We start from the raw sequence: 72,089 nt of genomic DNA on the forward strand, positions 1-72,089 counted from the left end.
AGAAAACCTTGCAGTGATCAAACACCACCAAAAGAAAGCTCTATTTGTGGGGGGAAAATGACATAAATTTGGTTTAGGTACAGTGTTGCATGACCGCGCAATTGTCATTCAAAATACAACAGCGCTAAAAGCTATAAATTGGCCTGGGCGGGAAGGGGGAAAAGTGCCTGGTATTGAAGTGGTTAAACAATCGTTTTTACAGGAGCAGTGATTTTAAAAATGCTTAAAGTGAAACAATAAAATGAAAAATTCCTTCAAATATCGTGCCTGGGGGGTCCCCTTAATTTGCCTGTAAAGTGGCGCATTTGTGTGATGTATGTACCCTGCTGCAGCAATACTGACATTTCTAAAGGAGAAAAAGTAATTTAAACTTGCTCGCGGCTGTAATGTATTGTCAGCTCCCGGCAATACAGTAAAAAAAAAAATGAAAAAAAAAAATGGCGTAGGGTCTGCCCCCCAGTTCATACCACACCAACATTTAAAAAAAAAAAACGGTGTGGGGTCCCCCCCAAAATCCATAACAGACCCTTATCCAAGCATGCGGAGACGTCTTTGAATTTTTTTCGGGTATGGCAGGCGTCGTGATTGATGATGGATTTACATGGGGGGGGGGGGGACACTTTTGTTTTATTTTTGAATAAAGGACTTGTCAAAAACTGCGTTTTGTGTTTATTTTTTTTGTACACTTTTTTGGTGAATGGGTAGGGGTTATTAAAGGGGGCTTCCAGATTCCGATAAGCCCCCCACAACCACAGCCCAGGGTTGTCGGGAAGAGGCTCTTGTCCCCATCAACATGGGGTCAAGGTGCTTTGGGGGGACACCCCAAAGCACCCTGCCCATGTTGAGGGCAAGTGGCCTAGTATGGTTCAGGAGGGGGGGGCGCTCACTCCTCCTCCTCTATCCTGGCCTGCCAGGTTGCATGCTTGGATAAGGGTCCAGTATGGATTTCGGGAGGTAACCCCACACTGTTTTTTTTTTTTAATTTTGACGTGGAGTTCCCCTAAAATCTGTACCAGACACAAAGGGCCTGGTATGGATTTTGGGGGTTGGGAGGGGGGGGACTCCACACCATTTTTGTTTAATTTTGGCGTGGAGTTCACCTTAAAATCTTTACCAGACCCAAAAGGCCTGGTATAGATTTGGGGGGGACCTCATGCTGTTATTTTTTTTAATTCTGTCATAGGGTTCCCCTAACCACCTAAATACAGGGCACTTTCACCCCCTTCCTGCCTAGACCAATTTTCAGCTTTCAGCACTCATTGGCATCTATGGGAAATATTGGTCACTTTGGCATGGCACTGCTCCCGGTCTTTAACCACTTGCCGACTGCTCACTGTGCTGCTACTGCAGCACAGTGGCTCCCCTGGGTCCAGCGACGTAGACCTACGTCGCTGGACTCCTAGCTGTTTAGACACAGCCGGAGTCGGGCCGGAGGAGGAGAGGCGGCGATTGCCGTCTCTCTTCCCCGATTGTTGGGGAAAGTGTGAGAAGATCCGCCCGCTTGTGTAAACAAAGCAGGCGGATCTTCTCTGTGACAGACAGGGAGAGATCACAGGATTCAGCATAGCTGAACCTGCGATCTCTGTGTCACAGAACCCCCCCCCCACACACACATCAGTAAGCATGAGGCATACATTTAACCCCTTGAACACCAACAGTGTTAACCCCTTCCCTGCCAGTGTGATTATTACAGTAACAGTGCATTTTTTTTAGCACTGATTACTGTAGTAATGTCACTGGTCCCCCCAAAAGTGTCAGTTAGGGGTCCAATCTGTCCGCCGCAATGTCACAGTCCCGAAAAAAATCGCAGCTCGCCGCCATTACTAGTAAAAAAATAAATAAAAATGACATAAATCTTTCCCCTAGTTAGTAAACACGATAACTTTTGCGCAAATCAATCAAAATAGGCTTATTGCTATTTTTTTACCACAAATATGTAGCAGAAAACAAATTGGCCTAAAATGTTAAAACATTTTGATTTTTAAATTTTTTTGAGGAATGTTATATATCAAAATGTGAAAAATACTGTTTTTTCAAAAATTTTAAATCGCACAGGTGATCAAATACCACCAAAAGAAAGTTCTATTTGTGTGTGGGGGGGGGGGGACGTAAATTTTGTTTGGGTACAACGTTGCACTACTGCGCAATTGTCCATTAAAATAATGCAGTGCCGAATCGCAAAATATGGCCTGGTCAGGAAGGGGGTAAAATCTTTCCGGTCTTAAAGTCGCAAAAAATAAAAAGCGCAGAGGTTATCAAATACCACCAGAAGAAAGCTCTGTTTGTTGGAAGAAAGGACGTAAATTTAGTTTGGTTACAGCATTGCATGACCGCGCAATTGTCAGTTAAAGTCGTGCAGTGCCAAATTGAAAAAAGTGGCCTGGTTATTGAGCAGCAAAATCTTCTGGGGCTAAAGTGGTTAACATTGGCGTCTATGGGAAATCTTGGTCAGCTTGGCATAGCACTGCTCCCTGTCTTTAACATTGGCATCTATGGGCAATCTTGGTCAGCTTGGCATGGCTCTGCTCCCTGTCTTTAACATCAGCGTCTAAGGGAGGGGTCGTCAAACTATGGCCCGCGGGCCGCATCTGGCCCGCCAGGGTCCTGAACCCGGCCCGTCGGCCAGGATGGATCATTCATGTTGTTTGCCGGGCACGGCAACGGCCGCGGCTATTGCGGCACCGCAATCCTCTAGGACTCCATTGGCATAGGGCTGACTGCCTGTCACTCACTGTGCAAGTGTGCAGGCCTCACACAGGACAGGTGCTTCCAGCCAATGAAGTGCTGAGTGCCTCAACGTGACGTCATTCATCCCCACCTACAAGAGAACAAAGGCGCCCACAGTCCCTGGCTGTCCCACATGGTGTGGTTTTGGAGAAGAGAAGGTAAGACAAGAGAAGAGATGGGGACGGGCGGACCAGTGTATGATTAGGAATTTAGGATATAATTTATATCAGCAGTAAATATATAAGCAGCAGTATTAGAGTATTATATATTATAATTATTATTATTATTATATGACAATATTATATGTCAGCAGGAAAATAAAATACATACTAAAGCAGCATTCTTGTGTGATTCCCAATATTATATATCAGTAAAGTGATATATAATATACTGTCAAGTTTATATATACTGCACTATATAAATTTTGTATCTATTATATTTACTGCTGTATATAATAATGGGGATCACACAAGACTGCTGCTTTTGTTTATACAAATAAAATATGTGCATTGGAATTCGTTTATATTTTTTTTCAAATTATAGTCCGGCCCCCAACAGAGTCTGAGGGACCGTAAACTGGCCCCCTGTTTAAAAAGTTTGAGGACCCCTGGTCTAAGGGAAATCTTGGTCAGCTTGGCATGGCACTGCTCACGAACTATAAGTGACAGGGACTCAAAACTTGGGGAGCACTGAGAGGGGGCCCAGGACTACAGCATATCTATACATTTTAAAAGTGGGGTATAACCTGTACACTACACTGACTGCACTAAACTAACTCAACACACTATCCACTAACTACCTGTCTAACCTCTTTTATCACACACTATACACGGCTGCCATGCCAGCAGCAGTCTTATATAGTGTGGGGCATGGACTAAGCCCCTGAACCATGATTGGCTAAAGGCACCCTGCCTTTGGCCAATTATGGCTCTGACAGGACATTGTGCTGTGATTGGCCAAAGCATACGTGCATGCTTTGGCCAATAATAAGCACTTAATGCTTTGCAATCGTTCCATGCATTATGGGGTGCTCATCGGCAGGCGAACTTGCCACCGAGCACCCCAGGTGTTCATGTGTTCGGAGAACACACGACACGAACAAACGATGTTCGAGTCGCCAGCCCATCCCTAGTAGCAGTAGTTGGTCACATGGACTTGTTCTGTAATGTTGAAGACATTTCATAACTTATCTAAGCAACTTCTTTAGTTATATTGAGTGTCAGGAAAATACCTCAACATTTATAACTCCACAGGAAGCACCAACAACTTGTCCAATTTTCTTGGAAAGCATATTGTCCAAGAACAGGATGGGAGGTGTAAAAATTGTGGAACGGCCGTGTTCTAATGACATGATTCTATCCTTGGTATCAGGAAGACTTCACACCTTCATCCAAGTACATCAGAGGATTTATTATGGAGCCTTCTTGACACCAATGATGGGGTTATATAACTAGAACATAACGGTTCCACAATTCTTACTCCTCCCACCCTTTTCCTGTACAACATTATACTTTCCATGTTGATTGCCTTAGAACCCTGGTGCCTTCGACAGACTGCAAGGTGCAACAATCCTCCTTCCATGCACTCACAGCATGACTGAGAGCAGGCCAAGCTCTCAGGACTTCAGCCTTTCCCCTTTTTATATCAAAGTTGAGCAAGCTGGATACAAAAAGCCCATTGAAAACACACCCATTTAACTCTTTCCTCCCCTCAGCCCAGCCAGCCACCATATAACACACCTGTAGGCAACCTGCCTACATGTTGCCATCAAACAAGGTAAAATGGAGAGTTTCCAGTTCTGGCTTCACTGGGGTGAATTATATTCTCTTCTTCCTCAACATGACATACAGGATTTTGCATCCACGATTTCATTTTCTGAAGTTCTGCCTGTGCATAATGTTCAGAATGATAGGCAGAGGCGCATAAAGGAGTTCAACATATGGCTTAGTAAATGGTGTCAAGAGCAAGGATTTGGTTTTGTTTCTCATGATAGCTCTACTTGGAATAGAAAGGAACTGTACAAAAAAGATGGTTTGCATCTTTCTCTCAAAGGAACAAATGTACTTAATGAACAACTCCAAGAATTTGCGAAAGAGTATTTAAACTAGGAAGGGGGGGCAAAAGAGTGGAAATACAAGAGTCCAATTGCCCCCCGAAACAATGCCAGAACAGGTCAGAAGCACAGAGGTTAAGAAATGATAAGCTCAGAGTCCTGTCCACAAATGCTCGCAGTTTAGGTAAAAAAATCAATGAACTTGGGTCAATAATGGCATCTGAGAATGTAGATTTAGTGGCTGTTACGGAGACATGGTTTAATGAAAGAAATGACTGGGACATAACCATACCAGGGTACTCTTTATACAGAAGAGACAGAGAAGGCAAGAAAGGAGGAGGAGTGGCCCTGTATGTGAAAGATAGCATTAAATCTAACCTAATACAAGTTGGTGAGGCCAACATAGAGTCAGTTTGGGTTACGTTGCAGTTTGCTAATCATGCAGTAACTCGTGTAGGTGTGATATATAGACCACCTGGTCAAGTCAAAGAACTAGATGATCTACTAGTTGAAGAAATAGCTAAAATGACAATGAAAGGAGAAGTTATCATTATGGGAGATTTCAATCTTCCAGATATAAACTGGAAAACCAAAATAGCAAGTTCTACCAGGAGTACAGATATTCTAAATTCCCTACTGGGGTTGTCTCTGCAACAAGTGGTTGAGGAGCCAACCCGGAGGGAGGCCATTTTGGATTTGGTATTCACAAATGGGGATTCGGTATATGATGTCATTGTAGGCGAAACCTTGGGATCTAGTGATCACCAGTCAGTGTGGTTTAATATAAGAACTGTGAAAGAGTCACACCACACAAAAACAAAAGTCTTAGATTTTAGAAAAACAGACTTTTCAAAAATGAAATTAGTCATAAATGAGTCCTTATCAGACTGGAACGGATTACATGGAGTCCATGAGAAATGGGACTACTTAAAAGGTGCATTATTGAAGGCAACAGAAAATTGCATTAGACTTGTCAGTAAAAGCAAAAAAAGGAATCATTAAAAATAAAAAGCTAGCATTTTGTAATTATAAAAAAACCCAGAGCAATGAAGATAAGGAAATCTACAAGATTAGGCAGAAAGAGGCCAAGCAAGTTATAAGAACTTCTAAAGCGCAGGCAGAAGAAAAACTAGCTCAGTCTATGAAAAAGGGGGATAAGACATTCTTCAGATATATAAATGAAAAAAGGAAATTAAAACAAGGAATAACTAAATTAAAAACAAAGGACGGAAGGTATGTAGAAGAGAATAAAGGGCTAGCTGACTGCCTTAATGAATACTTCTGTTCAGTTTTTACAGAAGAAAAAGAAGGAGAAGGACCTCCACCTCCACTCGAAAGGATGACTAATGAATCATTTGATGCATGTGTCTTTACAGAGCAAGAGGTTCTAAGATTGCTGTCTAAAGTGAAGACAAATAAGTCACAGGGTCCTGATGAGATACACCCAAAATTATTAAAAGAGCTTAGTGGTGAGCTGGCAAAACCATTAACAGATTTATTTAACCAATCATTAGTAACAGGAGTCGTCCCGGAAGATTGGAAATTGGCAAATGTCGTGCCCATTCACAAGAAAGGTAGTAGGGAGGAATCGAGCAACTATAGACCAGTGAGTCTGACATCAATAGTAGGCAAATTAATGGAAACCCTATTAAAGGATAGGATTGTGGAACATCTTAAATCCCATGGATTGCAAGATGAAAAACAACATGGGTTTACTTCAGGGAGATCATGTCAAACAAATCTTATAGATTTTTTTGACTGGGTGACTAAAATAATAGACGGTGGAGGTGCAGTAGACATTGCATATCTAGATTTTAGTAAGGCTTTTGACACTGTCCCACATAGAAGACTTATCAATAAACTGCAGTCATTGAGCATGGACTCCCATATTGTTGAGTGGATTAGGCAGTGGCTGAGTGACAGACAACAGAGGGTTGTAGTCAATGGAGAACATTCAGAACAAGGTCATGTTACCAGTGGGGTACCTCAGGGATCTGTACTGGGACCAATTTTGTTTAATATCTTCATAAGTGATATTGCAAAAGGCCTCGATAGTAAGGTTTATCTTTTTGCTGATGACACAAAGATATGTAACAGGGTTGATGTTCCTGGAGGGAAACGCCAAATGGAAAAGGATTTAGGAAAACTAGAAGAATGGTCAGAACTCTGGCAACTGAAATTTAATGTGGATAAGTGCAAGATAATGCACCTGGGGCGTAAAAACCCAAGAATATAGAATATTTGACACAGTCCTGACCTCAGTATCTGAGGAAAGGGATTTAGGAGTAATTATTTCAGAAGACTTAAAGGTGGGAAGACAATGTAATAGAGCAGCACGAAATGCCAGCAGAATGCTTGGATGTATAGGGAGAGGTATAAGCAGTAGAAAGAGAGAAGTGCTTATGCCGCTGTACAGAACACTGGTGAGACCTCACTTGGAGTATTGTGCGCAGTACTGGAGGCCATATCTCCAGAAGGATATAGATACTCTAGAGAGAGTCCAGAGTAGAGCTACTAAACTAGTACATGGATTGCAGGAACAAACTTACCAGGAAAGGTTAAAGGACCTTAACATGTATAGCTTGGAAGAAAGAAGAGACAGAGGGGATATGATAGAAACTTTTAAATACATAAAGGGAATCAACTCGGTAAAGGAGGAGAGCATATTTAAAAGAAGAAAAACTACCACAAGAGGACACTGTTTTAAATTAGAGGGGCAAAGGTTTAAAAGTAATATGAGGAAGTATTACTTTACTGAGAGAGTAGTGGATGCATGGAATAACCTTCCTGCAGAAGTGGTAGCTGCAAATACAGTAAAGGAGTTTAAGCATGCATGGGATAGGCATAAGGCTATCCTTCATACAAGATAGGGCCAGGGACTATTCATAGGATTCAGATATATTGGGCAGACTAGATGGGCCAAATGGTTCTTATCTGCCGACACATTCTATGTTTCTATGTAACAGCTATAGTTAACTTGCTGCTTTCCAGCTGTAGGTGAACCATGAGTGCCAGCATTCCTCATGTGACTCTGGCTGACACACCTTGCTGGTGTTTGTATTTCTTCGTATGCTGCTCACTCTTGGCTTCTCCAACCCTTGACTGTTGTTGAGTGAATATGAAGCCAAGCCTGAGTGTACAGATTATGTCCTGTAAAAAGATCATCTTTCAGATTTCTCTCCTGTTTGCACACATTGCCATCTTTCATTTGTTTTGGCTGGCAGGGAAATGCAGCCTCAATTAAATCTGCCCATCTTCTTCATCAGGTCAGGTACATCTTTAGTGCCCATTTTTCTACATATAGTTGGAATAGTTGCTTCTTCATCAGTTTTTTGTTCTATTTATTAGCCGTCATCTTTTATTTACATTTTTCAATCCTCAGCTCTCCTTTGTGTTTTCAGCATTGCCTCGAGTGCCAATTTAGCCTGGCCATAAACATAACAGAACAAATGTTCGTACAGGGGCCAATCTGATGTCCATACAAGAATCGGGATGTGAGTGACCTTTGGCTGGCTCACACATAACAAACCAAACCCGAACACTTGTTAGACGCACAAAGCATACATACCGAGCATGAGAAGCAGGGGGACCTCCGGCTAAACGCCTCTTCTGTGCGGGTAATGTATTAAAATGTTTTATATAAAACAAATGCATTATGGATTAACATATTCTGATCATGTGCAAGAACCATTTCTTAAAAAGAAAATAAACATAGGTCCTTGGATGCAGATAAGTATTCACATAGCAAAAATGTAAAATGTATGGAACTTACATACATTTTTATGCAAAAATGTTTCAATACTTACATAGTTAATATAACTATGCAAAATTGTGAAGGACAAATGTGTCATTGTATGGACAAGAGCACCAAAAGGGATCACTTGATGTGTGTTCTCAATGCCTGGCACGCATTTCCAAGAAGTGTCTAAGCTTTTTATGGGGCCATTTGGCTCACTGACTGTTACTGGGGTTGCCATAGATTTCCAGAAAGTCCATAGAAATGAAGGCCAAATAAGCCTGTCCGTAAATATGTCAGAAAAGTATTGTGTTTTCCTGTAATAGAAACCATACTAATCAGATACATATTAGTTCCTTAGTATGTTGTGTACTTTTTTTCAGTACCTCACCTGAATGTTATGTGACTGGCTTGGCCTAGTAATTGCACAACATTCATCCCAGTGGAGCCGCTTAGATCATAGGCCCAGACTTTGCACAGGGTCATAGCTTCTCTCCAAGTCAAGAATAAAATTTTTACAGCCAGATTTTTATTTTATAGAATAGAGGTGAATATACTCACGAGCCAATACTTGTGTCCTAGGATTATCATAAAATCATCTGCCTAAATCCATATGCGAAAATCCACACTTGTAGTCACTAACGCTAACGTGTTTTAAGGTTTCCCTCTTTTTCAGAGCCTTCAGAACATGTCCATTTCAATGGGACCATAGACAGAACCTTATTACCATATATTTATCAATTATATTTTATTTAATTTTTTCGTTATATTTTAATTAAATAAAAACAAATAAAACCAATAATTGGACTGAACTGGCCGCGGCCCTTTATTATTGGCAAGAAATATATAAACCAAAAGTAAACATACACCGATAATATGTAATAAAACACTTAAAATATATACCATCTTATGCCAAAATAACAATTTGAACTCAGCCATTACAGCTCGAGTTAATATCAGTAACACAAAAAAACAATCCCCTTTCCATAGAAAGGGACTTCAAAGCCACATAACTAGGACCGCAACATGGGTGGGAGGGAAGGACTATCTTCTTCTCTTGCTGTCCCCGCCGTCCGTCTGGCTGATGACGCAGATCAAAGCCTTTTATACCTTGAAACTTGTGCTAAAAAACGTTAAAACTTGCATATATATATATATATATATATAACCAATTGCAACACATATGCCAATTAGCTCATTTAATATTTAAAACATCTCCCCCAGGTCTGTCACAGTCCCATAGGTGCAGGTAGTGTAAATGCTTGCCCTCCCCCACCTTATAACACTAATACAGTATATGGTGAACTAACTCAAATGGTAGTAAGTAGTAACCCCTCTGTGGGTCAATCTCATCATTTCATAGTGCCCGATGAGATCAAATGGCAGGTGGATAGGTTGGGGGAAACAATAAAACATGAAGTATATAGTAGCATATAACTAATTTCTGAACGGTTACACACTGACCGGAATCAAATATCAGTAAACCTTACAATAATTGTCACAATAAAAAGGGGTAAAAATGAAAGAATGAAAAATGAAGAGATATACATATACACACAAATATAACTGTACATAGATAAAACTTAGATAAAACTTAGATAAAACATAGATGAGAAACTAAATGCAAAAATTGGCATTGTGAGCTATCTTTATTCTCCTTTAAGCCCATATACTCAATGAGCCTCTGTACGAACGTGTAGTGGAGGAGGTGTTGATGTCCGAATACCCCAGGAATGGTGATAGTGATAAGTGATAGGTAAAGCAGCCATCATAGGCGTGTGAAAGGGGTGTGCCAGGTGAGCCCGAGCACATCCCAATCACTCTGTGCAGTGCAGACTCCCCCTACTGACCCCCACCCCCGCAGTGCTGCTGTCTTCCCCCTTCTCTTCTCTCCCCCCCCCCCCCCCCGGCTGCTGTGGCAGATGATGCATAATGTGGAGCAGGGGAAAGGGATAGTCAATATGTCATTACTCTGCCTCCTCCTTTTCTAAATGAACACAGTGATCACACTCACTCACTGTGTCCATTTATAACTGAAGCTTAGAAAATTGTGTTTTCTGACCCACGGTTTGTGAATGAACAGGAAACTGCTCAGCACAGAGCACTTCCCATTCATTCACTGTCCAGTGCAGCTGAGGCTGCAAAGTAAAGGCATTTGTGCTTGAGCTTTTGGGTAAACACCCTAATGGAATAGGCTGCGCACACCTATGAATTTTTATTTATTTTTTTATACTAGTAATGGCGGCGGTCAGCAAATTATAGCAGGACTGCGATGTTGCGGAGAACAGTCTGACACTAACTGACACTTTTGACGCTTTGTGGAAACCAGTGACAGTGCTAAAATACAGTGATCAGTGCTAAAAATATGCACTGTCACTGTACTAATGACACTGGCTGGGAAGGGGTTAAACATCTAGGACGATCAAAGCGTTAAATGTGTGCCTCACCAGTGTTTCTTGTGTACTCTATGTGCTGTTTTTACTAAGGGATGTGATGGATTTTCTTTCCCTGCTTTGCAGGAAAAGAAAATCCATCACATCCCTGCTGACAGAACAGAGCTCTGCCTTGCTTACATAGCGGACATCCATTGGCTGGCACGTGCTGATGGGCTTGTCACAGTGTGTGTCTGTGTCTAATCACAGAACAGCTGTGACACCGGCGGCACACGCCCCCTACCCAGAAGCGCCGAATTACATACTAGGTACATGATCTGGCACAGGAGAGCCACTCTGCTGCCATATACCTAAGTTATGCGGTCGGCAAGCAGTTAACTGTCTGTCCCATAGATGCAACTGGTAGTAAGAGGAAATTTCTCCAAAGTGAGAATTCCCTTTGTAGACATATATTGTAAGGCTTGTTGCACATGGGTCATCTAGCTTCTCTGCCCCCAATCGCATCATTTTAGTGCGTCCGGGAAACATAGGTGTAGCATTGAGCCTTGCTGCCTGAAGCCTGCCGCAGTCTATGATGAGCTGAAATATGCAGTGGCTGGATGGGCCTGAACACTGTACTGAGTGGTACCAGTGTTCAGGCCCCTGTGCAGCTGCACCAAATTTCAGCCCATCACATAGTTTAATACAGCAGGCCCCAACCTTTTTGGCACCAGGGACTGGTTTCATGGCAGCCATTATTCCCAGGGACGGGGGATGGGGGACGGGATTGGGATATTCACGGAGTCTGTTCTCAGCCCCCCTTTACACCATAACCCCCCTCTACAGCACAGCCCCCATTTATATCAGTGTCCACAGTCCCCCTTCACATCACAGTTCCCCTTTTGAAGTAGTCCCACAGTGTCCTCAGTTGCTCTTCACATAACAGCCCCCTTTACATTACAGTGACCCTTTACATCAATGTAACAGAGACTGCTCTGTAAAGGGGGCACTGTGATGTAAAGGGGACTGCACTGTAAAGGGGGCACTGTGATATAAAGAGGACAACACTGTAATGATTACAGTGCCCCTCTTCAGTTCAGTCCCCTTTACATTAATTTAACAGGGACTGCACTGTAATGGGGGCACTTTAATGTAAAGGGGGCTGTAATATAAAGAGGACAGCACTGTAATGATTCCAGTGCCCCTTTACAGCGCAGTCCCCTTTATATTACAGTGCCCCCAGCAATCACAGCCTCCTCCATTACGGTGGCCCTGCAGTCTGAACCCCCCCCCATCTCCCTTCTAACATGACACTTTCCTATTCAAATCTTTGTCTCCCCTGCTCAGGACTCCTACATTTGGCAGAGCAGAGTTTATTATCAGTCCATGTGTCCTCTCCGTCTACCCTGCCCGCCCCACAACATCATCCTATCAGCAGAGCAGGGGACGGGGGGAGCTCTCCATTCCGATCTCCAGCTCCTTCTGCCCCCTGCCCTGCTGATAAGATGACATCGTCAGCAAGGAGAGGACTGTGGTCTACTCGCCTCCTGCTGTGCGTCTTCGGTCATCAACAGGCCACGGACTGGTACCAGTCCACAGACCGGGGGTTGGGAACCCCTGCTTTAACAGGTTGCAGTGGAAGTGAACACTGCACATGTGCCTCCCAGGGGAGCTAAAACGCTGGCATTGGAGGCTCAGTAGCTGGACGCACTGTGCGCAACCAGCCTTAAGCACATCACAGTCTCCACCTTGGATCCAACTGTTTGTGCCAAGCATCAACTATTTTCCACAAACACAGTCACTCAGATACTATGTTATCATAGACACCACAAAAGCAAACTTGTACTATATTAAAAGTATCTAGTTGTACCAACTGGGAGAAACAAAAAGTAAGGTGTGCACTTTGCAGCAATGTAAAATGTACTTCCACACTGCTGGGCTGCATGCCTGGATAAGAGTCTGGTTTAGATTGGGGGGGAACGCCATTTTTTTTTACATTTTGGTGAAGGGGTGTCCCCTCCCAATAAATACCAGACCCGAAGGGCTTGACATGGACCTGGGGGGGGACCCCATGCAGTTTTTTTTAACAATTTTCTTTTTTTTTTTTTTGCTGGCAACTTTTCTTTTTACATTCAGCTGTCAGTGGGGAATCCCGCTGACAGATGAGAATTTATCAGTTGTCAAGGATGCGGTGGCCCGCTTCCCGGCCCACTTCTTAGCAACCAGCTATATACAGTGTTTAAAAGGGAAAAATAAAAACCTCAAAACACAAAACACATCAAAAACCACATCACAACCACAATACTTGCATTTCTGGCGCGATTCTATTGAAGTCTATTACACACAAAATGCGGTAAAAACAGTCCCTGGCCCTTTCCAAAAACACTGCAAAACGGATAGATGTGAATGTGTACCATAGGAAACCATGTTAAATGGACTATAGTGCATCTCTGCAAACTGCAAAACGCACTAGAAAAATTGAAACTAAGGTGACCAGCGCTATGGAATATACAGTGAGAGTAGGTACGGTGTAAGCTGCCAACAACCAAACCCAAAAGGGTTAAAGAGTGAAAATGCATAAGTGTGAACCTAGGGTCAAAAACGCAAAATGCACCTGGAATATGCATCAACTGCAACCTGCAGAGGTGTGAACCAGGCCTGAAAGCGGAACTGTAAGAAACAGCGAGCAGGCAGACTTCTATTGCAGAACAATAGAGAGACATGCACTGTTTCTTCTGCAATAAAATGCCTGCCTGCTCACTGTCTTCTCCAGGCGCTGTAAAATGAACTGCGCATGCACAGCTCAGCTTACAGTGCTGGACCGGTCTCTGAGTGCCGGGATGACTGGCTCCAGCACATGCACAGGAGTGACATCACCCCCACCAGCCAATGAAGAGACCATGAAGAGCAACACTCAGAAGGAGCTGCCGCTGCGTGAGGGACAGTCGAACAGGTAAGTAGTCACCCTTTAGTTCCGCCATAACAGCAAAGCAAAAAACATTTTATTCCATAAGGGGAGATGAAATCTTTACCTGCATAAAGAAGATTTTCTGCTGATAGAGGTCTGTGAGTAATTTCTACATTGCTGCATACTTCACTTTATGTCTCCTAGTTGCTACAGCTAGATATTTTTTAATGCAGCCCATGTTTGTTATTGTGGTGTCTAGGATACTACAGTATCAAAGTGACTTGATACTTGACATGATCAGTTGGATCCAAGGTAGACATTTCAATACGCTTTATGATATGTGTTTTATTTAATGTGAGGATGGCCACACTCTACGTACCTACTTAGGGCCACTGATGGGGGGGGGGGGACCACCAGTCCTACTGTGGGGGCCAGGGCACACAGGGGGGACCCAACAGCATGGGGAATTGGTGTGGTCGGGCAGAGGGGCAATTAAGGAAGGAATCCCTGTGTGGCTCTTGGCAACAGCTGAAAGCCAGTTTCTCCCCCTTCTGCCAGCTTTAAGCTGCTGCGGGGAGAGACGTAGACACAGGGCATCGTTCCTATATTTGCTTCTCAGGACACTGATCCTCCTCCCTGTTCTGCCTGCTTCTGATCCCCCCCCCCTCTCCCCTCCCCGTGTGCCCCTCTTTCACTGTGTCACCCCCCCTCCCCTCCCTGCAGCCATGTGGGCTTCACTGTCCTGTAAAAAAAATAACAGATGGTAAAAAAATAATAATAATTAAACATTACAATAAATAATTAAAACATTGTAAAATAAAATAATTTTAAACAATTTTAACATTTTAAAAAATATATATAATTTTTTTTAAAATAAATGTAAGAAACAATTGAAGAGGGCTAATTCACACAGGTTCTCTGTTATGTTTGTGTCCACTAATTATGATTTTAGTGTATTTTTAGTGAAAATATTGTCTTGACATATTCGGGGGGGTTGCTGGTAAGGGTCCTTTCACATGGCCGCTCCGTGTGTCCGCAAATCATCCCATCCGTTTGCGGATGATTTGCGGACATAATGTAAGTGAATGGCATTGCGGATGGCATTGCCCCTGTGAGTTCCACTGGCATTAATCTACAGATCCACTGGCTTTGTTGTGAACTGATGCTGTGCTATTTCAATACAAGTTTTCCTTTGCATCTGACCATGTGAATTATTGTTGCCACACTCCACCTACAAGTGCAAATAATTGTGGCCGGTATTTGGAACTGTTTATGCAGCCATAAACATAAGCTGTGCCCAGTCAGGATCACTGCAGATAATTGCTGGCTGTACAAACAGTTCCGAAAAAAAAAAAAATATTTGCCAGCCCACCGTACCCTGTGGTTTCTCCCGCCAGCTCGAACATTACTGCAGGATGTATGAGCTGGTGAGAGGAGCTACAGCAGGCAGCAGGGGAAGCAGGTATTCAGCCCATCTGCCCTGATTACTTGCAGCGGCCAGGGAGCAGAGAAGAGGAGGTATTTCAATAATTGAGCCTCCGGAAAGGTAAGCATAGTCCTCTTCTTTTAGGCCTCATTCACACTGCTGTACTTAACCACTTCTGGCCAATTACCCCCCCCCCCCTTAATGACCAGGCCATTTTTTGCAATACCCTACTGCGTTACTTTAACTGACAATTGCGCTGTCATGTAACACTGTACCCTAATAAAATTGATGTCCTTTTTTCCCAACAAATAGAGCTTTCTTTTGGTGGTTTTTGATCACTTGTGCGATTTTTATTTTTTGCGCTATAAACCAAAAAATGGCGACAATTCTGAAAAAAAAAACAATATTTTTTACTTTCTGCTATACAGTAAACCCCCCTCCATTGCGGGGGTTACGTTCCGGACCCAGCCGCGAAAAGGGAAATTCCGCGAAATAGAAAAACCCTATTAAAATGCATTGTAGGCATGATTTTTTTACTGTCACTGTACGTGTAGAAGCATTTTAAGGTCTTTAAACACACTTTTAAAACAATAGAAACTCATTTAAACACATAAAAGATACTTAGAGACAGAGCAAGAGCTATGAAAAACACAAAAATCTTTCATTTTTAATGATTTATATAGTAAAATAACATTACAAAAAAAAAACGCGAATTACCGGGACCGCAAAAACTGAACCGCGATGTAGCGGGGGATTACTGTATAACATTCCCAATAAAAAAAAAATGTAAAATCAAAATTTCTCATTATTTTAGGCCAATTAGTATTCTGCTACAAATTTTTGGTATAAAAAATCCCAACAAGTATATATTAATTGGTTTGCACAAAAGTTATTGCGTCTACAAACTAGGGGAAAGATTTATGTCATTTTTATTTATTTTATATTTTTTACTAGTAATGGCGGCAATCAGCGATTTTTAGCGAGACTGCGTCAATTTTTGGACAGATCGGACACCTAACTGACTTTTTTTCAATTTTTGGGGGGACCAGTGACATTACTACAGTAATCAGCGCTAAAAATATGCACTGTTACTGTACTAATGACACTGGCAGGGAAGGGGTTAACACCAGGAGTGATCAAAGGCTTAAATGTGTCCCTAGGGGGTGCTTTCTAACTGTGAGGGGATGTATTTATTGAATGAACACAGGGACCTGTGTTCCTATATAAGAGGAACACAGGATCCCTGTGTTCATAACTGACAGAACAGCGGCCTGCCTTGTTTACAATGGCAGACCACTGTTCTGTCTCCACGGGGAGCGATCGCGGGTGCTCAGCGGCAATTGCAGCCGCCGGGTCCGCATATTTGCCTCCCTTGTGGCGAATGGGCGATTTAATTTTTTTTTTTTTTATTGGGAATGTTATATAGCAGAAAGTAAAAAATATTGTTTTTTTTTTTTTTTTCAGAATTGTCGCTATTTTTTTGTTTATAGCGCAAAAAATCAAAAAAAAAAATCGCACAAGTGATCAAAGACCACCAAAAGAAAGCTCTATTTGTGGGGAAAAAAGGACACCAATTTTATTAGGGTACAGCGTCGCACGATCGCGCAATTGTCAGTTAAAGTAACGCAGTGGGGTATTGCAAAAAATGGGCTGGTCATTAGGGGGGGTAAATTCTTCCCGGTCCAGAAGTGGTTAAGTATGCCAGGGTGAACGAGGCCTAAAAGAAGAGGACTATGCTTACCTTTCCGGTGGCTCAATTATTGAAATACCTCCTCTTCTCTGCTCTGCTCTGGTGTTAATGTTATTACACTATGTGAGCTTCTCCTCTCTTTGAGCGCAAAATCCTTGGAGGTGCTTAAAACAAGAGATCCAACATCTTGGAGTTATTGAAGAGGGTCCTTTACAAACAGTGACCAGTTTGGAATTATATCCCCAATTAGGGAAAGTGCATGTGTCTGTGATCTAATTTTAACTAAATGGGTTCACTCAACAAGGTGAGAGTGGAGAGTGAATGGTGGTGACACCCCCTCGTCTTTTCAATTCACCATTTGGGATGCATTGACATTGCACGTATCACAATATTCAGCCTAAATACACCTTACACTCGGTTCACACTACGGCGATCCGACTTAGGGGGCGACCTGTGAAGTCGCGTGCACCGCGACTTCGGCACGACATGCACGGACTTCATAAAATGAATGTCTATGCAAGTCGCTCCAGGTCACCCCGAAGTAATAAAGGATCCTTTTTCTAAGTCGGAGCAACTTGTGTCGCTCCTATTAGAACCGGTCCTGTACTACACTATGGGACGTGACGGTGCGCGACTTGTCAGGCTGACCAAGTCGCCTGACAAGTCAGACTAGTGTGAATGGAGACTTAGAGGCTTTTTACTACTGGACACTTTATTATGTTTACATTTATTGTTTTTGTTTTTTTAGTAGCAGTTTATTATTGTCACTTCTATTGGGAATTATAGTATACAATAGTGCACATCAATAGCACTATAGGTTATATGGATAGTTATTCACTCTTAATGTTGCGCTACACAATTTTTTGACTTTGTATTGTATTGGGCATGAGAATACGCACTTTAGTGTTAGCAATAATTCTTTGATTTTGAAGCAATTTTATTGATTCTCTCATTTCTCAGAGGACATTTCCAGACTTTTTAGACAGAACTGTGCTGTGTGGCAGAGCTATGTAAATCTCTGGAGTGACAGAAATACAAATCCTTTGGCTGGTAACACAGCTGATAGCTGTATTTAGTTTGCTTGGACTTCAACTTTAATCACTTGCCAACAGGGCACTCCCACAGCCCCCCCCCCCCTTCCTGCCCAGGCCAATTTTCAGCTTTCAGCGCTGTCGCACTTTGAATGACAGTTGCGTGGTCATGTGATGCTGTACCCAAACAAAATTTTTATGATTTTATTGAGTGGGTTTTTTTTTTTTTTTTTTGCTAAAGAATGAAAAAAAGACCGAAATTTGTTGGAAAAAAGTTTCTGTTTTAAAATAGGTCATCTTTCTCCTTCGCTAATGTGCGCTGATGAGGCTACACTGACGGGTACTGATAGGCTGCACTGATGGGCACTGTTGAGGCTGCACTGATGGGCTTTGAAAGGGAGCACTGATGGCACTGACAGGCATCACTGATGGGCACTGAAGGGCAGCACTGATAATCAGTGCCCTGATTGTCAGTGCGGATGTCCCTGCTGAGGAATGCCGCTTACCGGCTCTCCTCTCCTGATGCGCTGTCAGCGTGAGGAGTGTAATGCCGAAGCATGTTCTATTCACACTGATCAGTTTTAATTGGATACAGCTGATTATATGGTAAAGAGCCCACATCATAGGCTCTTTAACATGATCGATGATGTGCTGTGTTCAAGGGACACGGCGCACCACTGATCGACAGGCTGCGCGCCCCCCTTGCGTGGCAAGAATAGGAGAAGTCCATATGACGTCCTCCCAGAATGAGAATCTGCCCACCCGCCCATCATTTCACTATACGGCAGACAGGACGCAGTTAAAGCTGGCCATACATGCATCGAATTTTGGTCGGTTCAGCAGGGACTGGCCAAGATTTTAACCATGAATGGGAAGGTTGATTGTCCCCAAGCCGATCCTTTGACTGACTTGGGTACAACCATGCACAGCTACAGCAGATTTTGCACTCTCCAGTTTTAATAAATCAACCCCATTGTGTTCTGCCGACCAGGAAGGCTCCCTGTGCCCCCCTGGTGGTGGAAGGAAAGATAATCGAATCATCTATGGGCAGCTTGAGTCACATGGAATGATCATGTTGATACGTATGTGGCCACTGTTAAAGGCCTGAGCAGCAGAACATAGATTTAATCTAGCCACAAAGTGATGAATGGGGTGATGACAATGGAGACGTGAGATCAGCTCCTTGGGACAGATAAAGTCATAACGTGCTTGTCCGACCGGTCACTAATGTCTATGGCTGCCTTTACTGCTCTTTTAAAAGCTGTGGTCACACCGAGACATTGCAGTGATTTACAAGCTGTACCATGGAGGTGTCAATAGATGACTGGCAATCAGGAATATTATTTCACTCATTAACATTTCCTTACCCCAGCACAATGGCCCTTTTGTAACGTAAATACATGATAAAGGATCAATAGGAATTGGAATTGGCCCAATTGTATCATCAAACAAACTGCGGTGTCTTGTGTTGTCCTTCCAGATGTGCTCACACTCAATGTATTCATGACATCACAGGGGTCCTCATCACCCTCCGGAGCCAGAAGAAACATTCACAGGGCTGAAGAGTTCTCCTCTCCTTTGTTAAAATGTTTTGGAGGACTTTCCATTGCCAGAATCACAATTAAACACATTGAAGTATGCAAAATAATTAATGTCTATAAACAGACACGGCTCAGAATAATTACAAAACTTCAAGATTAATGATTCACAAAGTTTGTTTTCCAAACACGGTTCTCTTATTGTTCAGAATCAAAGTGTATTTAAATCACAAAACAAAAATGTCATAGATTGCATAGACCTCCTGAAGACGTGATTTTGCTAAATGCATTGTGGTCTGTTTACCTTCTGAACCTCCGGTTTATCCAGCGACGTCACATCCGGCTCCTGTAGAACGCACACCGGCCTGCGACCACTGTAACGCTCAGTGAAGGGTGACAGAGTCAGCTGCGAGATGGAGGGGGGATGCTGTTTCCTATTCTTTGTGGCGGTTCTTACCAGTGCCAGGTTGGGCACTTTTTAATGCAAGCGCAATAATTTTATTGTCTATTGGGCTTTGTTAAAACAGAGTTACACTATTATCCATTTCTGTGTTCCTTACTTACATATGAACAATTGCGGGAAGGAAAATAGGATGCGATTGTGGACCGAGCACTCATCCATTTTAATAGCGATATAGGTCCTGGTGGCCTGAATCCTTCTGGTGAGCGTATATTGTTTAATTCTATCCACAGGGGGAAAAGTGTTCCATAACTTCTCTACACAGTGTGGGTGCATTGGCAGTCATCCATTCTCATCACATGACCATCAGACTTTATGCACCATAACTTGCATGTTCTTTTAGTTGGACTGTTTGAACTCACAAATTCATTCACAAAGCACTTTAATAATATATAGCACCCTCCTGGGTAGGTGCTAGAGAGTGAGTATAGTATCAGAGGAGAAGCAGGTAAATTCTATATTTCTCTCTGCTTAACAGGGAGCAGGATCTGTGAGTTAGGTCTGATTTGTGTGGTCCAGGGTAGTGTCCCCACTGGTCCAATTGGGAGGCACATAGGACAGTGGAGGAAACCTGACCAATGGGGACACAGGCTTTGATAAAGCCCCAGTGATTGGCACAGACTGCTGTCTCTGTGCATTGTGGGGTGTGGTATAAAAGCCAGGAGCACATGTGCTCGGGGGTCTTTGGCTGGTGAGCAGAGTCCCGGAAGGAGGGTGGCAGCTGCCTCCTCTTCTGCAGTGGTTGGTGCATGGTCTCAGGCAGTCGGCCCAGTGAGCCAGAAGTGTGGAGCTGAACCCAGAGGTCCAGGAGAGCTGACTAGTAGTTGAGACACTGGAGAACCTGAAAAGCAGTATCGTGTCTACGGGCCTGACCAGGAAGGTGGCCACTCCGGAGTAGAGTAGTCAGAGGACGGGTGCCAGCTGGTGGATAGAAAGGGGGGTACTAGGCGTGTGCCCTGAAGATAAGTGCTAAAGAACATTCCTTCAGATTCATCTATTGGCAGGATGAAGCTGCGGCCTTGCCGCATTCTCAGATAGAAGTCCTCAGCATCATGAATAGTTCAAGTGTTGGAGTATCCCACTCAACCCTTCTCCCATCCCCATCTAAAATAAAACAACAAAAACAACAACCCCTAGCCTGTTCATTGACTGAGCCAGGAAAGTAAAGGGTTACAAATCTGCATGCATTTGCTATAGAAAATTACTTAGAACCTGCAAACATTTTAGATATTTTTATTAGCAGAGACTCTAGAAAATAAAATGGTGATTGTTGCAATATTTTATGTCACACTGTATTTGCGCAGCGGTCTTTCAAAAGCATTTTTTTGGGGGGGAAAAATACACTTCAATTAATTAAAAATTTAACAGTAAAGTAAGCTCAATTTTTTTTGTATAATGTGAAAGATGACGTATTCCGAGAATTGTGATCTTTATTCTAAGCAAAATAATTGTGATTCTCATTTTATCCAGCATCTTGCAGCTCTAATATTTGCAGAAAATTTACTTAGCCTGAAAAACGACAACTAAAGCTGGCTACACACTAAACAACTTTTGTTGGTAGATTTCCTTTAGCCCCCGTTCACATAGGGGCGACGCTACTTCGCACCGCGACCTCGGAGGTCGCGGTGCGAGCAGCGCGCCGCTACCTCGGAGCGGCTGCCACGGACTTCATAACATTGAAGTCTATGGCGGTCGCCTCCGGGTCGCCCCAAAGAAGCTCCGGACCCTTTTTCTAGGTCGGAGCGACTTGTGTCGCTCCTATTAGAACGGGTCCGCAGCTTCCCTATGGGAGGCGACCTGTGAGGCGACCAGGTCGCCTCACAGGTCGCCCCAGTGTGAACCGGCACTAAGATTTACCTTCAACTATGTAGTGCAAGGGCCTGCCTGATTGCATACAAATTGAAAGTGTTTAGGTCTGACCTCATATTATATGGTTTTGGTAAGTCCAAAGGAAAAAATCAAAAGAAAACTGCATAGTGTGTATCCAGCTTAATGCAGCTACCGCATTACCTGGTAAGCTGCATTTTATTAAGTTTTTGTTTTTGAATTTAGATATCCTTTAATATCTGACTTCATGCATGCCTTGCCTGTGTTACTACTGACAAAGTGACTGTAAAGATCACTACATATATGATAACCTCAACAATTATGTTATGTAATAGATGTTCATGGAGCTTATTAAGAGGCCAATCTATGTGCTTAACAACTTTCCACATGCACTTTAATTACATTAAACTGCGACACAAATGTCAGACATTGATTGGTAATACGGCATAACATACAGTATAAGAACCCTTTACCTTTTACCTCCTCTTCTAGATAGGAAATATCGATTGATCTGGGCTTAGCATAAAGACAAAGTCCGAGGCTCTATCTCTCAGATGTTCTCTTTCCACCGAGGGGTTTGTTAATGGGATGACAGAAATTTATCAGAGTCAGGGAATCAATACACTGACACATTATGAAATGGACGGTTTAAGTGATCTGTGATCAATAGACCCTGCTTGTTCAGGCCATCTGCTTACCTAAGTCATCAATTACAATGATCACTTACAGAGTTTAAAACCTGAATGTAGACAAAAAGCTAAGTACGCAGCTGAAAAACATGTTGCCAAAAGACTTGCAATTCTGTTCAGCCTAGTTTATAATCCAGGCACACCTGGCGGACACCATATTAACCACTATACAATATAACCGACTATATACGGCGGCGGTCAGCCCCTCCCAGGCAAAGTGACGTACCGGTACATCACTAGCCTGGGAGCGAATAGGGGGCGAGCGCGCGCCGCCGGAGGCTCCCGTTCGTACCCGACGAAGCCGGCGCGTGTGACCGGCGGACCCGATATCCGATACCCGATTATATTTATATATAATATAAATGTTATGTGTGTGTTTGTGTTTTGTGCAACGTTCAACGTTTGAATTTCCCTCCCTAGTTCCGCTCCCATGCAGCATTGCTGCTGCAGGGAACGGAACTAGGAAGTCATCACACCAGCGGCGGGGATCTCAGACGGCTGGCGATCACAGCAATGGGAGATCATCGCTGGATCGCCAGGAGAAGGTAAGACACCGCTGTGCGCTCTGCACATCCACCCCGAGCGTGACTCGGGGATACCGATAACAGCATGGAAAATCCACCCCGAGTCACGCTCAGGGATACCGCTAGGCAAGTTAAGTGGTTAAGGTCCTGACCATTTTGTTTTCTCTACTGTAGTCAAAGTTACAGTTACAGCATAGTTAGAGTAGAACTATAGGCAAAACTTTTTTTCCATGTTGGATAGAGTAAGGGAGGGTTATAACCCCTGTCAGATTTTTTTTCGCCATCTGGGTCCCATTGCAGAGATTTCCTCTCACTTGCTGTCCCATAGCCAAACAGGAAGTGAGAGGAAATCCCTGAAAATTAAGGCAACTCCTTGGGGACCATCAGGTCACCAGAACCAGTGTCCCTATTGGAAGATTTCCCCTCTATTACTTTTCTGGGGAGGGGATAACCCAAAATGTGGGATTTTCTTTTACTTTACTTTCAATGATAATGGTAAACAGGACAAATAGAGATGGGGTCTCTCCCTAACGGGGGTACAGACAGCATTAAAAACTGACAGGGATTCTAATCCTTCCCCACTCTGTCCAAAACTAAAAAAAAAAAAATTGCCTTTTAGTTATACCTTAAAATTGTGATCCATAGCTCCCAACCATCACTCATTTACACGGCTGTCCATCTTTTGGAACAGAGTCCTTATGTCCCTATTTCTAGATGTGGTGGCTGCATTAGTTTTCCTTTTCACTCTTATTCACCTAGTGACTTTACTGGTGTATCTCCACTCTGGATAGAGGTGCAATAGAGCCACCCCTAAACAGGAGCTTTACAGGAGTAAACCTGTGGAAAGGGTAGTGCTAAATAGACTGGTAGATTTAGAAGGACTTTACATAAGTGACTAACACATTGAAGCCAAACTCCCTTTAACACCTAAAGGAGTTGTCAGAAGGTTTTTATCTTAATGCATTCTTTGCAATAAGATAAAAAACCTTCTAGGTGTAGCAGCCTCCCCAGCACCCCTAATACTTACCTGAGCCCCATCTCTATTCAGCGATGTATGTCCTCGAGTCCTTCGGCCGCCAGTGACTCTTACTCCTGATTGTCTGAGACACAGCCATGGCGCCATTGGCTTCCACGGCTGTCAATCAAAGTCAATTCGCCAATCGGGGATAGAGGGAGCGGGGCCAAACGGAAGCTCGGTGTCTGAATGGACACACAGAGCTACATCTCAGCTCGGGTGCTCCCATAGCAAAATGCTTGCTGTGGGGGCACTCGATAGAAGGGAGGGGCCAGAAGCAGCAAAGAGGGACCCGAGAAGGGGAGGATCCAGGCTGCTCTGTGCAAAACCAACTGCACAGAGGAGGTAAGTAAAACATGTTTGTTATTTATTACTTTTTTTTTTTTTTTTTTTAAACGAGACTTTACAATCACTTTAATAAGCAGTTACAGCACCATTTCATTTTCCTTTTGGGATAAAGGTTTTACATAAATAAATAAAAGCTGACCATTGTAAGCACCCCTGTTAGTGGTAAATGGTTTGGCTCAACCCTCTAACTGTCACTTTTGCTGGACAGCTTCGTCTTTTAACCAGTTCCGGACCGCCCATCGCATTTATACTGGGGCAGGGAGGCTCGGCTGCGCATGGCTCCTGTCATGCCTCCAAGGACTTTCCCTGTTAAACCTAAAGCAGAGTTTATGTTTGAAGCCACACTAGCACCGCGGCCCGCCTCTTCTGGGACCCGCCCCCTCCGGACTTACGCTCCAATGAGCTACTGATCAACAGGGTATATATTCCCTGTCCCTGGTAAGCCACCCCCACCGCCTAATGAAGGAGCACGGATGCTCCGAAAGCTAGCAATGCCCATCTTTCCCTCCGCCTCACAAGAAGTGATGTCGGCCTGACCGGAAGTAGAAAGTGGAGCCCCACTGAGAGTCCTCCACCACCACAGCACCATCAGACAGGCTGCCAGACAACAGCCTCCACGCACCACCGGCACCTCGCACCCCGCACCCCTCCTTTCTGCAACGGTATCCAGGAGAAGAAGATGGATGATCCCATTCACCTACAGTACCGGCCTTTACTTACCTAAGAGTAAGTCACTACGTGTTTTTTGTATCAATAAACCTTATGCTTCACTAAGCTGGCACTGCTTTCTTTCTGTTTAATAAGTTCTTCTCCCCTGCTGCTGCCTAGCTCCCAACTGTCCCTGATTTGGAACAAAGTCCCTATGTCCCTCTTTCCTCCTCATTACCCCTCATTTTAGTCTGAGCTATATAGCTGTATGTAAAAATCACTTTTTAGCTTGCAAAAAGTGTTTCCCCAGTGCTAAACCTTTCATCCAATTTCTAAATTTCTGCATTTGTAAATGTGAAGAGCCAATATAAAGGAATAGCAGTGGTAAGAAAAGCACATGTGGGTTTAACAAATCTTTATTTTTATAATTCTCCTTTAAGGAGAACATACTAATAAATGGCCCTCCTTACCATCTCAAAAGGTTGGGAGGTATGCTGCTCCTGTCACTTTTGAAATCAGCCGGTTGTGTGGGGCTCCATCTGCACAGCCATGTCATTCATTCACAGAAATCTGCATGAACCCCATTACTTGTAGTTCTCAATGAATTGTGATGATCACATTCCCTTGGTACAAGCAGGGAGCTGGAGGACGTGTCTGCAGGAGCCTAGCAATGCACCCACAATTTACTGATCACAGATGCAATACTTTGCAGGCTCCTGTGACAAAAAAGATTACATGCACATTTTTGTACTGCAAAAGGTATGTGCATTTTCTTAAAAAAAAAGTGGACGTAGCCTTTGCAGGAACTCCTGGTTGGATCAAAAGGTATTACAGGAAGACAAAAAAAAAAAGTTTGCGTTGGCAGACAGACTGTATCAGATCAGTTTTTTTTATTTTTCCCACAGTTCAGCTTTAAATAGGACATTTATTGATAGAGGTCTATGCATCTGAACAAAAAGATAGGTAGTTTAGGACAGAGGGATAGAGGGGGTTGGGCAACAAAAGAGCAATTCTCCCTCCAAAAGAGGGACGATTGGGAGATACAAATTTACCAAATATCAATGCTGATAAGAAACTAATAAGGGTACATCAATACCTTCCAACTTTTTGAGATGGGAACGAGGGACACCTATTAGGAAAAGTATGTAGGCATAGGACACACCCCCTGCGGTTGTAAACTCTCTTTTTTTAACCACTTGCCGACCGCCGCCCGACTATATACGGCGGCGGTCAGCCCCTCCCAGGCAAAGTGACGTACCGGTACGTCACTAGCCTGGGAGCCAATAGGGGGCGAGCGTGCGCCGCCGGAGGCACGCTCCCACCCCCGCTCGTTCCCTAAGCAGCCCGCGCGTGTGACCGTCGGACCCGATGTCCGCCGGTCACTCGCGATCGTCGGGTGGAGAGGGAGAAAGGCAGGTGGCTAATGTAAACAAAGCCGCCTGTCATTCTCCCCTGTGTAAAAGCACAGATCATACGGTCCTGCTATGTAGGACCGTTGATCTCTGCTGTTACACACACAGCCACATCCAATCACAGTTAGAAGCACGCCCCTAGGGACACACTTAATCCCTCCCTCGCCAATAAAGTTAACCCCTTCCCTCCCAGTGTCATTTTTGCAGTAACAGTGCATATGTATAGCACTGATTACTGTAGTAATGTCACTGGTACCCCCAAAAGTGTCAAAAATGTCAGTCAAGGGTCCGATCTGTCCGCCGCAAAGTCGCAGTCCCGCAAAAAAAAAATCCCAGATCGCCGCCATTACTCGTTAAAAAAAAAACAATAAAAATGACAAAAATCTTTCCCTTAGTTAGTAAACGCAATAACTTTTGCGCAAACCAATCAAAATACGCTTTTTGCAATTTTTTTTATACCAAACATATGTAGCAGAAAACAAATTGGCCTAAAATGTTAAAAAATTTTGATTCTTACATTTTTTTGGGGGGGGAATTTCATATAAAACAATGTGAAAAATATTGTTATTTTTGCAAAATTGTCGCTATTTTTTGTTTATAGCGCATGATCAGAAAATCGCACAGGTGATCAAATACCACCAAAAGAAAGCTCTGTTTGTGGGGAAAAGAAAGACATCAAAATCGTTTGGGTACAGCGTCGCACGACCGCGCAATTGTCCATTAAAGTCACGCAGTGCCGAATCACAAAATAGGCCCTGGTCAGGAAGGGGGTAAAATCTTCCGGGGCTAAAGTGGTTAAATAAAAATAACAAACATGCCTATACTTACCTGCTCTGTGCAATCATTTTGCACAGAGCAGCACCAATCCTCTTCTTTTGGGGTGTCCTGCTGCCACTCCAGGCCCCTCCTCTTCATCAAGTGCCCCCACGGAAAGCCTCTTTCCCTGTGGGCACCCGTGTGGGCTTGCTCCTTAGTCCCGCTGCTGTGTCCATTGACACAGACAGGAGGACTCTGCCCCTCCCCCCACTCCTGTGTCATTGGATTTGATTGACAGCAGTGGGAGCCAATGGCTTCCGCTGTTATCAATCTATCCAATGAGGAGAGAGACAGTGCCTGGAGCCACTTTGCTCATGCACATCACTGGAACGGATCGGGCTTAGCTATAAAAACGGGGGGGGGGGGATCTGGGGGGGAGCTGCAGGACAGAAGGTTTTTCACCTGCATTAAGGTGAGAAACCTTGAGGCTTTACAACCACTTTAAAGGAGAATTATTCACAAAAAAAATTGTTAAATCCGCAAGTGCTATTTTTTAACAACTATTATTCCTTTATGCTGGCTTTTGACATTTACAAATGCAGCAATTTAGAAATTGGATGAAAGGTTTAGCACTGGGAAACATTTTTATAAGATAAAAAGTGCATTTTGTATACAATTATATAGGTCAGACCAAAATGAAGGACAAATGAGGAGGAATGAGGTACATCGGGACAGTTGGGAGCTATGGGTACATCAGAACACCTCTCTAGTTCCCTGCACAAAGAATAGGAAATTCTGGCTAAATGTTGGAATACTGGGGAATATTTTGGCATCTGCAAACCAGCTTGATCCTTTATGAACCTCACTACAGACTAATGGATATGGGAAGCTCTAGTGCTGATGTCTTACTCATACAAAAGGCCTTGGAGACTGTTTTTTTTAAATGGTATGTCTTTCAACAGAAGACCAAATGGCTGAATAACACATGTGGATTAAACACATGGGCAGAGAGGGCACAGTGCAGTACAATGATACGGTGACAAAGATGAGTGTAGAGTGTGGACGGAGCAGGGAAGTGTTGCTCCCCATGGGACGTGGCTCAGAATGTTGAGGATACTGCAGCTGTTGATGTGGTAAAGAGGCTTGTAGACAGGAGGCTTGTTTGACTACACCATACAAGGGTTGTGAATGACTACCACACTGATAGCAGCTGTCGGTATACGCAAACTACTATCACTGTGTGTGCCAAGCTTCTGCATAAGCAGATTAAACTACAGCTGAGCAATAAAAATATTTATTGTATGTACCAATGAATACTTGGAAGAAAGGTGTACAAGGATAGAAATTGTGTTAATTATGGACTTGTTCACAGAAGGTGGTCTGCAGGTGGTTGTGACCTCTGCCAAGCACCCCCAGAAGCCTACAGGACTTAATGGCGTACTTCACTCATAGACAATTTGAGCATTGTCGCCCAGCTGGTAGAATGCTACAAGAAGAGTTAGTCCGTGGCTGCCTTATATCCTCTTCTGCTTCTCACAGCTGTTCTTCCTCCAGTCAGGAAAGGGGTTTAGGGAAAGGGGGATAGAGCAGCGCCACCTCAGTGCAGATTTAAAGTTGGTTTATTTCGTAAAAGCAATCTAAAACTCACAGAGAGTAGATAAAAGGCCAGCATATAAATATGGTCATCTTCGTAACTTTAGGGAGGACTTGGAGGTGGAGTGGAGAAGCCGCTGGTCCGGGCTGTGTCGGTGGTGTCCGGCACTTCCTGGTTCCTGGGCAGCGCCTGGAAGTGCCGGACACCACCTACACAGCCTGGACCAGCGGCTTCTCCTTTCCACCTCCAATTCCTCCCTGAAGTGACACAGATGACCGTTTTTATATGCTGGCCTTCTATCTACTCTCTGTGAGTTTTAGATTACTTTTATGAAATAAACCAACTTTAAATCTGCACTGAGGTGGCGCTGCTCTTTCCCCCCTTCCCTTGCTTGTTTTTACAGAGTTCTTTCAAGCTCTGTTTGGAGCCAGCAGCCACCCCATCCATCCAAACGTCTACTCCTACACCCCATCATTACAAGTGACTGACTGCCCCATGCATGCACAGACTGTACATAAACATTCACCTACGTACCATTGACCTCACAAGCTCTGGTCAAAGTTTTTTGCTTTCACAGGAGAGGGGTTTAGCATTAGGACCTGCTTTCCTCAGACCATGGTGCATGAAAGGCACGTTTTTGTGCACCGAAACACACTGCCCTTGTAGGCAAGTACAGACTACTTTCTCCACTGCAGGTGGTGCTCAACTGCAGCAGAATTGAAGAGGGAGAGAAAGTTAAGAGGAACATAGTTCCTCTATGGTTTCCTGGGTCACTGGGGAAGATATACGATTGGATGCTGGCTCCCCATGTGACTCTGGTGGCCATCTTGGGTCAGGCAGAGACTATTTAGGACCAAGGCTCCCAGGCTTAGTGTGCACTTCGCATGTGGGTAGTGTAGGTCACCCATCTTTCAGGGACAGTACTAGCTGGAGGGCGAGTTTCCAGATGAGTACAGCAAAAGTAAAAATACGCTGTCCTTACTGGAAACCAGTGGAGTGTGGACCGGGCCAGGCCGCATTCCGCCCCTCAAGACAGACACTGTCAGTGGACCAGATACCTACTGTTATACCCCTCATTTCAACATTCTATGAATGCGCCCGGCTGGGTTTTGTTGCCTCCGGGTAGTTGTGGTTTGTTAAACCTAAATTTCAATACAATTCTGTTACTGTAACTGGACTCTATGTGTTTACTGCTGCCGCACAATGCTGAACCTCCCTGCACCCTTAGACCTGCGCAGGTGCCATTAATTGTTAATGGCACCCCAAAGAATCTAACAAATGCAGTGCAGTTGCAGCCACCAAACTGCATGGTATTGCAGTACTGTGCAGTTTGGTGCAGTGCAATTTTTAAAAAGTCATGCCTGCTGTACTTTTTGTGCATTCTCATGGGTTTGGCAACCCATTGAAATGGATCGCTGTCAAAAACGGAATGTGCAGGAACACGTAAAAATGTGTGTGAACCTTCCCTTAGGCACAATATTGCCCAAAAACACATTGCAATGGATGTTCTATTGCATTATTCCTCACTCATCGACAGTTGGAGACTTGCAGCCCAGTTGGCAATGCTACAAGAAGCGTTCGTCTGCGGCTAACTATTACCATTTACTGCTTATCACAGCCAGACAAGAGAGGGTTTTTCCAGTGGTGGCACTAACAGGGTCGCATCAGTCGCACATGCAACTGGGCCCTGGCATTTCGCCACTGTTTTGGGGCCCAAAATCCTGGTTTGTGGATCCACACCGGGGTTGCTGGCTGCAGTTGTAAGCAGAGAGTGTCTGTTACACTCGCTCTTACACTGATCAGAGCCAGCCATCTACTCCTCCTCCCGAACCCTGTCCTCCTGTGTGTTCCAGCAGCCCCTGCCTCCAATCAGATTGGAGTGTGGTCGGGGAAGTCGGGGATGAGTGGGCGGGGAAGACCAGCAGCCGGGAACAGCATGGAGATTGAACATGGAGGATATACAGACTGCATAAGCCTCCTTCCTTTCTGGGGTGAGTTCACCATCTATACATTCACCCCCTCCCTTCTCTTTCCTGCCTCCAAATCAGAACAGTAATGTAAGGGGTCTTGTCAAACACCCACATGTATACAGTATATGATGTATTTTGGGGGGGAGGGGGTGCAAATCCTGCCTATTTTGCTTTTGAGGATGAATGTCCAACAAATTGATTTTTTTTACAATTTGGTAGCCTGTGTATATACATTTGTTCCTTTTTGATGTTTTTTGTACAATAATGTAAGAGGACCTTATATTTAAGGGGTGCTCCACAGACTCTGTTGTAGGGGACTTTGGTTAGCAGAGACCCCCTTACATCAGCATTCCCCATTACATCAGAACACCCCCTTAAATCGGGTTTCCCAGAGCACCCCTTCCATCAGAGTTCCTCCTTACATTAGAGTCCACAGAGCTCCCCCTTACAGTGAAATTCTGTGGACTCTGATGTAAGAGGGGGGGGGGGAGCTCTGCGGACTGTGATGTAAGGAGGGCTCTGCAGACTCTGATGTAAGAGGGGCTATGTAGACTGTAAAGTAGGTAGGGCTCTGCAGACTCTGATGTAAGGGGGACTTTGATTAAAGGGGGGCTCTACGGACTTTGATATAAGGAGGGCTCTGCGGACTCTGATATATGTGGGCTTTCTGGACTCTCATGTAGGGGGGACTCTGATTAAAGAGGAATCCTAGGAACTATGATGTATGTGGGGGCTCTGGTTACTAGAGAATCCCTTATAAAAGAGTTCTTCTTTACACCAGAGTTCCCTCCTTACATCAGAGTTCCCTCCTTACATCAGAGTTCTGAGTCAGAATCCCCCCTTACAGTGTAGTTCAGATGTAAAGGGAAGCTCTGTGGATCCAGATGTAAAGGGGAAAACTCTGCGAGTGCAGATGTTAAGGGGGACTCAAATGTAACAGGGAACCCAACTCTGTGGATTCAGATGTAAAGGGGAACTCTATAGACTCTGATGTAAGGGGGGATTCTTGTCATAAAATCCATATGATTAGAAATGTTATTTAATGACAAAATATATGTATAGCGTACACTACAAAAAAATTAGCTGTGTGCCGCTAAAGTGTTCGGGTTTGGCTTGAAGAAAAGGTGGCAACCATACCCAAGATGGCATAAGGAGGGCGCTGCAGAACATGTAAAAGGGTCCCACTGCCCCGGAAACAGTGGGAAAGGCCCAGGCTCAGAGGGAAGACCCTGGGACTAGAGGTTAGGGGGGCCATTCATGGTTTCTTGCACCGGGCCATGAAGGTTCTAGTTACGCCTCTGGGTTTAGCCTTAGGTGACGTATTGCCCCCAAACACACTGCAATGTATGTTCTTTTGCATTATATTCAATAGATGTTTTATAGCCTAAAAGAACTGCTTGGAAAAATTAGAGCTGTTCTAAAGTAATAAAATGAATATTTACTCAGGTTGAGGTTTGTAAGGACAGATTTTGCAAGCTTATCACAGTGTTTCTGAGCAGGACTGCAGCCTCTTGTCACATGATTTGGTGCTGCACAGTCTCCTTTTCCTTCTCCAGTAATTTTGGGGGCTGTAGTAGTCTCTGATGAAGGGCAGTGCTGGAACCAGGGAACATAATGACTTCAACAAAATGGCATCCATCTGCACACGGTCACAGACTCCCTGTTGCGTGAGTGTGAATGCAGTGGGTAAAAGATGGCTCCAGCTTCTGTTCTCCACCTGTAGAGAACTTCTCAGATGCGTTTTGCCCATTTCTTTTAAGCTGTAAAAAGGGCAAAATGCATCTGAGGTGTTTTCTACAGGGGAACTGGAGCAAAAGCCCTCTTTTACCCATTCCATTCACACTCATGTAACAGGATGTTGGTATCTGTGTGCAGACGGCCACCATTTGGTTGAATTCTATGGGAGCCTGACAAGCCGATCATGTCTGCCTTACGGCCACCATTTGGTTGAATTTTACTGGAGCCTGACAAGCCGATCATGTCTGCCTTACGGCCACCATTTTGTTGAACTCTACTGGAGCCTGACAAGCCAATCATGTCTGCCTTACGGCCACCATTTTGTTGAACTCTACTGGAGCCTGACAAGCTGATCATGTCTGCCTTACGGCCACCATTTTGTTGAATTCTACTGGAGCCTGACAAGCCGATCATGTCTGCCCTATGGCCACCATTTTGTTGAACTCTACTGGAGCCTGACAAGCTGATCATGTCTGCCTTACGGCCACCATTTTGTTGAATTCTACTGGAGCCTGACAAGCCGATCATGTCTGCCTTACGGCCACCATTTTGTTGAACTCTACTGGAGCCTGACAAGCTGATCATGTCTGCCTTACGGCCACCATTTTGTTGAATTCTACTGGAGCCTGACAAGCCGATCATGTCTGCCCTATGGCCACCATTTTGTTGAACTCTACTGGAGCCTGACAAGCTGATCATGTCTGCCTTACGGCCACCATTTTGTTGAATTCTACTGGAGCCTGACAAGCCGATCATGTCTGCCTTACGGCCACCATTTTGTTGAACTCTACTGGAGCCTGACAAGCCGATCATGTCTGCCTTACGGCCACCATTTTGTTGAACTCTACTGGAGCCTGACAAGCTGATCATGTCTGCCTTATGGCCACCATTTTGTTGAACTCTACTGGAGTCTGACAACCTGATCATGTCTGCCTTACGGCCACCATTTTGTTGAACTCTACTGGAGCCTGACAAGCTGATCATGTCTGCCTTACGGCCACCATTTTGTTGAATTCTACTGGAGCCTGACAAGCCGATCATGTCTGCCTTACGGCCACCATTTTGTTGAACTCTACTGGAGCCTGACAAGCCGATCATGTCTGCCTTACGGCCATCATTTTGTTGAACTCTACTGGAGTCTGACAAGCTGATCATGTCTGCCTTACGGCCACCATTTTGTTGAACTCTACTGGAGTCTGATAAGCCGATCCTGTCTACCTTGCACCAGTCTATCCACATGCTGATCTGACTGATACGGGTTTGGGGTGCATTTTAGCAGTACTATTTTCATTGTTTTGGGCTATAGGGAACTTAATGTCTTGACTTAATGTGGGGGGAAGCATGAAGACCATTGAAAAAATGAGAATCTACTGTCATACGTGAAATGAAAGAAGGATCTTGTCTTGGCTATGTTCCTATCATCTGCTCTGGTACCTTGGTGCTCCCCTGTGGGCTACAGACATTCTGTTGTATACACACACACACAAGAAAAATGTTTGTATAATTTATTCTCTATACCTAATGAAAGCTCTGAGTCTGCATCTACATGGTGTCAGTGAATTACATACATCATTGGACTGCGTTCTGGCCTTCACTAAGTGCTATGTCACTTGTCCCTTTTATTAAAAATACCGAAACTGCTTGTGGTCTTTGGTGAACATAAAACCTGCTTACATCACTGCTTTTTTATTTGGCCTTGTATTTTGCCGGGTTAATGTTCTACTTTATGTCATAATTGCATGTCATTTCCTGGATGTCATCCATCCACAATATTCTTCTTTTTCCTTTTTTCTTTCTTCCCTTGCTCTCTTTCACAATCTTGTATAGCTCCTCTCAGGCCAAGTTTTTAGGAATTGGAATTTCCTCTTCAATATTCCATTTGCTGTTTGTAGCACCTCTTCATTCATGTCCATATCCATGGAGCTGATTTACAAGATCCTCCTGTAGCAATTTAAAACGTGTGATCTTCGTTTTTGGAGACATTGTAAGGAAAGACATTACTGTGCCATACCTGAGAACGGACTAGACTTGGATCTGTAGCAACCCTTTCTTTGTGCTTCACACAGCAGTGTAAGCCTGGGAAAGTAAATAGGAGCAGCACCAGTGACATGTGGTGGCCTCTGGTCCAGTGTTTATGGTATACTCCTGTATTTGATGCAACTCCGGACACAACGAATGTGCTGCAGTACTAATGTGAAGTGAGTTCATTGTTGGGAATAGCGGGGGTGTGCTGTCTGTAAGGCCATGCTAATTATTTGTAGCATACATGATTATTTACAGACTAGCAGCTCCTGGCTGACTCTCAGAATGGAAGCCCACACTTCTTTATGGGAGTTTCCTCAAGACTAATAAATACTGAGACAATGCTAACATTTTTCTCAGGCTGGTAAATAACGTACGTCTTGTCCAAACAGTGTTCACTAAAAAACCTCAAGCAATTATAAAGCCGTCTGCCACCTGGAAATGTTTTCTTTTGCATCCAGTGCTGTCAGAGGCCCCCCAATAATATATGGCTATTTTGCATTGAACCTTAAAGATGACCCTCATCTCTCCGTGGAAAATCTTGCCCAGTTCATCTTACCTTTTTCACTAGTCAATGCTGCTCAATATACAGACTTACTAGCTGAGTAAATTCTGCATTATCCTCTTCCAATCTGCCATTGCTGTTTTCGTACCGCCTTCATTTTCTCCTACATCATCAGGACCTGCCTGTCTCTTTCTGGTTCTTGCAGCCGGCTCCCTGATGACATGAATTCATATCTCATGAATGCCCAGATCTGGTGCCATGATGTTCAGTTTTTATGAAGCAAGATCTCACGTAATTTCCATGCTGCAGTTTCCAAGGAAATGTGAGGTATCCCAGGAGGCTGCAGAAGTGGGCTTTATACATCACTCTTGTCTAGGGGAGAATTGAAGTAGGGAGAGGGTCAAAGAAAAAGAAGAAAAAGTACTTCTATGCAAAAAAATATTACAAGAAGCGAGGAGATGAATGGCATCGTAGGAAGAACCCAAATTACAAATAATGTGACGCACACTACAGCAAACAGAATGGCAGAGGCCCTTTATTATTGTTAAATATATAATAATAAATAAATAATAATTTTTTTATTAAAACCAGATAAGGAATACATTCAGACCAAAATACAAATGAAACCTTAAAGATACAGTATATACTATATATACAGCAGATAAAATAAGTATTGAACACGTCACCATTTTTTTAGGTAAATATATTTCTAAAGGTGCTATTGACATGACATTTTCCCCACATGTCAGTAACAACCCATGCAATCTATACATACAAAGAAACCAAAACAAATACGTTCAGAAATTAAGTTAAGTGCAAAAAAATGGAAACTGGGAAAAAGTATTGAACACGCTAACTGAAATGTATTACTTCGTACAAAATCCTTTTTGGTAATGACAGCTTCAAGACACCTCCTGTATGGAGAAACTAGTCGCATGCATTGCTCAGGGGTGATTTTGGCCCATTCTCCCACACAGTCTTCAAATCATGAAGGTTCCATGGGCCTCTTCTTTGAACTCTGATCTTTAGTTCTTTCCATAGATTTTCTTATGGATTCAAGTCAGGTGATTTGGCTGGGACATTCTAGTAGCTTTATTTTCTTTCTTTGAAACCAACTGAGTTTCCTTGGTTTTGTGTTTGGGATCATTGTCTTGTGGAAATGTCCACTCTCATTTAATCTTCATCATCCTGGTAGATGGAAGTAGATTTTTATCAAGAATGTCTTGAATGTATTTTATTTATAATATTTATATACATTTATATTTATAATATTTATTTCTAATTTATTCTTCCTTCAATGATATGAAGTTTGCCAGTACCATATGCTGAAAAACAGCCCCACACCATGATGTTCGCACCTCTAAACTTCATTGTTGGTATGGTGGTTTTTGGGGTGATGTGTAGTGCCATTTGACCTCCAAACATGGTGTGTATTATGGCATTCAATGAGTTCAATTTTGGTCTCATCTGACCAGAACATATTTCACAGGCTTGTCTAATTGTTAGACAAAGTTTAAAGGAGCTTCAACGTGCTTTTTCTTCAGCAATGGAGTCTTGCGTGGTGAGTATGCATACAATCCATGGCGGTTGATTGCATTACTTATTGTTTTCTTTGAAACAATTGTACTTGCTAATTCCAGGTCTTTCTGAAGCTCCCCACAAGTGGTCCTTGGCTCTTAGGCAACTCTTCTGATACTTATTTTCATTCCTCTGTCAGAAATCTTGTGAGGAGCACCTTGTCATGGCCAATTTATGGTGAAATAATGTTCTTTCCACTTTCGGATTATGGACCCAACAATGCCTACTAGAACATTCAGAAGTTTAAAAGCCCTTCAATAACAAATGCAATCAGTATGTTTTGCAACAATAGGGTTGTGAAGGTCTTGAGAGAGCTCCTTGCTTTTACCCATCATGAGATGTTTTTTGTGTGACAGATTAGTAATGAGACACCTTTTTATAAGGCATCAGTTGAGACTGAACCAAATGATATTAATTTGAACTGACAAGGGGCAGGATTTCTTTCTAATTACTGATTACTGATTTGCACCTCCCTTTCTTTATGTGCTCAATAGTTTTTTTCTGTGTCATCCCATTTGTTCAGCCATTACAGATCAAACTATAGAACCTTAACCACTTGCCGACCGCCGCACGACTATCTACGTCGGCGGTCAGCCCCTCACAGGCAAACTAACGTAGGGCTACGTTGCTTGCTTGTGAGGGTCTAGGGAGCGAGCGCGCGCCGCCGGAGGCGCGCTCACGCTCCCGCGTGGTCACGGGCCCCCCCGCGCGTGTGACCAGCGGACCCGATGTCCGCCGGCCACTCGGCGATCGGCGGGGGAGAGGGAGAATGTCAGGCAGCTTGTGTAAACAAGCGACCTGTCATTCTCCTCGCTGTAAAGACACTGATCACATGGATCTACTATGTAGATCCGTTGATCAGTGTCCTTACAGCTCAAGCCATAGCCAGTCACAGTAGAAAGCACGCCCCTAGGGACACACACAGCCCCTCCCTCCCAAATAAAGTTAACCCCTTCACTACCAGTGTATTTTTACAGTAACAGTGCATATATATAGCACTGATTACTGTAGAAATGTCACTGGTAACCCCAAAAGTGTCAAAAATGTCAGTCAAGGGTCCGATCTGTCCGCCGCAATGTCGCAGTACCGCAAAAAAATCGCAGATCGCCGCCAAAAACAACAAAAATGACAAAAATCTTTCCCTTTGTTAGTAAACGCGATAACTTTTGCGCAAACCAATCAAAATACGCTTTTTGCGATTTTTTTTTTACCAAACATTGGTAGCATAAAACAAATTGGCCGAAAATGTTAAAAAATTTTGATTTTTACATTTTTTTGGGGGGGAATTTCATATAAAAAAATGTGAAAAATATTGCTATTTTTGCAAAATTGACGCTCTTTTTTTGTTTATAGCGCGTGATCAAAAAATCGCACAGGTGATCAAATACCACCAAAAGAAAGCTCTGTTTGTGGGAAAAAAAGGACGCCAAATTCGTTTAGGTACAGCGTCGCACGACCACGCAATTGTCCGTTAAAGTCACGCAGTGCCGAATCGCAAAATACCCCCTGGTCGGAATGGGGGTAAAATCTTCCGGGGCTTAAGTGGTTAAAAATCATAAAACTGTTCTCTTCCAGAGAAGGGACAAGACCACATAACAGAGGACCGCGACAAGGGCCGGAATGTGGGATGTGTCTTCTTCGGCTGTCAACTGCAGGTCTAATAACTGTGCACTTTTCTTTTATAGCTTGCCTGGATCTTGTGCAAGGATCGTTAGAGATTCCATGAGCAAGAAGGATGCATCACATGACTGGTGAGTCCCAATCAAATTCTAAATCAATCAAAAGAAGAGAGTGAACACCTACTTTCCGACTGTCATTCCTGCTAGAGCAATGCTTCATTCAAGAGAAACCCTCTGCTGATGTCTGCTGGGAAGCTGACAGCTGCAGGAGTGTCGAGCCACGGCTCTAAGTGGTCGAGTTACTGGTAATGTTACTCCCATGTTATAGGACACATCAAGTGGATTTCTCAACTTTGATTTTAGGTTCAAGAATGTAGATAATCTTGTTTTTTTATTTTCTTTAACTATTCAGAGATCCAGTCCCATAGCCCTATCATTTGGTTCTCATACTCCCAAGAGTTATTAGTACCCCTGGTTAACCCTAAAGTTAAAGGAGTCTACTTATAAAGCAGAGAATATAACTTTCACCAAACATTCTCTGGTGAATCACTGCCTTTTAAAACACATGGACTTGGAAGATTCTTCACCAGAGAATGTTTGGTGAAAGTCACGTTCTCTGCTTTATAAACAGACCCCAAAGTGAGGATAAATCCTCTCTCAGACAGTTGTCACTGAAACCCCTATATAGAACTGTAAGGACTGTCAGAAACAAGTCACATCATAACTATTGAAGTGAAGATGAATTCTATAAGTGAAGATTTCCTGGGTTAAAGAGAACATCTGAAAATGTTAGTTGTGTACCCTGAAAGGATATATGTTTCCCTTGAAAAACACTGCACTTCCTGACTTGTTTCATTTTATAGCCTCTTAGCTGTATATCTTCATGGAGGGATCTAAGGCACTGCTGCCTCTGACTGCCAGTCTTATGAGATTTGGTCATGGTTCTACTGCGGTGCTCACTTTTCTCCTTGCCAGAAAGAGAGCTTTACCTGAGGACCTGCAGAAGGATCATCCTTCTGATTTATAGGGATTCGATTCAGGGTCGTTGCTATCAGGGGTTCACAACAAATACCTGGGAGGCACGAGAATCTCAAAAAGCAAACCTCTGAAAAACGCTGAAACGGTTCACTGCCATAAATGAGGAGCTAGCCATAATGCAGTGTATAACTTTTGCTCTTTGCCAGCTGAGTCATGAGAGACAGATATTTGAAGAGATGGATAACCTAGCCTCGTTTCTATAAATGCATGGGGTCACAGCAGCCATAATGTCAATGTGTGTTGGTGCTGTTTGTGTAGAAAGAGCTTTTTTTTTAATTTTTTTAAAAGCCCCCCACAGCAGCTCTTTGATTCCCATGCCTATTGTTTGGCAAGATCCACCCCCCCTCCCCCATCCCATAGACAATGGGGTTTAACAGAATAGGTAATTGGTCAAATGATCAGACAGGGAGTAACTGTAATTTGCAGTTCACAGATGAAAAGTTAGAAGCAATAATGAAAAACAGGTTCAGGATGGCAAATAACATGGTCTCATCACAACGTCTTTGCCCCTCAGTCAAAAAAACATGCTGCAAAGTCTAGTCTCTATTAGGCTCTAAAAAAGAGTCTAGCTTGTAGGCTGGCCAGGCATTTGGTACCCAGGGTGGAGAGAATGCACGCAGAGGCCAATAAATGCATAAAGGTGTATTAACAGTAACTTTCAGACAGAGTGGTAACAGGATCTGTGCAACCCGCCAAGCCTGGCACAGGAGTACTTTACAGAAGGTCTCGAAAACAAAGTATCAGTATTACCGAAGATACTCTAAACAGCTTACGATGCCTGGCAACATCTGATGGAGGAGGAGGTGATGGCTGGAAGGCGGTCTGGCAACAAGGCACCTGAAGATGGGAAGAGCTCCTGGCTGGTGACACAGGCATGCAGCCTCTATTCTGCTATTTATTACTACCCACACTAAAGATGGTCATCCAGGACAACAGTGTCCAATCAGACAGCTGCTCCCCTGATGACACCTATGGAGGCCTCAGAGAAAACAAGAGTTCTGCCTGTTCTCCACCCTCCACCTTCTCTGCATGGCAGTGGCCATCACAGTGCCACCTTTGCAGGGAGGCTATACTACACCTGCCTACATGCTGAGAATTACAACTCCAGTTAAACAGTTCAGAACAAAAAACAACTACTTGTGATTTTCCTCATAAACAGCATCCCTCATAATGAAGTCTAGAGTATCTACAGTATCTATTCTCAGGACCCCTCCAGCTGTTCACACAGGTGAACAGCTGGATGGGTCCCAAGAATAAAGGGCCCCACTGGAACTGCAGTACTCTAGTAGCAATCAGGAGAGTCCATCCACGATAGCCTGCTCTAATGGAGAAGCTGCATGGTATTAGGCTCTGGCCTGACTGCCCACACTCCATTTTGACAATGGAGGATCTCTTACCTGGCTGCAGACCACTTACCCAGCTACCTCTGCCTCATCAGGTGTGACCTCTTTGAGCTCCTGAAGGAAGGAAGATGAGAAATTTAGATTCCCTATGCATTATTAGGAACCCAGAGAATTCTGGTAAATGGATATTAAAGGGCTTGTCCTTTCAATGGTGTGTAAATAGGCTCTTTGTTACAGGAGGTTTGCTTACCTCTACTGCTGTATTCATTCCGTCAACCTGTGCTTCCTCCAACTCTCCTGCTGCTTCTTGAATATTCCTGCACCAGATCAAGTCACTAATTGCATAATACAACAAACCAAATTGCCACCAGCCTTACCAATCAGTAAGAGGACCTGTCTTTTCTGTTTCAACACTGAAACAAAGAGTTTTGTAGATATGTATGGAAGCTGCATGCAGAGAACAGAGTTTTAAATTGCGACACAGTTACAATAAATTTACACAGTCGCCTCAATTTATTTCCAATAAAGTAAGTCATTGCGCTACATAATTCTTGGTAAATCCAAAAAGGAGATAGTAAAATCAGACGGTAATATGTATAGCTGGCTAAACTTTTCTTGGTATAAGATCTATAAAGTTCTGGAAAGACTATCAAACCCAAGTTACATTTCTTCTAAATTTGTACTACATATTGTATCACACTAAAGGAAAGTTCAATTCATAACCAACACAATATCCGCTGTCACTGACACTGAAATACAGCCAGCAAGTAAAGGACAAAGGGCGCAGTGGGGACCCTGTAATGATATCATCAGAGTACAATGCATGTTGGGAGGCCATTTCACAAAGAAAATGTGCCCTTTTTAGTAATAAGAGTTCCTGCCCCCAAAATGAATTAAGATTCCTTGCATTCTACATTACTACATTACACACAGATGAATATCAGCTATGCTTATCCTCTTCACGGCTTATAAAAGCAAAATCCTGTTTTTGTGTAATACAATGAATGAGTATGAGTTACAGACAACAGTGCCAGAACCACATATCCAAGACAAAAACATATTTTATAGGACGTTAATCACTGATAATAAGAAAAACAAACAATATAATTACATAAAATGAAAGCCCAACTATAGGAACCATGCTACGCACCCCCCCCCCCCCCTGTTTGTGTATATTCCTTACCTTTTTTACAATGTTTTTTGGCTGATCCAGTGATGTTTTGACAGGGGGCCGTCCCCTTTCAGAACACAAAAGCTCAGTGGGGGAGATCGCTGTACTAACAGTGCATTGTTAGTACAGCGGCTCCGACTGGAGTTGTCAGGTTTTTTTGCACAAAAAAAACTCATGGTGTGTACTAGGCTTTAGTTGTATGGGACCACACCCCAGGGTTGTTCATATGTCATATGAAATAAACTGTTCTGCTTTAAAAGCTTTGTGAAAAGGTCATGCCTGCTGAGACCCAGTTTGTATGAAGACTATAGCAACCTGCTGACCTGACTAGATCCAAAGGCAGTGTCAACTCACCAAGAAGTAGAATCCAATTCAGAGGATGCTTATTTTTCTTTATTAAACTCACCACATATTACAATCTGACCATACAATCTCCTTTAAATTTACTAACAACTGTGTAGTACAAGGATCTGCCTGATTGGATACAAATTAATTGAGTAGTTAAGATAGGACCTCTTATTACATAGTTGTGGTAAATCAAAGATTGATTGTCCAAAGAATGTATGGTCAAATTGTAACATGTATGATGAGCTGTAGAGGTGAAAATGCATTTCAATAACAAAGCCCCTGGACTTTATAAAAGCCCCCAACTCAGGGAACAACTCAAACCAACAGGACACATGTTGACTAAGTGAGTGTCTAGCTAAAGGCTTAAGCACCTAACACCTCAACAGGAAGGGGTACACAGGAGAATACAAAAACACACAAATTAATAAAGTAAATGAAGTTGTTGTGGCAGCATAGCAAGCCTAGTGATATTTTGTTTAAAGGGGGTATGTGGTATCTGTGTGTGTATATATTTTCTTTACTTATATATTATGTTCTAGACTTGAAAATGTAATTTATTTTATTTTTTTAGGAAAGTAAATACAAAAAAACCATACAGGGTAATTTCATATTTATACAGTAAGTGCCGGTTCACACCGGGGCGGCCGGTTCACACTAGGGCGACCTGTGAGGCGACCTGGTCGCCTCACAGGTCGCCGCAGGTCGCCTCCCATAGGAAAGCTGCGGACCCGTTCTAATAGGAGCGAAACAAGTCGCTCCGACCTAGAAAAAGGGTCCGGAGCTTCTTTGGGGCGACCCGGAGGCGACCGCCATAGACTTCAATGTTATGAAGTCCATGGCGGCCGCTCCGAGGTCGCGGCGCGCTGCTCGCACCGCGACCTCGGAGGTCGCGGTGCGAAGTAGCGTCGCTGCAGTGTGAACCGGCGCTTACTGTTCCCGTTCCTACTTATCTGTTATTTTTTTATTTACATTTCTTAATATAAATATATAAATATGAATAATATAATAAATAAATAATATAAATAATAATAATATAATATTTACATTTTCAATCACAAAGTCTGAGGCTACATTCACACCTGAGCGTAGCGTTTTCGCACGTTTTTTACCGCGATTTTTACCGCGATTTCCAGGCGTTTTTACAGGCGTTTTTTGTGCAGGCGTTTTTAAATTGAATAGAAACCAATGGAAAACGCCTGTAATCTGCCCAAAAAGAAGCTCATGTACTTTTTTGAGCGTTGGGCGTTTTGCTTACAGCGTCAAAACGCTCAGATGTGAACAGGGGCTATTGAAATGAATAGGATTTGTCTTGTTGGGCGTTTTGAGAGCTGATCCTAGAGCAGTAAAACTCCCCAAAAACGCCCCAAAACGCCTAGATGTGAACGGAGCCTTAAGGTAAACAATTCATGCTGTGCTATTCTAGAACAGCCTTTTGAAACTAGGGTGCCCAGGCACCCTGGGGTGCCTTGAGGTCTCTTCAGGGGTGCCTTGGCAAAATGCCTACAAATTGCCCAAAAATTGTATCTGGGGTAGCCAGCATTTGTATGAAGGCTGCCTTTTTAGTTACACTAAGCAACAGGTTTTCAATGAGCACCATGCAACCTTCTAGCTGTTGGTGTCCTAATGACCAATGGCATCATCGGTTGATAAGGAGGATGTCAGTCACCTGCATAGCATCCTTGTTTGACCCTACCCTTCCCCTCTTTATCAGTGTTGGGTCCACATTAGCTGAATGATGTAGAAAAACTGAGGGAGAAGAGTAACATTGGAATACTAGTCAGTACCAGTTTGCAAAAGTGTATTTGCTTTGGAAGAATAAATCAACTCTAACATTGGGTGTCCTACTTGGACTTGTGGATGTTGCTGCATTATGTAAAACTATTAGAATAGCTTTTACATTTTAGAATGAGGTGCCTCGAGACTGTCCATAATTTTTAAAGGGTGCCTCGAGACAGTCCATCATTTTTAAAGGGTGCGTTGATTGAAAAAAGGTTGAGAAACACTGCTCTAGTAAAGCAATAATGCTCGGTGACACCGGTGTCTTGGGTACACACTGCATTAAATGTTTATTTGCCACTCTGACCACTTAGCACTCAAACTTCAAGTGCTTCTTCTGTGGTAGCACTGCAAAATACCCAGTGCTTCCAGTTATGGGGGAGTATGTGGGCTCCTTCAATTATGCAGTGTTTGGGCTTAGCACCCAATTGTTAGGTTCTAGCACTGTCACCTGATAGAGAGGTTGATGTCATAGCTTGGCCTGAGTTCTGACATTATTCATTCACTGGGTATTTTGGGGACCACTGTGATGGAGGAAGGAGCAGTGGGTAAGCTAGAGAGATGAGCAATAAAAGGTTGGGGGGTTAGCTTTACATAGACATTGTAACTTTGTCCAAAAGAGTATCAAGGAAGTCCATTCATCTTCAGATTTCTTGCAGTAGATCAGTAGATCATGTAACACGTAGAAGACACAAATACATTATTAGTGAAACTATTAGGAGACTTTCTGTGCTGGCCACTAATTGCCCATGTCTGAGTTCATCACAGTAGCTATCAGGTCCACTCTGGGGTAGTCCTAGAGTCTTTGGGATAAACCAAAATGATGCCAATACCTGGTGCATGTGCAGTAGCAGCATGAAGGTATTAACATTATGATGACACTACACATGTGTAGTATTATCAATGTTTAAATGTATGTAGACAAGTGCTATGTCCAGCGGGAAGTACATGCAGAGTGGCCCCTGAAGTAGGTATGTCTATATTAAAATGTTCATTTCACACCACCTCCCTAACCCCCCCCCCCCCCCAAATGTATGCTGCATACTTACAGAAGAACCGAAATCTCCAGCCTGGCATCTCACACCACCAACTCTCCCACCTCCCTCCCCCACTAGCCACTTTACTGCTAGCTGGGAGGGTTGTATCCGGTGGCACTGATGGCTGTTCACCGGGTACCCCTCACCGCTGCATCTGTAAATCCCCCTCTCACCACTACCGGCATCCCTGCACCCTTCCCTTCAACACTGTGCCTGCACTCCCCTTCTCAATGCCATGCCTGAAACCTGAAAACCACTGTGCCTTCACGGCACCCCCCTGTGTTCTCCCACCACCGCAAGCTGACCCTAAAACTGTTTCCCCCACATCACATCTGCACACCAATCTCCAGTCTCACCATTGCGTCTGATTCATATCCCGTCCCCAACTTTCAACACCACTACCACAAGATCCCACTTTACATTACATTGCACCAATGCCCAACTCTTCGTTCACTGCAACTGCACCAATGCATGCCTCAGCGCTCACTGTCACTGTACCAAGTAGCACTTTTGTGATCTTCACCACTGGAGTGAGGTGCCCCTCTGTATTCAGCCCGCTTAATAGTTTATTTTAAATATTTGAATGGTCATTTTTACATCACGGCATCTTAAAAAAATTATTAGCAAAGTCTGCTAATTAATTAATCACTATATAGATAGATTATATAACTGTGCAGATCATTACACCCCAGAGTTAATTAACAAACAACACATGCAGTAATTATGGCCCAATTATAGGAGCCACAATGGCTTGTAAAGTCTAGGAAATCCGCCTGCAGGAATTTAATAGTGCAGTTCCATATGTTTCTGATCCTCTGTTCTTTTTTCCTTTCTAGTTATTATGAGGACCCCCCGGATGTTCTGCTGTGAGCAGAACTTCAGCAGAATATTCAGCATTCATATTCTATAGGGAATGATAAAGAGCCGCTACTGTCAGCCTCAGCTCGCTGGAACTAGCTACAGCCAGAGCCGCATGAACTTTTCCCCCTCTTACTGGAGACATTAGTTAACCGAGCTGGATAGCAGCCAACGAATGATGGGAAGATGAACGGTTTACTAGACACGGGATTGTCCAGGAGACCAGAAGATGAGAAGTGTTAAAAATTAGCTCCAGGCAATGAGTAACATCAATCAATTGACTTCTAATACAATCCAGGCAACAGTGAAACCATAATGTGAGAAATTATTCTTGATTTACCCTTGGAGCCTAACTCATTTTTTCATTAGTTTCATTTATATTAAGTGAGGGAAAGAGTTTAATTTTCTGTCAAGTTTTCATTTTGGCCTATTGGGGAGAATACAGTGCCTTGCGAAAGTATTCGGCCCCCTTGAACTTTGCAACCTTTTGCCACATTTCAGGCTTCAAACGTAAAGATATAAAACTGTAATTTTTTGTGAAGAATCAACAACAAGTGGGACACAATCATGAAGTGGAACGAAATTTATTGGATATTTCAAACTTTGTTAACAAATAAAAAACTGAAAAATTGGGCTTGCAAAATTATTCAGCCCCTTTACTTTCAGTGCAGCAAACTCTCTCCAGAAGTTCAGTGAGGATCTCTGAATGATCCAATGTTGACCTTAATGACTAATGATGATAAATAGATTCCAGCTGTGTGTAATCAAGTCTCCGTATAAATGCACCTGCACTGTGATAGTCTCAGAGGTCGGTTTAAAGCGCAGAGAGCATCATGAAGAACAAGGAACACACCAGGCAGGTCCGAGATACTGTTGTGGAGAAGTTTAAAGCCAGATTTGGATACAAAAAGATTTGCCAAGCTTTAAACATCCCAAGGAGCACTGTGCAAGCGATAATATTGAAATGGAAGGAGTATCAGACCACTGCAAATCTACGAAGACCTGGCCGTCCCTCTAAACTTTCAGCTCATACAAGGAGAAGACTGATCAGAGATGCAGCCAATAGGCCCATGTTCACTCTGGATGAACTGCAGAGATCTACAGCTGAGGTGGGAGACTCTGTCCATAGGACAACAATCAGTCGTATACTGCACAAATCTGGCTTTTATGGAAGAGTGGCAAGAAGAAAGCCATTTCTTTAAGATATCCATAAAAAGTGTAGTTTAAAGTTTGCCACAAGCCACCTGGGAGACACACCAAACATGTGGAAGAAGGTGCTCTGGTCAGATGAAACCAAAATCTAACTTTTTGGCAACAATGCAAAACGTTATGTTTGGCGTAAAAACAACACAGCTCATCACCCTAAACACACCATCCCCACTGTCAAACATGGTGGTGGCAGCATCATGGTTTGGGCCTGCTTTTCTTCAGTAGGGACAGGGAAGATGGTTAAAATTGATGGGAAGATGGATGGAGCCAAATACAGGACCATTCTGGAATAAAACCTGATGGAGTCTGCAAAAGACCTGAGACTGGGACGGAGATTTGTCTTCCAACAAGACAATGATCCAAAACATAAAGCAAAATCTACAATGGAATGGTTCACAAATAAACATATCCAGGTGTTAGAATGGCCAAGTCAAAGTCCAGACCTGAATCCAATCGAGAATCTGTGGAAAGAACTGAAAACTGCTGTTCACAAACGCTCTCCATCCAATCTCACTGAGCTCGAGCTGTTTTGCAAGGAGGAATGGGCAAAAATTTCAGTCTCTCGATGTGCAAAACTGATAGAGACATACCCCAAGCGACTTACAGCTGTAATCGCAGCAAAAGGTGGCGCTACAAAGTATTAACTTAAGGGGGCTGAATAATTTTGCATGCCCAATTTTTCAGTTTTTTATTTGTTAAAAAAGTTTGAAATATCCAATAAACTTCGTTCCACTTCATGATTGTGTCCCACTTGTTGTTGATTCTTCACAAAAAAATTAGTTTTATATCTTTATGTTTGAAGCCTGAAATGTGGCAAAAGGTCGCAAAGTTCAAGGGGACGAATACTTTCGCAAGGCACTGTATCTCTCACTTTCCTGTGACCCCCCTTTCAGGAAATGAGGGGTGCATCTGTCACCAGAATAAAAAGATTGTAATTAGTTCTAACCCTTCTTCAGGTTTTATACAACTGTTTTCACCTAGTTATACTGAGGCTCCACACATTGTTTATTGGTGGGGTTGGAGTCCACCTCACATGATTGGCCTCTTTTCAACCTCCCTCTTATGCTCCTGTGTCTGTGGGTAGGGCTGCGGTTGACCCAGAGGGTCTGCTTGAACTATGGTTTACCTTTATACTGGTCCCAAGTTTGGGGCCATCTTGAAGAATAGAATACCTACAGGGGACTTTGCAAGCAGCGGAACACCTCGCAGAAATTAAGATGTATCCCCTGAGAACAAAATTTCTATTACCTTGAAATCTTAATTACACCTTTTAAAAGGAATGAATGCAGAATAAAAATATTTATGCCAATATAATGAATTATTTTTTAACTATTTATTAATCTCCTCACTAATCAACTGCCCAGGTTTCCTCTGCCTCTAAACATTTTTGCCAAGAAGAATTCTGTCAGGAATTTTACATCAAACTGAAACCACAACTGTTAGATTTTTTTTCATTCAACCTTGTGGGCTGAACAAAAAAAAAAAAAACATTCCTCCATCTACGCTATACATGTAGGTGTCAGAAAATCAGATTAGCGGCTGCATCTGAGTAGATCCAGTTGCTGTTTGACCAATTAATAGATTCCTGTCTATATAGTTCCCAGTATGTGTGTACTAGTCTAAAGATCCTAACTACAGTCCCTAGTAACACTTCATTGAATGGCTAACGCAGCTCTAGTACCCCATGTTCTCCTCTTTGTATTTCTACAGATTGAGCCATAGAAATTGAGGGAAGCCTTGTTCTGTGGAAGCCACCTTGCCAGAGATATTGAGCTTGTTTGAAATGTTCCTTCATCTGACTACACTTGCAAGTCTATAAGTATCCAGCGAAAAAAACAGAAATTAAACCCGTGCTACCTTACAAATAAAACTAATAGGTGTAAATGTGAATGTTGCAGTTGCTGTTCACCAAGTAAATAACTCAGATAAAATGTAGAAAATCAATTAACACAGCGCTAGCATACATAAATAAATTACATAAGCATACTCGTATGACTCAAAAAAACATCTGCTTAAAAAATACATATGTCCAAAATAAATTGAATTATCAAAAAAGTGTCCAATAAAGTGAAAAATACAATACGTGATGAAGTGCTCCAATGCAGATACAACACTCGTGCTCCAAGTGATGGTGACCCCTACTTCCTGAATAGCCGTGAAACACACACCGATAGCGGCGTTCCCGGTTCTTACTGCTATTTACCTCGCTTACCATTTTATTCCCTTTGTGAGTATGTTTTTGACTTATATTAATAAAATCTTTTGAAACGGGCTTCACTATCCCTGGTCCCCCTTTCTTTCTTGGCAATCATTACTTGGAGCCATCTAGGGTTACCACCGTTCAGGAGGGTCCATCCATCATTAAGAAGTCCTGTCACCATTTACATCTATGTGTCCACAGGCTTATTAGACCCTAATCTAGGGTCCACATGTTCTGGTGAGTGGGGTTCCTGGAGGGGTCACCATCACTTGGAGCACGAGTGTTGTATCTGCATTGGAGCACTTTTTTGATAATTCAATTTATTTTGGACACTTATATGTATTTTTTAAGCAGTTTTTTCCTAATTATATATTTTTTTGAGTCATATGAGTATGCTTATGTAATTTATTTATGTATAGTGTTGAGCGAACACGGACTGTATTATTCGTGTTCGTACCGAATAATTGGATTTTTTGTACCCGAACACGGACACGGACACTTTACTGTATGTTCGGGTAAAAATCCGTGTTCGGTCGTTTTATTTCCGGGTTTTGCATGCTTTGGCGCTCTTTTCATGGCGGGCTTTCAACAGCCAATCAACAATCGTTTAACTGGTGTGCCTTAAGCCATCCCAGCCATGCCTGCAAATGTCTCAGTAGCTGTGATTGGCCGTCTGAAGCATGTGACCAAGTCTTTATAAGTTCGAGGCAGCCGCAGCGGCGTCATTATGCTGCTTAGATTCAGGGACAGAGAGCACACATCAACGTGCTGGCTGCTGATTAGGGAAAGATAGGCAGGAAAAAACCATTTGTGTCCGGATAGAATTGAGGGACAGGTCGGAGTGTTTAGGCAGGGCGAGTTGTAGGCATTTTAGGGATAGAGTCTGCTGAATTATATAGGGTCAGTGTCTTCTACAAACTACAATCGATATTGCTGTGTGGGGGGTGGGGTGAATCTGCACTCAATCCTGATCTACGATCTCTTCTCAATCCTGTTAGGGACAGAGTCTGCTGAATTTTAGGGAAACTGTGTTCTACAAACTACAATCGATATTGCTGTGTGGGGGGTGGGGTGAATCTGCACTCAATCCTGATCTACGATCTCTTCTCAATCCTGTTAGGGACAGAGTCTGCTGAATTTTAGGGAAACTGTGTTCTACAAACTACAATCGATATTGCTGTGTGGGGGGTGGGGTGAATCTGCACTCAATCCTGATCTACGATCTCTTCTCAATCCTGTTAGGGACAGAGTCTGCTGAATTTTAGGGAAACTGTGTTCTACAAACTACAATCGATATTGCTGTGTGGTGTGGGATTGGAGATAGGCAGGTGTCAGTGATCCACATCCATTTTTCTGTGTGTGAGCTGCAGTGAACACAATCTTTTTGGGCTGCAGTGAACACAATCTTTTTGGGCTGCAGTGAACACAATCTTTTTGGGCTGCAGTGAACACAATCTTTTTGGGCTGCAGTGAACACAATCTTTTTGGGCTGCAGTGAACACAATCTTTTTGGGGTGCAGTGAACAAAATCTTTTTGGGGTGCAGTGAACACAATCCTTTTTGGTGTGCAGTGAACACAATCTTTGTGGGGTGCAGTGAACAAAATCCTTTGTGGGGTGCAGTGAACACAATCTTTTTGGGGTGCAGTGAACAAAATCCTTTTTGGGGTGCAGTGAACAACATCCTTTTTGGGGTGCAGTGAACACAATCTTTTTGGGGTGCAGTGAACAAAATCCTTTGTGGGGTGCAGTGAACACAATCTTTTTGGGGTGCAGTGAACACAATCTTTTTGGGGTGGAGTGAACAACATCCTTTTTGGGGTGCAGTGAACAAAATCCTTTTTGGGGTGCAGTGAACAAAATCATTTTTGGGGTGCAGTGAACACAATCTTTTTGGGGTGCAGTGAACACAATCTTTGTGGGGTGCAGTGAACACAATCTTTTTGGGGTGGAGTGAACAACATCCTTTTTGGGGTGCAGTGAACAACATCCTTTTTGGGGTGCAGTGAACACAATCTTTTTGGGGTGCAGTGAACACAATCTTTGTGGGGTACAGTGAACAGAATCTTTGTGGGGTGCAGTGAACAAAATCTTTGGGGGGTACAGTGAACACAATCTTTGTGAGGTGCAGTGAACACAATCTTTGTGGGGTGCAGTGAACACAATCATTGTGGGGTGCAGTGAACTCAATCTTTGTGGGGTACAGTGAACACAATCTCATACTGAAGGTTTGAGGGTGCTGCCTGTTCCATACTCCCCCTACTCCTCATCTAGCCTTTTAGGGGTACAAACAATAGTAATTGGGGCCTAGTGTGGTTGTGTACGTGTGATATACATACACTTTTTTGGGATCATATTTTCTATTCCGCTATTTAATCAAAAACCTTTGGGGATCAGTTAAATTGGGGGATAGTCTGTGTTGGTACGTGTGAGAGAGATCCACCTTTCCAAGTTGTTGGGGTTCATCTCATACTTCTGAAGGTTTGAGGGTGCTGCCTGTTCCATACTCCCCCCTACTCCTAGCCTTTTAGGGGTACAAACAATAGTAATTGGGGCCTAGTGTGGTTGTGTACGTGTGATATACATACACTTTTTTGGGATCATATTTTCTATTCCGCTATTTAATCAAAAACCTCTGGGGATCAGTTAAATTGGGGGATAGTCTGTGTTGGTACGTGTGAGAGAGATCCACCTTTCCAAGTTGTTGGGGTTCATCTCATACTTCTGAAGGTTTGAGGGTGCTGCCTGTTCCATACTCCCCCTACTCCTCATCTAGCCTTTTAGGGGTACAAACAATAGTAATTGGGGCCTAGTGTGGTTGTGTACGTGTGATATACATACACTTTTTTTGGATCATATTTTCTATTCCGCTATTCAATAAAAACCTTTCTAGGGCAAGATCTTAAATTACAGAAATATGAGGAGACCGTCAAATAAGGGCCGTGGCCTGGGTCGTGGTGCTGCTGGTAGAGCTCCTGTTGCAAGGAGAGGACATGGTCGATCTGTGCCAGCTACACGCACAAGTGAAACACCTTCCTCAAGTGTGAGTAGGCGACAGAACCTGCATCAGTATTTGGTAGGGCATCAAACGCCCCTAGAAGTGATGAGGCCAGAACAAGTTGAGGCGATAGTAGATTGGTTTGCTGCTGACAGTGCCTCCAGTTCCTTCACATTGTCTCCCACCCAGTCTACTGCAGAAAGGTCAGAGTTGGCACCTGCAGCCAATGTCCAACCGTCTTTCACCTCACCCCCTTGCAAATCAGGCCAGCAGTCTGAGCCCCAAGCCATACAGCAGTCTCTTATTCTTTTTGAGGACTCTGTCAGCAGGGTTTCCCAGGGCCATCCACCTAGCCCTGCCCCAGAAGTGGAAGAGATTGAGTGCAGCGATGCCCAACCACTTATTCCTCAAGATGAGTACATGCAAGGATCATCGCAGCACGTCTCCGATGATGACGAAACGCAGGTGCCAACTGCTGCGGCGTTCAGCATTGTGGAGACCGACAAGGAGGGCAGGGGTGAAGACTGGGTGGAAGATGATGTGGAGGACGATGAGGTCCTCGACCCCACATGGAATGAACGTCATGCAGGTGAACTGAGTAGTTTGGAGGAAGAGGCGGTGGTCGCACAGAGCCACCAGCACAGCAGAAGAGGGAGCAGGGTGCAGAAGCGGAGCGGCCGTGCCCTAGACACTACGCCCGCTACTGCCCAACGCAGCAAGGGAACGAGCGCACCAAAGTCAGCTCAAAGGAGTTCTCTAGCGTGGAAGTTCTTTAGAAAATGTGCTGATGACAGGACACGAGTGGTTTGCACCCTGTGCAATCAGAGCTTGAAGCGAGGCATGAACCTTCTCAACCTGAGCACAACCTGCATGATCAGGCATCTAAGTGCAAAGCACGAGCTGCAGTGGAGTACACACCTTCAAAACCAAGAAACGTCTCTGGCTCATCCTGCTTCCTCTTCTGCTGCAGTCTCGGCCGCTCCAGCCACATCTGTAGTGATACCGGCACCTGCCACCCCGCAAACAGACGATCTGTCAGCAACACCACCACCTGGGTCACCAACAACCATCTCCACAATGTCCCGTGGAAGCGTTCAGCTTTCCATCTCCCAAACACTTGAGAGGAAGAGGAAGTACCCCCCTACCCACCCGCGATCCCTGGCCCTGAATGCCAGCATTTCAAAATTATTGGCCTTTGAAATGCTGTCATTCCGTCTGGTGGAGACGCACAGTTTTAAAAACCTTATGTCGGTGGCTGTCCCACAGTACGTCGTGCCCAGCCGCCACTACTTTTCCAGGCAAGCCATCCCTTCCCTGCACAACCAAGTGGGGGAAAAAATCAGGTGTGCACTGCGCAACGCCATCTGTGCCAAGGTCCACCTAACTACGGATACGTGGACCAGTAAGCACGGTCAGGGGCGTTATATCTCCCTAACGGCACACTGGGTAAATGCAGTGGCGGATGGGCCTGAGGCGGATAGCAATTTGGCGCATGTCCTTCCACCACCGAGGATTGCAGGGCGCTTCAGTTTGCCTCCTGTTCCTAACTCCTCCTACTCCGCTTCCTCATCCTCTACCGCCTCCTCATCCGGACAGCGTAACACCTTCACCACCAACTTCAGCACGGCCAGGGGTAAACGACAGCAGGCAGTTTTACAACTTGCCTGTTTGGGGGACAAACCACACACCGCGCAGGAGTTGTGGAGGAGCATGGAACAGCAGACAAATGAGTGGTTGCTGCCAGCGAGCCTCAAGCCCGGCCTGGTGGTGTGCGATAACGGGCGAAATCTCATAGCAGCTCTGGGCCTAGCCGGTTTGACGCACATCCCTTGCCTGGCGCATGTGCTGAATTTGGTGGTGCAGAGGTTCCTTAAAAACTACCCCGATATGTCAGAGCTGCTGCAGAAAGTGCGGGCCGTTTGTGCGCACTTTCGGCGTTCTCACCCTGCTGCTGCTCGCCTGGCAGCGCTGCAGCGTAACTTCGGCCTTCCCGCTCACCGCCTCATATGTGACGTGCCCACAAGGTGGAACTCCACCTTGCACATGCTGGAAAGACTGTGTGAGCAGCAGCAGGCCATAGTGGAGTTTCAGCTGCAGCACGCACGCGTGAGTCGCTCTGCGGAACAGCACCACTTCACCACCAATAACTGGGCCTCCATGCGAGACCTGTGTGCCTTGTTGCGCTGTTTTGAGTACTCCACCAACATGGCCAGTGGCAATGACGCCGTTCTCAGCTTAACTATCCCACTTCTATGCCTCCTTGAAAAAACAATTCGGGCGATGATGGAAGAGGATGTGGCACAGGATGAGGAGGAGGAGGAGGATGAAGAGGTAACATTTCCAAGGCTTTCAGGGCAGTCATTCGCAAGGGGCTCCGAGGGTGGGTTCCTGCACACGCAAACGCCAGGGACGCAATTGTCCAGCAGGGGCACAGTTCTGGAGGATGAGGAGGATGAGGAGGAGGAGGAGCTGGAGGAGGAGATGGAACCATGTTCACAGCAGGGTGGCACCCAGGCCAGCTCATGGCCATCACTGGTGCGTGGCTGGGGGGATACAGAGGACACGGACCATACACCTCCCACAGAGGACAGCCTTTCGTTGCCTCTGGGCAGCCTGGCACACATGAGCGATTACATGCTGCAGTGTCTCCACAACGACCGCCGAGTTGCCCACATTCTAACTTGTGCTGATTACTGGGTGGCCACGCTGCTGGATCCCCGTTACAAGGACAACGTACCGTCCTTAATTCACTCACTGGAGCGCGATCGCAAGATGCGCGAGTACAAGCGCACGCTGGTAGACGCCATGCTGCTGGCATTCCCATCTGACAGCGGGGCCACAGTGGAAGCACAAGGCAGAGGAGGAGGAGGAGGAGGTCGCCAACGCAACCAGGGCACCGCCAGCACCTCAGAAGGCAGGGTTAGCATGGCCGAAATGTGGAAAAGCTTTGTCAGCACGCCACAACAAACAGCAGCACCAGCAGCTCAGATGGAACGTCTTAGCAGGAGGCAGCATTTTACCAACATGGTGGAGCAGTATGTGTGCACACGCCTACATGTAGTGAATGACGGGTCTGCCCCCTTCAACTTCTGGGTCTCCAAATTGGGCACATGGCCTGAGCTTGCCCTTTACGCCTTGGAGGTGCTGGCGTGCCCTGCAGCCAGTGTATTATCTGAACGGGTATTTAGCACGGCTGGGGGCGTTATAACAGACAAGCGCAGCCGCCTGTCCAGAGACAATGTGGACAAGCTCACGTTCATTAAAATGAACCAGGCATGGATCCCACGGGACTTTTCCGTACCTTATGCAGAATAGCAATGGATACCGACCTTACCCACCCATTGTTCCATTTTTGCTCTTTCTCACTCTTTTGGGGTGTACCCTCATTTAAAATTTGTGAAAAGAAGCAGTGTTGGCTACCTCGTCCTCCTCCTCAGGGCCAGATTAATGTAGGGTCTATTGGAGCTGCAGCTCCAGGCCCCTACCTTTTATATAGGCCCCGGGTTGGCCATATTCACTGTTACCGCTCTTCTGTCACTTGTAAACACAGAAGTCTGGCTTCTATGCTCGCTTCCCCAGGCAGCACCCTCAGAACCTCCCCACACAGCATGAAGGCCGGACAAGGAGGGACAGTTGGCGATGCATGGATGTGTTTATGGGCTTCAGAGACAGCATCCCATGTTGAATTAGGCATGCATGGCTGCACCCTTCCTCCTCTGGGTGCATGGCAAGGCACGGCCCTAAGGCCCTTCAAAATCCTCAGCACCAAGCCCATGATGCTGTTAATCCGGCCCTGGTCCTCCTCCACCGCCGCTTCCACCTACACCGCCCATAGGTGTGCGCAGCCTATTGCATTAAGGTGTGCACCCCAAAGTTGAAATACACATGCATGTGTTTGCCAGCAGGGAGAGTAATGTATCGGGGCCATGTACCTGTAGGCAAGGAGAAATAGAGCAGAGCAGGTCCCAGGGAGATCTTTCCCATCTCCTCACTGGCAATGCTATGTGCCCTAGGTGATTAGGGTGTGCCCAGGCACACCCAGCACACCCTGTGCGCACGCCTATGTCACCGCCACATCCACCACCACCTCAACCTCCCTCCTACTCCATATGGGCCTCGTCCTTCAGAGATGAAGAAGAACATTGTTTTATTTTTCTGTTTTTTTTTGTTGTTTTAAGTTATTTCCCTATCCACATTTGTTTGCAGAGCACTTGCCATGCTCTTAATTACGTTTTGCTGCCATTTGCAGCACTCTAGCCCTTTCCTTTGGTGTTTTAGAGCCATTTTAGTGCCTTAAAGTTCGGGTCCCCATTGACTTCAATGGGGTTCGGTGTCCGGGAAAAGTTCGGTAAAAGTCCGGGACACGGACCCGGACTTTTTTTTAAAGTTCGGCCGAACCCGTCGAACACGGACATCTAGGTGTCCGCTCAACCCTATTTATGTATGCTAGCGCTGTGTTAATTGATTTTCTATAAGTATCCAACGCCTATTTGAGTATGTAGTTCTGGAGTCCAAACTTCCATTCTGACTATGTTGCACAATCTCTGAAACCTCATACTGATGCTAAATTACTGACTGAGTAAGGAAGATTTAGTGGCTGGTAAAATCGCTGTAATGTTGGTCATTTTCAAGGAAAGCTGACATACAAAATCAGCATTAATTTATTTTAGGGGATATATGGTTTCATCTCATGCCATCGGATGTCAGGCCTTGATTTAAATTATACCTATATAGGTATATATATAAAAATAATGTACCCTTTGTAAAAATTCTAAGGATCTTACATATTACAGAGAAGGTCCATGACATGTGAGAGCACATGTATTTTCTCTGAATCATGGCATTACTATGATTTAGAAATAAACTACTCTGGAATACAGCCATTCTCTACTCTTGGGTTCCTCCATAGGTTTCTAAAGGTTCCTTGAGCTTTGTTTGAATGATCTCCCATCTGATGGTCCCTGTATAGTTCCAGGACAAACATTACCTGGCAGACCCAGTGAATTAATCCAATTATCTTTTTAGCTGTCTAAAAATGGTGGAATTCTGACCACCGCTGTGAGGGGTATTTTTCCCACTGGCAACCAATGTAAAGGGCATTTTTCCACTTAATCCCAATTAATTAATTTTAAAAGTGGTTCCCCAAGACCTAAAAATTATTTTAATGTGAGGTAAAAAGGCTGAAAAAGGCCGTTTTAATGTGTTATACCATCAATATGCAAAGAAATATTTCCAGGGTATTATCACTGTTCTTCCAGTCATTTGGAACAAACCTACTGATTTCCAATGCTTGAGATTCTAAAAAGCTTTTTTTTTTTAGAACATTGAGCATGATTCTATCAGGAGATAGGCATGACTACACATGGATGTATACCTAATATAATGTACACCCCTCATATTTTTGTAAATGTTTTAATATATCTTTTCATGTGACAACACTGAAGAAATGACACTTTGCTACAATGTAAAGTAGTGAGTGTACAGCTTGTATAACAGTGTAAATTTGCTGTCCCCTCAAAATAATTTAACAAACAGCCATTAATGTATAAACCGTTGGCAACAAAAGTGAGTACACCCCTAAGTGAAAATGTCCAAATTGGGCCCAAAGTGTCAATACTTTGTGCGGCCACCATTATTTTCCAGCACTGCCTTAACCTTCTTAGGCATGAAGTTCACCAGAGCGTCACAGGTTGCCACTGGAGTTCTCTTCCACTCCTCCATGACAACATCATGGAGCTAGTTGATGTTGGAGACCTTGCGCTCCTCCACCTTCTGTTTGAGGATGCCCCACAGATGCTCAATAGGATTTAGGTCTGGCGACATGCTTGACCAGTCCATCAACTTTACTCTCAGCTTCCTAGAGGTGTGTTTGAGGTCGTTATGTTGGAATACTGCCCTGCAGCCCAGTCTCCTGTAATGTTCCGGTACCTTTGGTACCCTAAATTACACTTTTCACAAGTGTATGCGCCCTACCATTTACTTTTGGAAAGGTGCGCATACACCTTTAAGACTGGAGCTGTCATCACTCAGTGCCGGACTAGATGGCTATTTAAGGCGTCGGTTCTCACTCACATGTGTTCGTTCAAACACCCTTATCTGGATGCTAACCTTGCTTGAAGCTTCCATGCTTGCAAGCTTACTTCGCTGACGGAACCTCGCTGCGCTGATCCCTGTATCCCGCTACTGGATCATCCGCCTCTCCTGAACCACCCTTCGGCTGTATCGCTAATAGTGCTAAGTACCCCGCAGGGGAATTCTCTATAAACTTATACTAAGCTTACACTATCTAGCTCTGCATAGTAGAGACTGTTTATCACATCTGCATAAACTAGATTGCTAGCTCTTGAGACTACTGCTACTTTTCTGCACTGGGTTGATCTCTTTTGTATGTCCACCTGCTATTCTATCATCTGCTATCATACAACATTGCTAAACCTTCCTGCATCCATCTGCTACTGTCTCACCTTCAAGTGTCTATCACCTACCACCTCCACTCAACCTATCCCTCAACCTTCATCATTGTGTTACCACATGCATAAAGTCACTCTAAGAACCAGCTTGCTAATTGTGTGTATTTACTGGCTGAAATAAGACCTTCTACACATGATGAGTCATTGAGGTTGGGAATGGTATCTCAGCATATCTCTTACATGACTACTGACGTGGAACTATTTCTGCAGCTGAAAATCCACACCATATAAAAACGCAGGAGCGTTACAGATTGAACAAACCCAAAAATGGATTCAGCAGAAATAGTTCCAGAAATAACCACTCAGGTGACACAATTAAAACAGCAAGTATCTGCGTTAATACACGCACTTGCTGAATTAAAAGAAGACAATCAGGCTCTGTCGCAGCAGGTAATTAGACTGACACAACTTACCTCTGCTCAGTCCCCTGAACCCAAGATAAATCCCCCTTTGGTATTTACAGGCGATCGCAAAAAATTTCGCGAATTTAAAAACGCATGTGAGTTACTTTTTTTGCTAAAACCTCGTACCTACCTTACTGATCACATTAAGGTTTGTACTATTATTTCTTACCTATCAAGCGATCCTCGAGCCTGGGCAGATACTCTTTTTGAGAAAAACGACCAGCTTCTCAACTCCTATGCCTTGTTCCTGGCAGAGCTCACTAGCCTATATGATGACCCCAATAGGCAGAATACTGCTGATCTTCAGTTAAGATCCTTGAAACAAGGAAGGAGGCCTGTGGAAGACTTTGTCGCAGAGTTCAAGAGATGGACCCTTGATTCAGAATGGAATGATGCATCTCTGAAAACCCAATTTAGGCTTGGCCTATCAGAAGCCGTTAAGGACGAGCTCGCCCGAGCGGATCTGCCAAAAACCCTGGATGCATTAATACAACTCAGTATTACCATAGATAGAAGACTACGAGAAAGAAAGGCTGAAAAGATGGGAATGCCATTATCCGTTTCCTCTCGGAGTCTGGCCGTTCCTATGGAGGTAGGAACCATACGCCCACCGCTATCAACTATGGAAAAAGCCAAAAGACGAAATGAAAATCTCTGCTTGTACTGTGCATCCCCGGATCACAAGATAAACGTCTGTCCCCTAGTCAACAAAAAGAAGGGTGAGTGTTCACATGTCTCTCTAGGAGGATTGACAACTTCATTCACTAACCCCTACATTTCTGTTTTTTTGACATTACAGTGGGACCAGAACAGGATTACTACTAAGGCCATGATTGACACAGGATCTTGTGGAAATTATATGGATATATGTTTTGCTGCTTTAAATAAAATTCCTGTTATTTCTAAACTCAAACCTGTCTCAGTAAGTCTTATTACCGGTGTTCCGTTATCCTCTGGTCCGATCACCGATCAGACACAAGCACTTCTAGTCACTATTAACGAGTCTCATAGGGAGACTTCTACCTTCGATTTAATACCATCACCCCACTTTCCCATTGTGTTGGGACTTCCCTGGTTGCACACACACCAACCAACCATAGATTGGAAGAAACGGTCCTTGACCTTCCCTTCTTGTTATTGCGAGGAAACGTGTAACCTCCCGTTTTCCGGGAAGATTCTGTCTGTGGTGACAGATGAGATTGCACCACTATGTTATCAGGATCTTTCTGAGGTTTTTCTTGAGAAAAATGCTCAAGCATTACCTCCTCATCGAGACTATGATTGTAGCATTGATCTACTCCCAAATAGCAAATTGCTGTTCGGTCATGTTTATCCTCTTTCACAGGATGAACTTGCCCATCTCAAAACCTATTTGGATGAGAACTTGGAAAAAGGTTTTATTAGACCTTCCACTTCTTCCACAGCAGCAGGACTCTTTTTTGTTCGCAATAAAGATTCAAGTCTCAGACCTATCATCGACTACAGGAAATTGAATGCTATCACAATAAAAGATCGCTATCCTCTACCGCTTATCCCTGAGCTCATTGAACAGGTGCGTGGAGCTACCTATTTTTCAAAATTAGACCTGAAAGGAGCATACAATCTCATTCGAATCCGTGATGGACACGAGTGGAAGACTGCGTTCAGAACTAGATACGGATTGTTCGAATATCTTGTGATGCCATTCGACCTATGCAATGCCCCTGCAGTTTTCCAACGATTTATAAACGATATTTTTAAAGACTTACTAGATGTCTGTGTTGTGGTATATCTGGACGATATACTTATATATTCACGGACCCTGTCTGAACACATAAGACATGTAAGACTTGTATTATCTAGATTGCTTGCACATAATCTTTATGTGAAGCTGAAGAAATGCTTGTTCCATAAAGATGAGGTACTCTTTCTAGGCTACATCATATCCAAAACAGGAATCGAGATGGACATGAGTAAAATATCCTGCATTCAGGATTGGCCTACACCAACTACACGCAAGGCGCTACAGCGATTCCTGGGATTTTCAAATTTCTACAGGAAGTTCATAAAAAACTTTTCTGCTATTGTGAGACCCCTCACACAGCTCACTAGCATAAAAATACCATTTAAATGGTCAGAAGAAGCAAATAAGGCTTTCCACTTGTTAAAGACAAGGTTTACTTCCGCTCCCATATTACGCCATCCAGACCCATCCCTCCAATACATTCTGGAGGTAGATGCGTCAAACCTGGCAGTAGGAGCAATACTCTCCCAACGACCTACCCCCACTTCACCACTTCATCCAGTCGCCTTTTTTTCTAAATCCCTGAGCAGTCCCGAGATAAATTACCCCGTGGGTGAGAAGGAACTGCTTGCTATAAAATTGGCTCTGGAGAATTGGCGACATTTACTCGAAGGCACCCAATTACCAATAATTATATACACGGACCATAAAAACCTCCAATATCTTCAGACTAGCAAAACTCTCTCGCATCGACAGGTACGATGGTCACTATTCTTTCTAAGGTTTAACTTCCTAGTGACCTACACACCTGCAGATAAGAACAAAAAGGCGGATGCACTATCACGACTAACTGAAGAAAACTACTTTGAAATTCCTTCCGTTCCTATAATACCTCACAAACTCATTATTGGAGTTGTCCGTTCCTTGAAGGAAGAGGTTCTGCATGGTATAAGGTTGGATTCACCCCCACCACAACTAATTACCGATGCAGAAGGCTTCCTCTACTACAACGACAAACTTTACATACCACCTACCCTACGCACCAAGATCTTGGAATTATCGCATGATGTGCCTATGGCAGGACATATGGGTATGACAAAGACTTTCAATTTGATTTCTCGGCAATTCTGGTGGCCTGACATGAAAACATCTATACAAAAATTCGTCTCTTCATGCAATGTCTGTGCCAGGTCCAAAATTGACACTACGAGACCATCCGGTCTACTATGCAGTCTACCAATACCCCAAACTCCATGGGAGGTTCTGTCATTGGACTTCATCGTAGAATTGCCTCCTTCCAAAGGATTTAATACCATCTTGGTGTCAGTGGACCATCTGACAAAGATGGCACATTTCATTGCTATTCGCAGACTACCTTCGTCCAAACAAACGGCAGAACTCCTGATGAAACATGTCTTCAGATTACATGGTATCCCAAAAACTCTTTTGTCTGACCGTGGATCCCAATTTATTTCTAAATTCTGGCAAGAACTATGTCACATACTACGGATTGAGCGGAAGCTCACTTCTCCTTACCATCCGCAGACCAACGGACAGACTGAAAGAGTCAACCAATGCATCGAGCAGTATTTACGTTGTTACACTTCTTACCAACAGGATGATTGGTTGGATCTTCTCCCCCTGGCAGAATTTGCCTACAACAACGCAACTCACAGTACAACCAAGCAGAGTCCGTTCTACTTGAACTATGGGTTCCATCCCTCTATTCTCCCTCCACGCATCCTTCCTTCAAATAACCCAGTAGCCTCAGACTATCTTTCCCAAATAAAGGATTCTCTGGGTTTACTAAATACTACCATTGCACACGCTCACAGTCAACAAAAGAAGTACTATGATCTTCGTAGAAGACCTTCTCCACAGTATACTATCGGGGACCTCGTTTGGCTCTCAACAAAAAACTTGAGACTGAAGATCCCTAGCAAAAAGCTTGGACCTCTGTTCTTGGGACCTTTCCCAATCAAGAAACTTATTGGAAAAGCTGCAGTGCAGCTTACATTGCCAATGGCCCTAAAAATCCATCCCATTTTCCATGTGTCGCTACTAAAACCCCATGTTCCGGACCAAGGAATAAGGCCTAATATTCCACCTCCCCCTCCTGTACAAGTTGAAGGTGGAGAAGAATACGAGATAAAAGAGATTCTGGATTCTTGTATCTACAGAAGAAGACTTCAGTACTTGGTTAGATGGAAGAACTATGGGCCCCAAGACGACACCTGGCTAAACACCTCTGACCTACATGCCCCTAGATTAATCCGCAATTTTCATGCGAGATACCCAGACAAACCAGCTCCAGAGGCCTTCAGGAGCAGGCCTTAAAGGGGGGGTATTGTAATGTTCCGGTACCTTTGGTACCCTAAATTACACTTTCCACAAGTGTATGCGCCCTACCATTTACTTTTGGAAAGGTGCGCATACACCTTTAAGACTGGAGCTGTCATCACTCAGCGCCGGACTAGATGGCTATTTAAGGCGTCGGTTCTCACTCACATGTGTTCGTTCAAACACCCTTATCTGGATGCTAACCTTGCTTGAAGCTTCCATGCTTGCAAGCTTACTTCGCTGACGGAACCTCGCTGCGCTGATCCCTGTATCCCGCTACTGGATCATCCGCCTCTCCTGAACCACCCTTCGGCTGTATCGCTAATAGTGCTAAGTACCCCGCAGGGGAATTCTCTATAAACTTATACTAAGCTTACACTATCTAGCTCTGCATAGTAGAGACTGTTTATCACATCTGCATAAACTAGATTGCTAGCTCTTGAGACTACTGCTACTTTTCTGCACTGGGTTGATCTCTTTTGTATGTCCACCTGCTATTCTATCATCTGCTATCATACAACATTGCTAAACCTTCCTGCATCCATCTGCTACTGTCTCACCTTCAAGTGTCTATCACCTACCACCTCCACTCAACCTATCCCTCAACCTTCATCATTGTGTTACCACATGCATAAAGTCACTCTAAGAACCAGCTTGCTAATTGTGTGTATTTACTGGCTGAAATAAGACCTTCTACACATGATGAGTCATTGAGGTTGGGAATGGTATCTCAGCATATCTCTTACATGACTACTGACGTGGAACTATTTCTGCAGCTGAAAATCCACACCATATAAAAACGCAGGAGCGTTACAGATTGAACAAACCCAAAAATGGATTCAGCAGAAATAGTTCCAGAAATAACCACTCAGGTGACACAATTAAAACAGCAAGTATCTGCGTTAATACACGCACTTGCTGAATTAAAAGAAGACAATCAGGCTCTGTCGCAGCAGGTAATTAGACTGACACAACTTACCTCTGCTCAGTCCCCTGAACCCAAGATAAATCCCCCTTTGGTATTTACAGGCGATCGCAAAAAATTTCGCGAATTTAAAAACGCATGTGAGTTACTTTTTTTGCTAAAACCTCGTACCTACCTTACTGATCACATTAAGGTTTGTACTATTATTTCTTACCTATCAAGCGATCCTCGAGCCTGGGCAGATACTCTTTTTGAGAAAAACGACCAGCTTCTCAACTCCTATGCCTTGTTCCTGGCAGAGCTCACTAGCCTATATGATGACCCCAATAGGCAGAATACTGCTGATCTTCAGTTAAGATCCTTGAAACAAGGAAGGAGGCCTGTGGAAGACTTTGTCGCAGAGTTCAAGAGATGGACCCTTGATTCAGAATGGAATGATGCATCTCTGAAAACCCAATTTAGGCTTGGCCTATCAGAAGCCGTTAAGGACGAGCTCGCCCGAGCGGATCTGCCAAAAACCCTGGATGCATTAATACAACTCAGTATTACCATAGATAGAAGACTACGAGAAAGAAAGGCTGAAAAGATGGGAATGCCATTATCCGTTTCCTCTCGGAGTCTGGCCGTTCCTATGGAGGTAGGAACCATACGCCCACCGCTATCAACTATGGAAAAAGCCAAAAGACGAAATGAAAATCTCTGCTTGTACTGTGCATCCCCGGATCACAAGATAAACGTCTGTCCCCTAGTCAACAAAAAGAAGGGTGAGTGTTCACATGTCTCTCTAGGAGGATTGACAACTTCATTCACTAACCCCTACATTTCTGTTTTTTTGACATTACAGTGGGACCAGAACAGGATTACTACTAAGGCCATGATTGACACAGGATCTTGTGGAAATTATATGGATATATGTTTTGCTGCTTTAAATAAAATTCCTGTTATTTCTAAACTCAAACCTGTCTCAGTAAGTCTTATTACCGGTGTTCCGTTATCCTCTGGTCCGATCACCGATCAGACACAAGCACTTCTAGTCACTATTAACGAGTCTCATAGGGAGACTTCTACCTTCGATTTAATACCATCACCCCACTTTCCCATTGTGTTGGGACTTCCCTGGTTGCACACACACCAACCAACCATAGATTGGAAGAAACGGTCCTTGACCTTCCCTTCTTGTTATTGCGAGGAAACGTGTAACCTCCCGTTTTCCGGGAAGATTCTGTCTGTGGTGACAGATGAGATTGCACCACTATGTTATCAGGATCTTTCTGAGGTTTTTCTTGAGAAAAATGCTCAAGCATTACCTCCTCATCGAGACTATGATTGTAGCATTGATCTACTCCCAAATAGCAAATTGCTGTTCGGTCATGTTTATCCTCTTTCACAGGATGAACTTGCCCATCTCAAAACCTATTTGGATGAGAACTTGGAAAAAGGTTTTATTAGACCTTCCACTTCTTCCACAGCAGCAGGACTCTTTTTTGTTCGCAATAAAGATTCAAGTCTCAGACCTATCATCGACTACAGGAAATTGAATGCTATCACAATAAAAGATCGCTATCCTCTACCGCTTATCCCTGAGCTCATTGAACAGGTGCGTGGAGCTACCTATTTTTCAAAATTAGACCTGAAAGGAGCATACAATCTCATTCGAATCCGTGATGGACACGAGTGGAAGACTGCGTTCAGAACTAGATACGGATTGTTCGAATATCTTGTGATGCCATTCGACCTATGCAATGCCCCTGCAGTTTTCCAACGATTTATAAACGATATTTTTAAAGACTTACTAGATGTCTGTGTTGTGGTATATCTGGACGATATACTTATATATTCACGGACCCTGTCTGAACACATAAGACATGTAAGACTTGTATTATCTAGATTGCTTGCACATAATCTTTATGTGAAGCTGAAGAAATGCTTGTTCCATAAAGATGAGGTACTCTTTCTAGGCTACATCATATCCAAAACAGGAATCGAGATGGACATGAGTAAAATATCCTGCATTCAGGATTGGCCTACACCAACTACACGCAAGGCGCTACAGCGATTCCTGGGATTTTCAAATTTCTACAGGAAGTTCATAAAAAACTTTTCTGCTATTGTGAGACCCCTCACACAGCTCACTAGCATAAAAATACCATTTAAATGGTCAGAAGAAGCAAATAAGGCTTTCCACTTGTTAAAGACAAGGTTTACTTCCGCTCCCATATTACGCCATCCAGACCCATCCCTCCAATACATTCTGGAGGTAGATGCGTCAAACCTGGCAGTAGGAGCAATACTCTCCCAACGACCTACCCCCACTTCACCACTTCATCCAGTCGCCTTTTTTTCTAAATCCCTGAGCAGTCCCGAGATAAATTACCCCGTGGGTGAGAAGGAACTGCTTGCTATAAAATTGGCTCTGGAGAATTGGCGACATTTACTCGAAGGCACCCAATTACCAATAATTATATACACGGACCATAAAAACCTCCAATATCTTCAGACTAGCAAAACTCTCTCGCATCGACAGGTACGATGGTCACTATTCTTTCTAAGGTTTAACTTCCTAGTGACCTACACACCTGCAGATAAGAACAAAAAGGCGGATGCACTATCACGACTAACTGAAGAAAACTACTTTGAAATTCCTTCCGTTCCTATAATACCTCACAAACTCATTATTGGAGTTGTCCGTTCCTTGAAGGAAGAGGTTCTGCATGGTATAAGGTTGGATTCACCCCCACCACAACTAATTACCGATGCAGAAGGCTTCCTCTACTACAACGACAAACTTTACATACCACCTACCCTACGCACCAAGATCTTGGAATTATCGCATGATGTGCCTATGGCAGGACATATGGGTATGACAAAGACTTTCAATTTGATTTCTCGGCAATTCTGGTGGCCTGACATGAAAACATCTATACAAAAATTCGTCTCTTCATGCAATGTCTGTGCCAGGTCCAAAATTGACACTACGAGACCATCCGGTCTACTATGCAGTCTACCAATACCCCAAACTCCATGGGAGGTTCTGTCATTGGACTTCATCGTAGAATTGCCTCCTTCCAAAGGATTTAATACCATCTTGGTGTCAGTGGACCATCTGACAAAGATGGCACATTTCATTGCTATTCGCAGACTACCTTCGTCCAAACAAACGGCAGAACTCCTGATGAAACATGTCTTCAGATTACATGGTATCCCAAAAACTCTTTTGTCTGACCGTGGATCCCAATTTATTTCTAAATTCTGGCAAGAACTATGTCACATACTACGGATTGAGCGGAAGCTCACTTCTCCTTACCATCCGCAGACCAACGGACAGACTGAAAGAGTCAACCAATGCATCGAGCAGTATTTACGTTGTTACACTTCTTACCAACAGGATGATTGGTTGGATCTTCTCCCCCTGGCAGAATTTGCCTACAACAACGCAACTCACAGTACAACCAAGCAGAGTCCGTTCTACTTGAACTATGGGTTCCATCCCTCTATTCTCCCTCCACGCATCCTTCCTTCAAATAACCCAGTAGCCTCAGACTATCTTTCCCAAATAAAGGATTCTCTGGGTTTACTAAATACTACCATTGCACACGCTCACAGTCAACAAAAGAAGTACTATGATCTTCGTAGAAGACCTTCTCCACAGTATACTATCGGGGACCTCGTTTGGCTCTCAACAAAAAACTTGAGACTGAAGATCCCTAGCAAAAAGCTTGGACCTCTGTTCTTGGGACCTTTCCCAATCAAGAAACTTATTGGAAAAGCTGCAGTGCAGCTTACATTGCCAATGGCCCTAAAAATCCATCCCATTTTCCATGTGTCGCTACTAAAACCCCATGTTCCGGACCAAGGAATAAGGCCTAATATTCCACCTCCCCCTCCTGTACAAGTTGAAGGTGGAGAAGAATACGAGATAAAAGAGATTCTGGATTCTTGTATCTACAGAAGAAGACTTCAGTACTTGGTTAGATGGAAGAACTATGGGCCCCAAGACGACACCTGGCTAAACACCTCTGACCTACATGCCCCTAGATTAATCCGCAATTTTCATGCGAGATACCCAGACAAACCAGCTCCAGAGGCCTTCAGGAGCAGGCCTTAAAGGGGGGGTATTGTAATGTTCCGGTACCTTTGGTACCCTAAATTACACTTTCCACAAGTGTATGCGCCCTACCATTTACTTTTGGAAAGGTGCGCATACACCTTTAAGACTGGAGCTGTCATCACTCAGCGCCGGACTAGATGGCTATTTAAGGCGTCGGTTCTCACTCACATGTGTTCGTTCAAACACCCTTATCTGGATGCTAACCTTGCTTGAAGCTTCCATGCTTGCAAGCTTACTTCGCTGACGGAACCTCGCTGCGCTGATCCCTGTATCCCGCTACTGGATCATCCGCCTCTCCTGAACCACCCTTCGGCTGTATCGCTAATAGTGCTAAGTACCCCGCAGGGGAATTCTCTATAAACTTATACTAAGCTTACACTATCTAGCTCTGCATAGTAGAGACTGTTTATCACATCTGCATAAACTAGATTGCTAGCTCTTGAGACTACTGCTACTTTTCTGCACTGGGTTGATCTCTTTTGTATGTCCACCTGCTATTCTATCATCTGCTATCATACAACATTGCTAAACCTTCCTGCATCCATCTGCTACTGTCTCACCTTCAAGTGTCTATCACCTACCACCTCCACTCAACCTATCCCTCAACCTTCATCATTGTGTTACCACATGCATAAAGTCACTCTAAGAACCAGCTTGCTAATTGTGTGTATTTACTGGCTGAAATAAGACCTTCTACACATGATGAGTCATTGAGGTTGGGAATGGTATCTCAGCATATCTCTTACATGACTACTGACGTGGAACTATTTCTGCAGCTGAAAATCCACACCATATAAAAACGCAGGAGCGTTACAGATTGAACAAACCCAAAAATGGATTCAGCAGAAATAGTTCCAGAAATAACCACTCAGGTGACACAATTAAAACAGCAAGTATCTGCGTTAATACACGCACTTGCTGAATTAAAAGAAGACAATCAGGCTCTGTCGCAGCAGGTAATTAGACTGACACAACTTACCTCTGCTCAGTCCCCTGAACCCAAGATAAATCCCCCTTTGGTATTTACAGGCGATCGCAAAAAATTTCGCGAATTTAAAAACGCATGTGAGTTACTTTTTTTGCTAAAACCTCGTACCTACCTTACTGATCACATTAAGGTTTGTACTATTATTTCTTACCTATCAAGCGATCCTCGAGCCTGGGCAGATACTCTTTTTGAGAAAAACGACCAGCTTCTCAACTCCTATGCCTTGTTCCTGGCAGAGCTCACTAGCCTATATGATGACCCCAATAGGCAGAATACTGCTGATCTTCAGTTAAGATCCTTGAAACAAGGAAGGAGGCCTGTGGAAGACTTTGTCGCAGAGTTCAAGAGATGGACCCTTGATTCAGAATGGAATGATGCATCTCTGAAAACCCAATTTAGGCTTGGCCTATCAGAAGCCGTTAAGGACGAGCTCGCCCGAGCGGATCTGCCAAAAACCCTGGATGCATTAATACAACTCAGTATTACCATAGATAGAAGACTACGAGAAAGAAAGGCTGAAAAGATGGGAATGCCATTATCCGTTTCCTCTCGGAGTCTGGCCGTTCCTATGGAGGTAGGAACCATACGCCCACCGCTATCAACTATGGAAAAAGCCAAAAGACGAAATGAAAATCTCTGCTTGTACTGTGCATCCCCGGATCACAAGATAAACGTCTGTCCCCTAGTCAACAAAAAGAAGGGTGAGTGTTCACATGTCTCTCTAGGAGGATTGACAACTTCATTCACTAACCCCTACATTTCTGTTTTTTTGACATTACAGTGGGACCAGAACAGGATTACTACTAAGGCCATGATTGACACAGGATCTTGTGGAAATTATATGGATATATGTTTTGCTGCTTTAAATAAAATTCCTGTTATTTCTAAACTCAAACCTGTCTCAGTAAGTCTTATTACCGGTGTTCCGTTATCCTCTGGTCCGATCACCGATCAGACACAAGCACTTCTAGTCACTATTAACGAGTCTCATAGGGAGACTTCTACCTTCGATTTAATACCATCACCCCACTTTCCCATTGTGTTGGGACTTCCCTGGTTGCACACACACCAACCAACCATAGATTGGAAGAAACGGTCCTTGACCATCCCTTCTTGTTATTGCGAGGAAACGTGTAACCTCCCGTTTTCCGGGAAGATTCTGTCTGTGGTGACAGATGAGATTGCACCACTATGTTATCAGGATCTTTCTGAGGTTTTTCTTGAGAAAAATGCTCAAGCATTACCTCCTCATCGAGACTATGATTGTAGCATTGATCTACTCCCAAATAGCAAATTGCTGTTCGGTCATGTTTATCCTCTTTCACAGGATGAACTTGCCCATCTCAAAACCTATTTGGATGAGAACTTGGAAAAAGGTTTTATTAGACCTTCCACTTCTTCCACAGCAGCAGGACTCTTTTTTGTTCGCAATAAAGATTCAAGTCTCAGACCTATCATCGACTACAGGAAATTGAATGCTATCACAATAAAAGATCGCTATCCTCTACCGCTTATCCCTGAGCTCATTGAACAGGTGCGTGGAGCTACCTATTTTTCAAAATTAGACCTGAAAGGAGCATACAATCTCATTCAAATCCGTGATGGACACGAGTGGAAGACTGCGTTCAGAACTAGATACGGATTGTTCGAATATCTTGTGATGCCATTCGGCCTATGCAATGCCCCTGCAGTTTTCCAACGATTTATAAACGATATTTTTAAAGACTTACTAGATGTCTGTGTTGTGGTATATCTGGACGATATACTTATATATTCACGGACCCTGTCTGAACACATAAGACATGTAAGACTTGTATTATCTAGATTGCTTGCACATAATCTTTATGTGAAGCTGAAGAAATGCTTGTTCCATAAAGATGAGGTACTCTTTCTAGGCTACATCATATCCAAAACAGGAATCGAGATGGACATGAGTAAAATATCCTGCATTCAGGATTGGCCTACACCAACTACACGCAAGGCGCTACAGCGATTCCTGGGATTTTCAAATTTCTACAGGAAGTTCATAAAAAACTTTTCTGCTATTGTGAGACCCCTCACACAGCTCACTAGCATAAAAATACCATTTAAATGGTCAGAAGAAGCAAATAAGGCTTTCCACTTGTTAAAGACAAGGTTTACTTCCGCTCCCATATTACGCCATCCAGACCCATCCCTCCAATACATTCTGGAGGTAGATGCGTCAAACCTGGCAGTAGGAGCAATACTCTCCCAACGACCTACCCCCACTTCACCACTTCATCCAGTCGCCTTTTTTTCTAAATCCCTGAGCAGTCCCGAGATAAATTACCCCGTGGGTGAGAAGGAACTGCTTGCTATAAAATTGGCTCTGGAGAATTGGCGACATTTACTCGAAGGCACCCAATTACCAATAATTATATACACGGACCATAAAAACCTCCAATATCTTCAGACTAGCAAAACTCTCTCGCATCGACAGGTACGATGGTCACTATTCTTTCTAAGGTTTAACTTCCTAGTGACCTACACACCTGCAGATAAGAACAAAAAGGCGGATGCACTATCACGACTAACTGAAGAAAACTACTTTGAAATTCCTTCCGTTCCTATAATACCTCACAAACGCATTATTGGAGTTGTCCGTTCCTTGAAGGAAGAGGTTCTGCATGGTATAAGGTTGGATTCACCCCCACCACAACTAATTACCGATGCAGAAGGCTTCCTCTACTACAACGACAAACTTTACATACCACCTACCCTACGCACCAAGATCTTGGAATTATCGCATGATGTGCCTATGGCAGGACATATGGGTATGACAAAGACTTTCAATTTGATTTCTCGGCAATTCTGGTGGCCTGACATGAAAACATCTATACAAAAATTCGTCTCTTCATGCAATGTCTGTGCCAGGTCCAAAATTGACACTACGAGACCATCCGGTCTACTATGCAGTCTACCAATACCCCAAACTCCATGGGAGGTTC

Source organism: Pelophylax lessonae, assembly GCF_965119305.1.
Source record: "Pelophylax lessonae genome assembly, chromosome: 3".
Lineage (NCBI taxonomy): Eukaryota > Metazoa > Chordata > Amphibia > Anura > Ranidae > Pelophylax > Pelophylax lessonae.